This window comes from Gymnoscopelus braueri, assembly GCF_963280865.1.
Source record: "Gymnoscopelus braueri genome assembly, chromosome: 12".
NCBI classification, from domain to species: Eukaryota; Metazoa; Chordata; class Actinopteri; order Myctophiformes; family Myctophidae; genus Gymnoscopelus; species Gymnoscopelus braueri.
Window position 1 is genome coordinate 21,094,100 of NC_137614.1, and position 72,089 is coordinate 21,166,188.

The 72,089-nt window shown below is 43.7% G+C and overlaps 2 protein-coding genes across 2 annotated transcripts; one reads left to right on the forward strand and one right to left on the reverse strand.

Annotated features, from left to right (window-relative positions):
* Positions 1–10,111: 10,111 nt before the first annotated feature.
* LOC308096420 (uncharacterized protein) lies at positions 10,112–12,101 on the forward strand (the record flags this gene model as incomplete). The annotated part of the gene is made up of 3 exons (XM_080443842.1): positions 10,112–10,712; positions 11,116–11,367; positions 11,636–12,101. 3 exons carry the CDS (start codon positions 10,112–10,114, stop codon positions 12,076–12,078), a joined length of 1,296 nt encoding a protein of 431 aa, XP_080299968.1. The 3' UTR covers positions 12,079–12,101.
* A 387-nt stretch (positions 12,102–12,488) lies between these two features.
* On the reverse strand, positions 12,489–21,345 carry LOC308096422 (collagen alpha-3(VI) chain-like; the record flags this gene model as incomplete). The annotated part of the gene is made up of 7 exons (XM_080443844.1): positions 20,759–21,345; positions 18,996–19,625; positions 18,285–18,875; positions 15,375–15,499; positions 15,153–15,293; positions 14,195–14,578; positions 12,489–12,536 (listed from the first exon to the last, which is right to left on the reverse strand). The coding sequence occupies exons 1-7, from the start codon at positions 21,303–21,305 to the stop codon at positions 12,489–12,491; spliced, it is 2,466 nt and encodes an 821-aa protein (XP_080299970.1). The 5' UTR covers positions 21,306–21,345.
* Between the last annotated feature and the right edge of the window lie 50,744 nt (positions 21,346–72,089).

Here is a 72,089-nt window from a genome sequence, read left to right on the forward strand (position 1 = left end):
GAGTTAAAACACCAGCCATAGCTGCCTGTGCCAGACATTTTTGAGCATTCTGACCAGTCTATCTAGACCCACAGATTTTTTTGTGCAAGGACTATGAACACATGGAATACCTCAAAATAAAGATCAGAATCTCTACTTTAACCAGAAAAAAAAAGTGAGTTCCTAGCATGCTCTGTTCTTTAGCTATTGGTAGTTGAATATAGCTTGCTTTCAGCAAAATCAGCTGTCTGGAACAAAAAGCAGAGATAATGAGGTTTTTCTGAAACATTCTCTCTCAAGCAGAACAGTGATTAGACCCTTATATTTTCAACTTCAGTGACACATTACTGACATCAGACATCTGTACAGTAGTTGTTTTCAAACTAACAACACTGAGAAAGTGCTTTTGAATATACTTTTATATAGCTTTTTTACATCTCAACGTTTATCAACATGAATCTTGTCTCAAGCTCATTTCAACGTTTTTCTTTTCAAAGTTATATCAAAAGTGCAAAATGACACACACCATTTCGTGTGTGTGTGTGTGTGTGTGTGTGTGTGTGTGTGTGTGTGTGTGTGTGTGTGTGTGTGTGTGTGTGTGTGTGTGTGTGTGTGTGTGTGTGTGTGTGTGTGTGTGTGTGTGTGTGTGTGTGTGTGTGTGTGTGTGTGTGTGTGTGTGTGTGTGTGTCAAGACTTGGCATTATCTGTGCCAAATGTTTGAGTTTACACACCATTATCATTTTTCCACACACACACACACACACACACACTGGGAGAGGTTTTGGCTGGCTCATCTAAAACTGTTGCAACTTGAAAGATGTAAGGATTTAATTTGACCACCAGAGGGGGGCCTTCCTAACCTCCTAAATGACTTCTTCTTATATGAATAAATGAAGTCCTCTTATAATTTAGGTTAGGTGGCCCCCCTCTGGTGGTCAAATTAAATCCTTACATCTGTATTGGATTCATCTAATCCATTAGACATTGATGACCCCTGATAGAAACCATATATAGACATATAGACTGTATGAACGGTAAGTGAGGCCTCACACCGTGCTTTCTGTGAATGCCATGCATACAGCACTGAGATCCAGATAGCATCTATGATTGGTTTTATGTCAAATTAGAAAATGTTTGACTTTTTAGAGTGAAACAGTCTTACAGTATATACAGCCTTATTTTGACCAAATGGACCCGTAGGGTCCATTTGGTTTTCTTCAGATTAGGACACTGATTTCACTGGTTCCATTTGTACACACAAGAGTACATACCTGCTAGCTTGCAATTGTATATCTATGATAAAAAGTGAGTTCCTAGCATGCTCTGTTCTTTAGCTATTGGTAGTTGAATATAGCTTGCTTTCACCAAAACAAGTCTTTTATACAGCCTTATTTTGACCACAACACCCAGTCCCCCATAACTTATGGGGGACCTACTAACATAAAATTGATGACCCCTGATAGAAACCATATATAGACATATAGACTGTATGAACGGTAAGTGAGGCCTCCCTCATTACACACCGTGCTTTCTGTGACTGCCATGCATACAGCACTGAGATCCAGATAGCATCTATGATTGGTTTTATGTCAAATTAGAAAATGTTTGACTTTTTAGAGTGAAACAGTCTTACAGTATATACAGCCTTATTTTGACCAAATGGACCCGTAGGGTCCATTTGGTTTTCTTCAGATTAGGAAACTGATTTCACTGGTTCCATTTGTACACACAAGAGTACATACCTGCTAGCTTGCAATTGTATATCTATGATAAAAAGTGAGTTCCTAGCATGCTCTGTTCTTTAGCTATTGGTAGTTGAATATAGCTTGCTTTCACCAAAACAAGTCTTTTATACAGCCTTATTTTGACCACAACACCCAGTCCCCCATAACTTATGGGGGACCTACTAACATAAAATTGATGACCCCTGATAGAAACCATATATAGACATATAGACTGTATGAACGGTAAGTGAGGCCTCCCTCATTACACACCGTGCTTTCTGTGACTGCCATGCATACAGCACTGAGATCCAGATAGCATCTATGATTGGTTTTATGTCAAATTAGAAAATGTTTGACTTTTTAGAGTGAAACAGTCTTACAGTATATACAGCCTTATTTTGACCAAATGGACCCGTAGGGTCCATTTGGTTTTCTTCAGATTAGGAAACTGATTTCACTGGTTCCATTTGTACACACAAGAGTACATACCTGCTAGCTTGCAATTGTATATCTATGATAAAAAGTGAGTTCCTAGCATGCTCTGTTCTTTAGCTATTGGTAGTTGAATATAGCTTGCTTTCACCAAAACAAGTCTTTTATACAGCCTTATTTTGACCACAACACCCAGTCCCCCATAACTTATGGGGGACCTACTAACATAAAATTGATGACCCCTGATAGAAACCATATATAGACATATAGACTGTATGAACGGTAAGTGAGGCCTCCCTCATTACACACCGTGCTTTCTGTGACTGCCATGCATACAGCACTGAGATCCAGATAGCATCTATGATTGGTTTTATGTCAAATTAGAAAATGTTTGACTTTTTAGAGTGAAACAGTCTTACAGTATATACAGCCTTATTTTGACCTACATTTGGTTTCACTGGTTCCATTTGTACACACAAGAGTACATACCTGCTAGCTTGCAATTGTATATCTATGATATAAAACCAACAGTCTACCGTCTACAGAAAATGTTTGAAACGACTCAGGCAGAGACATTTGAACACACTTTATATGGCTTTCAAGACATTTGAACACACTTTATATGGCTTTCAAGTACCTTTCAAATGTATATACAAAATAAGTACAGAATTACATACATCATCATAATTGTGTGTTTTGCCTGGCCAGCACATCGATGTCTCCTCAGAGGCAGTCTTCACCTCCTCGGATGGCGGAGGTGGTCCCCGTGAGGGTTCTGAGAACGTGAAGGCATAGATGTCTTTCACCGACAGAGATGGCTCCACGTCCTCAGATCCCTCTGGGGCAGTGAGAGACATTTACTGCCAACTGTTGGCTGGCTCAGAGCATAATAAATCATAAATCAAAGTCAAAATAAATACAAAATGAAAATAAAACAAAAGTGCATTTTAGTAAGTAAAACAAACAAATTCAATCAAAATGATTCAAAAATACTTCTCCTTAGTGTGGTACACACTGAAGCATGTCTTAGCATGGAGGGGGACCAAACAGCTTTCGCAATGTAACGTTGTGTCACTCCGTGGTAGCCCTCTCCTCTTACAAACTCTGCACCAGTTCGCTGCGTTCGTTCCTTTGGCGGTGCGGCCGATATCGACAAGCCTATGGACATTCATATCGCCACTCATTCGGTCTAAAGGGTCCTTTCTTGGTGCATAAGGACGGCGGGGGGGGCGGAGGGGGCGGGAGACGCCTGGGGTGGGCAGGGGGGGGCGGAGGGGGCAGGGGGGGTGCAGGGTGAGGCTGCTGGCGAGGTTGCTGCTGGCGAGGTTGCTGCTGACAGGCGGCCGGGGGGGGGACAGGCGGGTCTGCTGGGACATCTTGTGGGGCATCAACTGCTTCGGCTGGGGCATATCTAACAGCGGTCCAGGACTTGACAACACTGAGGATGAAGTCGAACATGCATTTAGAGTTGCCACCTGGATTCCTTGCTTTGTAGAGTACGAAAGCGTTGTACATCGAGATTTGGAACAGGTAGACCACAAACTTGTTGCTCCACTTGGCTGTCTTCCTGATGAAGGGGTAGTAGCTTAGGTTTTGGTCGAGCCGGTCCACTGCATTCATGCTCTTATTGTATGCCAGGACACAAACTGGTTTCTCCTGTGGCACTTTGTCTCTGTGGTGTTTATGCCTCACAAGCTGGGTCCCCATCTCATCCTTGTGCTGGGTTGTGATCAATCTTACGACGCGTTTGTCTCGCCAGGCCAATAACATCACTTTGCCATTGTGAAGCATCTTCCGCTCTCCCACTTTCAGGCTGGACACCGTCACATCCCTCATGGCTTGTGGTTCACCCCTTTTTAGCCGCATAGTACCACAGGCATGTGTGTTGTTCTTCAGGAGGAATTCATACAGTGCCACGGAGTTGTAATAATTGTCCATGAACAAAGAATACCCGTACCCTGTAAGACCCTGCAACAGAAAAGTGACGGTGTCTGATAGGGAAGAGTACTGTCCAGAGTATGGCTTCATGCTGTAACAGTACCCCGTTCCAGAATCGCACAGAATGTAGGACTTTATTCCATACTTGGTGGGCTTCTGTGGGTTGTACACTCTGAAGGATAGGCGTCCCCTCCACAGAAGCATCCCCTCATCAATGCTGATGTTGCGACCTGGAACGAACATCTCCTTGAATTTGGCTGTCAGGTAGAGCAAGACCGGGTTGATTTTGCACAGCCTGTCCACGACGGCAACCTCGCCAGCAGCCGCAGCAGCAGCAGCGGCAGCAGCAGCAGCATCAGCTTCATTGTTGGTGAAATGTAGAAACCGCCAAATAATCTGGAACCTGTTGCGTGGCATGTTTTTGCAGAAGAAAGGCGTGAGTAAGGGCTCATCAGTCGACCAATAGTGCTGTAGTGCAGGCTTTCGCACAAGGCCAGTGAGGAATAACAGAGCGAAAAAGTTTTTCAGTTCTCCCACTGAAACGTCTTTCCAGTCCTTCACTCGGCTTTCTGGATGCTGCGCCACCTCCTCCTCATCCCTGGCCGCGATGAACGCTTGAGCATAGATGTTGGTTTGCTCAACTATCATCCCTAGCAGCTCATCCGTCAGGAAAAGGGAAAGAAAGTCTACAGGCATAGTGGACTGTAGCTCTACAGCAGCATTGCGAGGACCTGGACTAGCAGTGAAGGGGATGTCCGCCCTAGGTTCCCAATCTGTGTCCTTCCACTCAGGCTCTACAGCTGGGGGCCTCCCACCACGTCCTGTAAATTACAGAAATACACAATTACCATAAAATACATATTTTTTTATTTGTGTGGCAGTGTTGATTCATATGAAAATATGACTATAACTAAATGGAATTTTATTCAACAGACTATGACTAAAACTGAATCAAATGTGCTGTCAAAAGATGAACAGAAAACTGTCTTACTTCTTTTACGGGGGACAGGTGGTACAGCTGAAGACGATGGCCCTGCTTCGTCCAAATCCATCAGGTCTGAAATCACAGTAAAACATAATAGTTTGGTAAATAGAATGTACAATTATTTTCACTACCAGCATGTCAGGTGGTGCATTACTTTATGGAACTTAGAATGAATGACATTTATCATTGCAGTGTGGGGTTTTAGCCATTACTGTGGTAAATCTGAATGCAATAACAGTATATACACATCATATAAGATGCGCTATCAAAATCATGTTGTGTGGTACAACAGTGATGATGAACAGAAAACTGTCTTACTTCTTTTACGGCAGACAGGTGGTGCAGTTGAAGACGATGGCCCTGCTTCGTCCAAATCCATGTCTGAAATCACAGTAAAACATAAAATCGTTGGTAAATAGTATGTACAATTATTTTCACTGCTGCATTACTTTGTGGAACTTGGAATTGAATGAATGACATTTATCATTGCAGAGTGTGGTTTTAGCCATTACTGTGGTAAATCTGAATGCAATAAATAATATATACATCAAATAAGTACAAAATGGCACAACATATCATTGTGTGTGTGACATTACTGGCAGAAATAAGTAAGAACGATGCCAGCTATGATGTAAAACCAATCAATTCAGAAAAAGTTTGACTGTTTGACTGTCAGTCCCCCATAAACTCTTGAGTGTGTGTATTCTGTATGTGTTTCTCTATATTGTATGTCCAGATACAATACTATACTATACTATATTGTATGTCCAGACATACAATATAGACAAACACATACAGAGATACCCCTAAAATGACCATTACAGTACAATGTGTACAAGTCTACTGTCTAAAGAAAATGTTTGAAACAGACTCAGGCAGACAAGTGTCTTGTCTACTTGAGTAGTCTTACAAGTCTTACCTTTCCTACAACTGGAAGGTGCATGAGATGACGACTCCTTTTCACCATCAGACACATAGTCATCGTCTGAAAGTAAACAAGATCAAACGCTGTTGATGTTGTGGACATAAAGTGACCTTAGTCCCCTTTGATGAATTTTATTATGATGGTGGGGGCCTCTGTGCACCTGGCCTCCAACCCAAAAACTAAAGCCAGATCTACAAGCCTGCTGCATCTGTTGTCATAGTAAAATGACATCAAAGGGATTTGAAAATCATTGTTGACATGGCCTCATGTCGACCCACAACAGCATCAAAACATTTGTTGTCATGACATGACCTCTTCCATTTGAAGTATGCCTCCCCCCCAAAAAAAACAGATCTACAAAAATCTTTGTTGACATGGCCTCATGTCGACCCATAACTGCATCAAAACATTTGTTGTCATCCCTTTGAAGTATGCCACCCCCCCCCCCCCAAAAAAAAAACCCAGATCTACAAGTCAACAAATTCATAGGCTACATCGTCAACATAATCAAATAAATCACATGCATATAGATAGATACAGAATAAAATAAATACATATTTTATAACTGGCTGACCCAGAGTGCAATATCCTCCTACATATTGCCACTAAATATGTGGTCTATGTGTCTAGCTGTAGTATACAACCCTCGAAGACGTATTTATGATTCTGACGTCTTAGATTGAAGGCCAGAATCATAAATACGTCTACGAGGGTTGTTAGCCCTGAAACATGACTGTCATACCATGACAGTCATGGTGCCGAGTCCCCCTGGTCTAAAGTTGTGTTCGATTTTTTTCACATTGCCATCTCTCACATAAACATAAACGTTCAGATTTCAAATATAAAGTGCTTACCACCGAGCCACGGATGTTACAAGGCGATGCGGACCGCGATGAGTACCCGTATCTCCCGTATTGTTCAATAAAAAGCATTTCAATCCCATCGCCAGCCATTTTCTTTTTTTTTTGGTAATGTATCAGAGTGCAATACACCTCCCAACCATTAGTTTCGCATGGTTGAAAGTATCGGAGACAATTTGGAGAAAATGGCCGGTGATAGGATTAAAATGCTTTTTATTGAACAATACGGGAGATACGAGTACTTATCGCGGTTCGCGTCACCTTGTAACATCCGTGGCTCGGTGGTAAGCACTTTATATTTGAAATCTGAACGTTTATGTGAGAGATGGCAGTGTGAAAAAATCGAACACAACTTTAGACCAGGGGGACTCCGCACCATGACGCTTGTATACAAGCTAGAGGGTTGTATACTACAGCTATACATTGTCCATATATAAATAAGGTGTTACACACACCTACAGTTGTTACAGGCCCAGTCAAACAATTTGTCTAAAAAGAATTAAACCATTCATAGGTATTCAATTCATCAAAATATAAATGGCACCATTCAATGATCATAAATATAAAAACACTATATTGTGATGCGATTGAATTGTTTGGTGCCATTTTATATGTCAATATGAAGTTGATATAAGTAGGTATTGCCCCACACAGACTTTATACAATATATCAGGTAAAAAAATAGCCGATTTACAAGCTTTACGCGCCAATTTACGCGTCGCAGCGCGAGGCGTTGTGAGCTTGTAGATTTGCTATTTTCAGAGTGCAACCAAAAGGTAAAATATTATATAAAAAAAGATATATATATATATATATTCTTACCACTGGTAAACGGAGACAGACATCGTTTCCTTGGGCTTGGCTCCCAACTGCCAGAGTCGTCCGAATCGGAGGTCTCTTCACCGTCAGAAGTATCTGGGTTTGGGTCTGGGCAATACGACGCGGTCCTCGGTCTGCCGCTACGACGCAACGGGACCTCGGTATCGATGTCTGGTACCGGTGGGTTCGTGTCCTCAGATACCTCCGCAGGTGGGGGAGGTGGTTGTGGTGGACGTGGCGGAGGTGGTTGTGGTGGAGGTGCCCGTCGCCACCGCCGCGGGGCGGTGAAAGGCACCGATGTCTCCTCAGATCCCGCGGGGGCAGTGTTCACCTTCTTGAATGGCCGAGGTGGTCGCGGTGGTGGTGGTCCCCACGAGGGTTCTGAACACGTGAAGGCATAAGCGTCTTTCACCGACGAAGATGGCTGCACGTCTTCAGATCCCTCCGGGGCAGTCACAGTGAGGGTCTCCATCTCCACCTTGATCTCCACAGATCTCCCAGGTGGCGAAGGTGGTCACGGTGGTGGTGGTCCCCGCGAGGGTTCTGAACACGTGAAGGCATAAGCGTCTTTCACCGACGAAGATGGCTCCACGTATTCAGATCCCTCCGGGCCAGTGAGAGCCTTCATCTCCGGCTTGATCTCCGCCTTCATCTCCGCGGATCTCCCAGGTTGCGAAGGTGGTCGCGGGGGAGCGGTGAAAGACGCCACCGCCGACGGCTTCACGTGCTCCACAGGTCGTGGTGGTGGTGGTCCCGGTGGTGGTGGTCCCGGTGGTGGTGGTGGTGGTGGTCCCGAGGGAGCAGTGAAGGCCATGGTCTCCAAAAGAGTTATTTGAGTCGGGTCCCTCCGAGGGCATTTGCCCCTGCATTTTTTTCCTCTCATCTCGCCTAAAATGTATATTCCCGACTCCCACCTATAACACCTAACTCTATACTATAGAAACTATATAAACTATATAAACCTCTTACTCTAAACTATATATATATTGCACCTCTCCTAACTTTACCTAACTAACTCCAAAATAACGATCGCTTGCTCTTTCTTTGTCTCTCAGTCGCTGTCTCTCGCTCTCTCTCGCTCTATTTCTCTGTCCGTCCGTCTCTGCTCAATGTTTGTTTAGAATGCCACAGGGACTGTGTTTCTGCACCCGGATTTGTAGTGTTTTGCTCAGATCATGTGACTTTTGCGATCATGTGACTTTTCTTTTGTCCTAGAAGCTTAATATTAATACACAGGTTGTGGAAGGTTGCAATATACCTTAAACCAATTAAAAGTCAAATGAACGTGTATACACGATCCTGGCACTCAGGCGATGGATTTGAAAGAACGTGTCGACGCGTTCTTGGCACTGTATGTGTTAAGCGGCTAGCAAACGAAGGCTAGGCGAACAAAGGCAAGAGGCGACTTTGTCAAAGCCCGACTTGCGAACAAAGGCAAGAGGCGACTTTGTCAAAGCCCGACTTGCGAACAAAGGTAAGAGGCGACTTTGTCAAAGCCCGACTTGCGAACAAAGGCAAGAGGTGACTTTGTCAAAGCCCGACTTGCGAACAAAGGCAAGAGGCGACTTTGTCAAAGCCCGACTTGCGAACAAAGGCAAGAGGCGACTTTGTCAAAGCCCGACTTGCGAACAAAGGCAAGAGGCGACTTTGTCAAAGCCCGACTTCGTCAATGTAGGACCTTCGACATTGAGTGCTTCTTCTCTTCATAAGCAGCATCAGTGTTTAGTGACATATATAGTAGTGTGATAGATATAGTAGTTTGTATATGTTTAGTGATCTACGATGTGTTTTCTTCCTATTCCTGTCCTCTCCTCTTCCTGGTGGTCGCAAAAACACTGGGTTACACCCAGATGTCGCGATACCACTAATCTAATCTATCCTACTAAGTGGTAACAGGAGGGCTTTGGAATTGCCACTCGGCTGTGGTGGAAGGCAAAGCTACTTTCATCTCAGGCTACGCATCCTTGCTCTCCCTCAACTTCCTTGCTCTAACTGAGACTTGGATCAAACCAGAAAACACTGCTACCCCCGCGGCTCTGTCAGATGTGTACTCTTTCTCTCACACTCCCAGAGCCGTGCGGACAAGTGGTGGTACTGGTCTGCTAATTTCCAGAAAATGGAAATACTCTCCTGTTTCACTGTCACAATTCTCTCCTAAAGGCCCGTTCAAAGTCCCTAGATGGGTCTGAAACGTGCGTCAGGGGGTGAGGGATTCCGTCCGTTCTTTACGTACACATGCATAGTCGCTCACGTTATTTAGGGGTTATTTTATTTATTTTAAAGTGTACAGGCGTAATACACCTATTCATCCACCAGATGGCAGTCGCGAGAGTATGTACCATACCCATAATGCATCGCTACATTTTGAGACGGAAGTAGGAAGTAGTCAAGTAGCAACATTCAGCGTTGATGTTTGTTTACTTCAGTAGTCATGGATTGTGTTGCAAACATGTCGGACGCTGCTTTGGTTGCTGAAGAGGAACTGTTGTTGCTCATGCTTTTGAGAAGAAGGATAAGAAGAAGGAGACAAGAGAGGGAGAGGAGGCGCAGACAATGGTACGTCAGGCCATTAAATACAGAGCGACGCGTAGATGGGGAGTTTAATAGAATCATCCTGCGAATGAGACGAATAGACCCCGAACGGCACCATCAGTACTTTAGGATGTCCGTCGCTAAATTCGACGACCTGCTTCGTCGGGTGACGCCGTACATCCAACATGGAAACAACCACAGCAACCCTGTGAGTCCAGCCGAGCGCCTTGCTGTCACACTGAAGATTATTGCCCACGGCTACAGCCATCAGTCTGTGGCAGGAACCTTCTTGCTTGGCATTTCAACGGTGGCTGCGATTGTCAGTGAGGTATGCCAAGCAATATGGCTGGCACTGAAGGATGAGTTTGTTGCTTTCCCTACGGGAGCGGAGTGGTTGAGGCTGAAGGCAGAATTCTGGGAAGACTGGAATTTTCCCAACTGTGTCGGGGCTATCGATGGCAAACATGTCCAAATCCAAGCACCAGTCAACAGTGGAAGTGCCTACTTCAATTACAAAGGTAATGTAACTTGAGTTAAAATGTATGAGCTTGTAGATCTGCTATTTTTGAATAGCCAAAGGCAGTGGCGTTTGGTGGATGCTAACGTTGACCTGGCCAGAACCGGGCCAGAACCGGTTTGACGGTTTTTAATGTCCACATTAACAATTCGGCCGAATGCAAATGAGCCCCATTTGAAAACAAAGACAACTTTCTGTGGTCGGCTACAACAGAATAGGGTGAGGGGCTGCTAATGTTGATTTTTAGTTTTTTAACCTTTTATACTTTGGCTTTTCAAAAATAGCAGATATACAAGGTCATAGCTTATATCTGTGATGATATTAAATGTTTGGTGCTATTTTATATGTTGATGAATTGAATTTTTACATTTCTGTCTAATAAAATATTCAATCAATCAATCTAGGTTACTTCAGCTTCATCCTGATGGCCGCCTGTGATGCCAGGTACAAGTTCACCTACATCGACATCGGTGCGTATGGACGAGACAGTGACGCTGGTGTCTTCTCAAGGAGCGTCTTCGGATCACAGCTAATCGATGGACAGCTCCCTCTTCCACGTCCATCGTTGCTGCCAGGAAGTGAGGTCATCGCGCCGCATGTTTTCGTCGCTGACGAGGCCTTTCCCACAAAAGTGAACCTGATGAGACCTTATGGAGGTGAGACTGCATTGCATCTATTGCCAGTGGTTTAAAGTAACTAAATACATTTACCCTAGTACACAGTTTTGAGGTACTTTTACTTTACTGAAGTATTTCCAATTGTCTATACTTATACTTCTACTCCACTACATCTCAGAGGCAAATATTGTACTATTTAAAACATACATTAACCACTTTAGCCCTATTTTATACCTAGGCTATTTGTAATGACAATATATCAGCTCCTATATATATAGTCTTATGTTATGATTTCTTTCTTTTACAGGGAGGAATCTGACAGGTGATGAGCGCATCTACAACTACAGGCTTTCGAGAGCACGGCGGGTGATCGAGAATGCCTTCGGTATTCTTAGGGCAAGGTGGAGGATCTTCGGGGGTCCCATGGAGTGTAGCATTGAAAAAGCTGAAGACATAACCAAGGCTTGTGTGGCGCTACACAATTACCTGACAGTCACTGACAGTGACACAGCTGTAGGGCCACGCTATGTGGACAACGCACTGGTGGACAGTGCCAGTGCTGATGGAGAATGGAGAGATATTGTTAGGGTTGATAACAACCTCCTTGGTCTAGCACGCAACACTGCAGCTCGAGCAACGAAAGATGGGTTGGCCGTTCGGAACGCTTTTAAAGATTACTTCCAGACGCCAGCAGGTAGAGTTGCATGGCAGGATAATGTCCTCCAGCAAGGCAGACTTAACCGCCGCTAACTGGAAAGTGGTCTATACTGGAGTGTGACTAAATAACCACAATGCAACTCTTTTTTTAAAATGTCCTCTATTTTAGTTTTATCGTTTATAGTTGCTACTCAAGTGCCTCACTGTTGCTTCAGATTTTATAAGAGTCCTCAGTTATTGTATCTTCTCATTGATGACCGTTCTTGTCCTTCCCCACTTTTAGTGTGCAGTGTTATTTTATCAGTGTGCAGTGCACACTGATAAAATAACACTGCAGTGTGCAGTGTATTCTGAAAATGTTCTTATTGCCCCCCGGTCAATAAGTGGTCTTCTGCTGCTATCTATTTAAATAAAGTGGTCATGATTGTACACACGAAAGCCTCTGTCCGTCTTGTCCAACTTGTGTCGGGAGTAAATGCATAGTTTGTTCAGGGTCTCTCCCCTTAACCCTCGTAGGGTCTTCGGGTCAAAGTCACTTTGACCCGAAGGCCCTGGGTGAAAATTTCATGAAAATTTTCATATCACATGTTTAGTACAGTAAATAAAGGCAAATAGAAGAAGTTTCATAGAGAACTTTTTTTTTTTACATACTTTTAATTCATGTTGAAAATGTTAAACCGGGTTAAAAGGACCCGAGGACCCTACGAGGGTTAAGAGAGTGGCATAGTCACTTTGATTTATCCAAAAGTATTATCAGTGTCCATCTGGTCACATTTGCCGTGTTCCCAGTTGTTACAATACTTCTATACTTTACTTGGAGCCTATTCATCACAACTTTCACTTCAATACATTTAAAACCAGAACATGTTTCTTTTACTCCACTTTGACACCTCATTACTCAAATCAGAATATAATCGCAAGTCTCATCATCATGGATTATTATCCAGACTGTTGATATAGTCAGGGGATATTAGCAGAAAGATTTCCAATCTTGGAATAAATTCCTTACCAAAAAAAACCTTCACCCATGTGAAACTAGGGTGTTTTTATGATTCTGAATCCATTGCAAGCATTTGTTTTGCACCAAAACCACTCCTTGGGCTAAAAACAGCCATAGCCATCCTTGTCCAGGTATACTTTGTGTAAAAAGCCCATGAGATTGGGCTGTTTTTAGCCCAAGGAATGGTTTTGGTGCAAAACAAATGCTTGCAATGGATTCAGAATCATAAAAACACCCTAGTTTGACCCCTCACATGCTACTTAAAACAGAATTAAAATTAGATTTTTTTTGCCCTGCATGGAAATGCAGGGAAATGGTGGGTACCCCAACTTTCAGCAGCTGTCAAAAATTCTCCTAGGGGGACTGAATTTCAGTCTGTGCGATGTGTTATTATTACTAGACACCTTTACAAACACATTGGTGAAGATTTTTTTTGGTAAGGAATTTATTCCAAGATCCAACAGGTGCTCTCATCAAGACAAGATACCTGCTGTCCATTGTTCTATGCTGATGTATAAAATAGGTTTCAGGGGTTAAACTGATTTTGATGCTAAGCTGTTTTGCTGTGATGTCCATCTGCTGTGTATTTTCCACGTATTGTAGATCTCAACATGAGTGGAAATAAACCCTCTTTGTAGTGAAACAGACCTGAGTTGCAAGTGTACTTTTTTTTAATACAGAAGAGACTCCCAAGTGTCCCAGCAGCAAAGTGATAAAACACATAAGAGCACAAATAAAAAATATTTAAAAATAGATTAAATGCAAACAAATGTTTAGAAAACACAAGACAAAATACAAAATTAAGAGCACATGAAAACTATTAAAAACTATTAAATGCAAACAAATTAAAACAAGCATGCAAAAAAATCGAATAGAACTTCATTCTTTTTTACAGGGGTGCACAAAATGTCAGTGTCTGCCAAATGTCAGTGTACTGATGGGTACAACGGCTACTCTGACAATACAACAAGTACAACGGCTAGTACAACGGCTAGTTTCCGACTAGTACTGCGGTGGTTCTTGCTGCCAATAAGAAGCCATCAGTCGGTGGATCGACCGCGCAAATTTTTCTGCCTCTTCTGGCCCAACACTACAGAAGAACTCACCGAGACAAACCATAAGGCCTCGTTGCATGTGCTGGCATTCCTCTCTCTCCTGTCTGTCTGCGCTCTGTCTCTCTCTCTTCTCTCTCTCCTCGGCTATGTTCACAAGTCTTTCTAAAAGGGCAGAATCTTCCTCTTCCTCTAGGCATGGCCTCTTCTTCTTCCTCTTCTGCTTGGGAGTGCTTTGGGAACTGGAAGCTGAGGTTTGTATGCCCGACGGACAGGGGAGAGGCTCTTCTTGGCTTGGGGTGGCCCTGGGCTGAGCCAGGGTTTCTAGCCTGGAATATGTTAGGCTGCGGGAGGCTGCTAGTGCTGGAGTTCCAGGTCGAGAAGCCCTGTGCTGGCCAGAAGGATATAGTCGTGCAGGGGTTTGTTGGCTGGAGCGTGTTGGGCTGCTGGAGGCAGTTGGAGTTCCAGGTTGCGAAATGAGAGACTGGCTGAGGCTCTCAGATGCTCCCAAGCTGCTACTGTCCTCCTCATCAGAGTGTGCCTATAAAGAAGTCAGATAGTGGAGAATGTTAATTTCAACTGTATCTCACTGTGTTTACTTTTCAATTGTGTTTTGGATTGATAAATTGCACCAATTTTTCTAAATATTCCACATTTCATTTCAAGATTATTTTTAAATAGCAGATCTACAAGCTCATAACACGTCGCAGTGTGAGCTTGTAGATCTGCTATTTTCAATTAGGTTTAGACAAAAACAATGCTTGGCACCCTACATGTATGTCTATTAAAGTATTCTGTCAATCAATAGACTCGATTACTTTTTGTTGTTGTTGTAAAAACTTAAAGAAAGACGACGTCTGCCAAGTAGAAAAGATGACCGGAATGTTTGTTTTGCTGCTTACCGTGTCGCCGCTGACCGGGAAGTTTGTAGATGTATCTCGGTGCGAAATGTAGGTCTTTAGCCATGCCAGATCCGTGAGGATTTGCGGGACATCGGCGAGGGAAGCGCCAGCACCACTTCGCTTCGACAAGTTGTATTTCTTTAACTTTCTCGTGAAACGGTCTCGGACGTTTCTCCATTTTTTTTCTACGGTTATAGCGTCTGAATTTAATACCTCGGCAATCTGCCCCCAGCTGCCCTGGACTGTGTTTTTGTTCTTGTGCTCTGGGCTTGAACAGTCGTAGAGCCATGGGTAGTCCCGCACTAGTAAGCAAAGTTGCTCCTCGAATGATGCTTTTGCTGTCATCTTGGCGTTCTGAACATGACACAGACACTGTTGCTTTAATACACTTTGAGACGTCACTTCCTGTAGGTGGAAGTGATGTCATGCACCAACGTGGGTCTTTTTGTTGGAGAAAGAGGGGTAGAGGAAAACTTTTTCCCTTATACTGCCAACGGGCAGCAGTGGTACTACAGTGGTACTACAGTTAACGTGCACGTCAGCCTGACGGTGAATGTCGACTGCACGGACGGAAATCCTGGAGCCGTAAGTGACGGAGGGGGAGACAAAAACGGCAACGCAAGGAGCGCTGGCGCTCGTTATGTATTCTTACGTCCGACTATGAATGATACTTAACTCGTTTGAATTTCATGTGGTCACTGTTTCTCATCCAGTCAAGCTCACCATTGCAGTTGTTTATCGCCCACCGGGCCCTGCTGGTGGCTTCCTGGAGGAGCTGGACCATCTAGTCTCTCACTTCCCTGTCGATGGCTCTGGATTCATCCTTCTGGGTGACTTCAACCTCCCGACTGAGAAGCAGCTAGACCCATTACTTTCGTTTCTCGCCGCCTTTGACCTAGTTATTTCCCCATCTCCTCCTACCCATGAGGCGGGCAACCAACTGGACCTGATCTTCACCAGAGGCTGCTCTACTGCTAACCTGTCTGTCACTCCTCTTTCCAGTGAAAAGGGTAAGAAACTCTCTGATCACTACTTCATGTCCTACTCTCTCTCTCTCTTTCTCCTCTCCCCCCTCACAGCCCCTCCCTACCCACATGATTTCCTCACGTCACAATCTTCGCTCACTTTCCTCCACTGATCTTTCCTCTTCTGTTCTCTCTGCTCTCCCTGCCCCTGAATCCTTTGCTCTTCTATCCCCTGATACCGCCACAGATCTTCTTTTCTCTACTCTATCCTCTTCTATCGACCATCTCTGTCCCCTCACCACCAGGCCTACACGCCAAACTCCACCTGCCCCCTGGTTGTCGGACTCAGTGCGGACTGAGAGACGGAGCCTGAGAGCGGCTGAGCGCAAATGGAGAAATGGCAACCTCCTGGAGGACCTTCTCACCTTCCAATCTCTCATTTCTACTTTTTCCTCCTCTCTATCAGCTGCTAAAGCTGCTTTCTTCTGCACTAAAATTCAGGCTTCTGCTTCCAACCCTAAAAAACTCTTTGAAACTTTCTCCTCTCTCCTGCAACCACCACCCCCTCCTCCCTCCTCGTCCCTCCTCCCTGACGATTTTGCCAACTTCTTTGACAAGGTGAACGATATCCGATCCTCCTTCCCTCCTCCCCTGGCTGGTGCCCTGCGCACTACCCACACCCGTCTGCCTGCCACTCCCCCCTCTCTACCTTCATCTACTCCTCTTCCCCCCCCCTCCCCCTCTCTATCCCACTTTTATCCCCTCTCCCCTAACGAAGTCCTTCTCCTTGTTACCTCTAGTCGCCCCACCTCATGCTCTCTGGACCCGGTCCCATCCACTCTGCTGCAGTCTATTGCACCTGAACTTCGGTCTGCCACCTCGGGGCGACTGATTGCCTCGTCACTCAAGGGTCCTTCTGGTCGATCGACACGGTCATGACTTTTTTCTGTTCTGGCCCCACAGTGGTGGAATGAACTTCCCACTGATGTCAGGACAGCAGAGTCACTGCCCATCTTTCGCCGCAGGCTGAAAACCCACCTCTTCAGGAAACACTACCCTTCCTCTTTGCCTGGCCTACTTGTTGTTAACTAGTTGTACGAACTCTTGTTTTATTTTTGTATTGTTTTATTGGATCTTGTTTAGTCGATACACTTATTTGTTTTAGCTTGTGCTCATTTGATTTTGCTATTTTGTCTCATCTGTTTAAGAAAGTAGGTAGCTGATATATTGCACTTTTACCTTAGCGCTAGGTATACTCTTGGTTGCTTGTTTTTGCAGGAAATGCACTTAAGACTTCTGGTGATTAGTAGTTTCGTTCCCTACCTATGTTGAATGCACTTATTGTAAGTCGCTTTGGATAAAAGCGTCTGCTAAATGACTGTAATGTAATGTAATGTAATGTACATAGGCTATAGACCTTTCCTAAAACTGTCCAATTTATTATACCCATGTGCTACTGTTTTTCTGTGTACCACGTAGGAGCGTTGTCGCAACATGATGTAATTAATTATTTGGGAGCAGCCGGTGTGTACCAATAGTATAAATATTTTAAATGGCTTTCATATACTATTCCGGATCTGACTAATATGACAAGCTTATTGTGAACACAATAGGCTACAAATTAATATAAAATTAGAAGAAGGAAAGAAGGAAAACAAGCCCAATGTGGCTTATAATAATCAGACCAGGCAACAGTGCAGACAGGGAGATAGGCTAGAGCATATATTGGATCGGGGATGACGGCTAGCGCAGTCTTCTCTTAAAGGCAATGGCTTCTGGCACGGTGATTGGTTTTATCATTGTAACGCCCAAACCACACCTATGCATAATGTAACGGGTAGCTCAGGTGTTTGGCGGGTGAGGGGGGTGCCACAGAATACCGAATTTTGCGGGGAAACGCCTCTTGCCTAGTCCTAATTCCGTAATTAGTGGTTTGTTCAAATTAAACCTAGAATAGGGGCCCAAGTGCCTCACAAACTGAAGAGCTGCCTCAGTGTTGAGGCTCCTTCCACCCTTGTGCCTCATATTATTTATGGCATTGATAATGGCATCCTTTGTTTTGTGAGAGCTCAGATAAAAATTGGCCTGTGGCTTTTCAGCATATTGAACCAAAGAGACCCTGTCTCTGTTCTCACCCACAGACAGCCTCTCGACTATACTCTTAACAAAGGCTTGTAATGCTGGGAAGCCATCTCTTGTGCCATCAGAACCATCCTACAGGAACACAACATCTCTTTTTACATCTGTTTCACCATGGACTAAGACACAACAAACAAAGGGCATTGTTGTGATACACTTGATCTTGGTACAGCGCCAAGAGTGAAGCATCAGGCAAAACATTGGATTTAAGACGGAAAACACAAACACAGATTGTGCTTACCTTGATCTATGACAGTCTGTAGCTGATCCTTGGGAAGGCTCACATAGGTATTGAGCTTCTGTTGGACATTGCCGAGCTCACTGAACTCCTTCACATTGAAGGCAAAGGAGGGGTTGTGGGAAATGTCCTGAATCTGCTTAGGGTCTGCGTCCTTCACACCAACACCAAATGGCACCACTCCATCTGTCTTCAGGGCACCAGCAGGTTCCTTCACACTATCCCTTGACCTGCCTCCAGTCAGAACAATCAAAAATTGGGGAACATTTTGTCCGGCCCTACTACCATACTGCTCAGACAAGATAATGTCCTTCATGAAGTTCAGGGCAGCTCCTGTGTTTAGGCTTCTCCCCCCAGCCAGTTGTAAACCATTGACAGCTCTGAGCACCTCATCTTTGGTTTGATGGGTGTTGAGGTAGAAATTGGGAGTTGGCCTTTCACTGTGTTGGACAACTGAAATTCGCACTCTGTCCATTCCAACATCAAGTGGCTCAATGACTCTGATGATAAAATCCCGGATGTAGTGGAAATCAGCACGAACATCGTCCCTGCCATCAATCAGGAAGGCAACGTCCCTCTCAGCTCCTGTGACAACTGAAAGAAAAGGAGTTGCACATAGTGACAAGTTTGTAACTGTTCATATTCAGCACATTGTGATCTGATGTTTAAATCAGTACAAAATCCTCGTTTACTTACAATAAAAGTAAAACTCACCTTCTTCAATTTCAATTTCACTACCACCTTGTTCTGTGTCACCAACAACTGTTATGAGTGGTGTATAGATTTGGGTAGCAACATCTGGCAAGCTAGAGAAGCTGCTTTCATGGTAAGCCAAGTTTGGAACGAAAGCCACTGAACTCAGCAAGTCGGGATCTGCCTGTCCAGAACTGACTGTGAAGGTCAGAACTCCAGCCAAAGCGGCTTTGTCTGCAACACTCTGTACTTGATCATGGGCCGGGCCACCAGTGATCAGAATCAGCACCTGCTGGACACCCTGCCTCTTCCGTGACCCTGCAGCACGCTGGAACATGTTGGTCAGGGCGTAATCCATGGCAGCTCCAGTGTTCACGATTGAGCCTCCAGACAGCCTGAGATTATTGATACCATCCAGCACTTCTTGCTTAGTACGGTGGGTGTTCAGATAGAATTCAATCCTTGGACGGTCAGCAAATTGCATGAGGCCAATCTGAACTCTGTCAGGATTCACGTCTAACTGGTTAACCACTCTGTTCATGAACTCCTTCACGTATGGCAGGTTGCCGGTTCCCACATAACTGGAGCCGTCAACAAGGAACACAATGTCACGGACAACTCTTTGAGTCTGTACTGTTGTAATCTCCACCACTGAAAACACAAAGAACAAAACAAATCTTCAATTATCACTCTCCTCGGATTTTTGAGTTACTTTCTTCCGGGATATCCTGTAACTTCCATCAATGTGTTTACAACACATACCACCTGGATTTACATGGGTGCTGATAATTTTTCAGTCTGTCTTCACAATAATAAAAGCACAAAACTCTGACACAGATGAAATGACTCAATGATTCAATTAAGAAATGTTAGATGTAGGATAGTTTCATGTAGCCTACACTGAAATGTTCTGGGGAAATCGAATTCGATATAGGGCATAGCAGTGGTGGCCATTTTGTGGTACCATAGATAGGAAACCCATAAATTTTTCCCATAGAGATTTCCGAAAATATTTATATAGATTATTTTAAGCCATCCAGGCTCCTGGTGAATCATGACTACAAAATATTTGATTCTGTGTCAAAACATATTAGAATATTTAATCTAGAATCAGAATCAGAATCAGAATCAGTTTTATTGTCACATCACAGGTTTACAAGGTAAAAAAGTGGGTGAAATTCGTTTTTGTACATCGTTCCCATCGCAACGTTAGTTTCCATAGAAAGAAGAGGGGGGGAGAGAAGAAGAGGGGGTGGGGGACAAGTGGGAAGGAGATCAAAACAAGAGAGCAACAGAAGGCCAGACAAGTTATCTACATATTTACAAAGTACCTGAGATAATAAAAAACTAAAAAAAAAAAAAACTAAGGTGCCTGAGCATAGCAGCAATGTATGTATACTGTGCATGTTATACTTATACTGTGCATATGCTTACTGCTTTGTCCTGCTACCATCAAAAGGATCGCCCCAAAGTCGTTGCACTGGTTCTGCAATGCAATTATTTCTTTCATCTCTTAATTGTTTCAACCCAGTTTTAGCCCCTATATTGAATTTAGATGTCACCAGACATATCAGTAGGAGGAGATCTCCAATCATCTTGCTAATGAGACTAGACAGATATCAAATCAACCTCTTGTGTGACTACAAAGTAAAATCTTTAGTGTTAATTTAACTCCAAAGAGTGTACAACTGGAACCAAATGGACATGTGTGTACACTCATCAGAGTTGAATGACTGTCTAGAGAAGCCACACAGCATGTTTTTAGACAGTAGTTGGAGCATTACCTGGCTCTGTGGGTCCTTCTGTCACCACCACACGTGTCAGAGTGGAGAGTGGTGAAATAATCATCCTGGGGTTGCGAAGCAGCATGCGGAAGTCCTTCAGCATGAAGACTAAGTTCTCATCGAAGGCAATCCGTTTCAGTTCCTGCTCATCAGCAGACTTAGAACCTGCAGCCAGAGTCAGAACCCCCATGCGTTGGAGGGCCTCGGCAGGCTGGTCCACACTGTCACTGGATTTTTTGCTGGTCAGCAGCAGCACAAGCTGGGGCACACCCTGCTGAATACGGCTGCCCTTGTCAGCTCGAATCATGTTGGTCCTCACAAAGTCCAAGGCAGCACCGATGTTGACTGTCTGGCCGGATCTGGGCTTGATTCTGCCCAAAGCCACAGTAAGTTCTTCTTTGGAGCCATAGGTGTTCAAGTCCATCTCCAGTCGAGGGGCATTACTGAACTGAGTAACACCCACTTGCACCTCATCCGGTCCGATTGGCATGGCATCAACAAACCTCCTGATGAACTCTCGCATGGAGTTAATGATTGTGGTGCCCATCGTACTGTCAACGAGGAAAATGATGTCTCGCTTTCCAAATTCCAACGCTGAAAGACAAAATAAAGTTGCATCAATAGAAAATAAAATACAGTTACTTGACATCTGTTGGTCCTCTAATAAATAGTAATAGATAAAAGTATTGATACATAATAACAAAATGTAGTTTGAAGAGAAAGGACATAATTCATTAAATAGATTCATCCATCCATCCATCCATCTTCAACCGCTTATCCGGAGTCGGGTCGCGGGGGCAACAGTTCCAGCAGAGAGCTCCAGACCTTCCTCTCCTGAGCAACATTAGCAACTTCCTCCTGGGGGATCCCGAGGCGTTCCCAGGCCAGTGTGGAGATGTAATCCGCCCATCTGGTCCTTGGTCTGCCCCGGGGTCTCCTCCCAGTGGGACGTGCAGCGAGGACCTCCCTAGGGAGACGCTCGGGAGGCATCCGTACTAGATGCCCGAACCACCTAAGCTGGCTCCTTTCCAAGCGAAGGAGCAGCGACTCTACTCCGAGTCTCTCCCGGGTGACCGAACTTCTCACCCTATCTCTAAGGGAGATGCCAGCCACCCGTCTGAGAAAACTCATTTCGGCCGCTTGTACCCACGACCTTATTCTTTCGGTCATGACCCACACTTCATGACCATAGGTGAGAGTAGGAACGAAGATTGCTCGGAAGACAGAGAGCTTTGCCTTCTGGCTCAGCTCTCTTTTCGTCACCACAGTGCGGTACAGCGACTGCAATACCGCTCCTGCTGCAATACCGCTCCGATTCTCCGGCTGATCTCCTGCTCCGTCCTCCCCTCACTCGTGAACTAGATTCAGTATAATTCAAATATTAAAATTCATTATTTATAATGGGAATAATTGAATTTGAATTTTAACAGTTTTTGATGGCTGAAATAATGAGTATATAAAAACTAATAGAATACGCACATCACTTCATTGAGGTGCTGGGTTGGAAAGTAATATGAAGAAAAAGAATAAACCTGCACACTTGTCTAATATGAAGAAAAATAATAAACCCGCACACTCGTCTGTATATGAAGAAAAATTATAAACCTGCACACTCGTCTGATATGAAGAAAAAGAATAAACCCGCACACTCGTCTGGATATGAAGGAAAATAATAAACCTGCACACTCGTCTCATATGAAGAAAGAGAATAAACCCGCACACTCGTCTTCTAAATGCCCTAGACGAGGAGGAGATCTTGATAGATTACTGCTCCACACTTTTACGCACCCATTAACGGGGAAACGTTTTGATATCAAGGGCACTATAACGTGCACAACCAAAAATGTTATATACCTGCTAAAATGCCCATGCGGTCGAGGATATGTTGGTAAGACCAACAGGGCGCTAAAGACACGCATTTCTGAACACAGAAGCAGCATTCGTAACCAAGATCCAAAGAGCCCAGTTGCAATGCACTTCATGTCCGCTAAGCACAATGTGGCCACTCTCAGATATCAGGGGATTGAACATGTTAAATGCCCTAGACAAGGAGGAGATCTTGATAGATTAACTGCTACAGCGTGAATCCTCTTGGATTTACACCTTAAACACTATGTCTTCAAAAGGAATGAATGAGGACTTTCCAATCAGCCATTTTCTTTAATTATGACTCTTGTTGCATATGTTTAATGTACCTGATTATTTAAATTATGAAAACATATTTGAAAAAAAACAACAACAAAAAAGGTTTTTGATAAAAAAAAGTCCACCCATAAATGTTGGACTCTTTAGCATGCTGCCATATAGAGTTATAGCTGTTTAAAGGCCAGCCAATAGGAATTGTAGATCGGCTATTCTCACTTCCTGTTTGGCGTTGAAGTTTGACGCTTTGCCAAGGTCACGCCGTTTTACGAAAACTCAAGCTTTTGATAACTTTTCATTGTTAACGTCTTTTGTGTACTCTGAGCGAATTTGAGGCGGATCCGACAATCCGCCTAGGAGGAGTTCGTTAAAGTACAACGGGTGAAAATGGCGTGAAATGCACAAAAATGCCACTATCAATTAAAAATGGCCGACTTCCTGTTTGGCGAAGTTTGACGCTTCAAATTATGGATTAGGTAGCATGCTGCCATCTGGAGTTAAAGTTGTTTAAAGGCCGGCCAATAGGAAGACAGAGGGGGCGGAGCTTCAGAAATTACAGCTCGTCCCTATTGATGGTCTTAGTCCACATACCAAATGTGGACTCGGTAGCATGCTGCGAACCGAAATTATGGCTGTTTAAAGGCCGGCCAATAGGAAGACAGAGGGGGCGGAGCTTCAGAAATTACAGATCGTCCCTATTGGCGGTCAAAGTCCACATACCATATTTGGAGTTGGCAGCATGCTGCGAACCGAAGTTATGGCTGTTTAAAGGCCGGCCAATAGGAAGACAGAGGGGGCGGAGCTTCAGTAATTACAGATCGTCCCTATTGGCGGTCAAAGTCCACATACCAAATCTGTACTCGGTAGCATGCTGCGAACCGAAGTTATGGCTGTTTAAAGGCCGGCCAATAGGAAGACAGAGGGGGCGGAGCTTCATAAATTACAGCTCGTCCCTATTGGTGGTCTTAGTCCACATACCAAATTTGGACTCGGTAGCATACCGCGAACCGAAGTTATGGCTATTTAAAGGCCGGCCAATAGGAAGACAGAGGGGGCGGAGCTTCAGAAATTACAGCTCGTCCCTATTGGTGGTCTTAGTCCACATACCAAATTTGTACTCGGTAGTATGCTGCGAACCGAAGTTTTGGCTGTTTAAAGCCCAGCCAATAGGAATTGTAGATCGGCTATTCTCACTTCCTGTTTGGCATTGAAGTTTGACGCTTTGCCACGGTCACGCCGTTTTACGAAAACTCTAGCTTTTGATAACTTTTCATCGTTAACGTCTTTTGTGTACTCTGAGCGAATTTGAGGCGGATCCGACAATCCACCTAAGAGGAGTTCTTTAAAGTACAACGCGTGAAAATGGCGTGAAATGCACAAAAACGCCACTATCAATTAAAAATGACCGACTTCCTGTTTGGCGAAGTTTGACTTTTCAAATTATGGACTAGGTAGCATGCGGCCATCTGGAGTTATAGCTGTTTAAAGGCCGGCAAATAGGAAGACAGAGGGGGCGGAGCTTCAGAAATTAAAGCTCGTCCCTATTGGTGGTCTGAGTCCACATACCAAATTTGGACTCGGTAGCATGCTGCGAACCGAAGTTACGGCTGTTTAAAGGCCGGCCAATAGGAAGACAGAGGGGGCGGAGCTTCAGGAATTACAGCTCGTCCCTATTGATGGTCTTAGTCCACATATCAAATTTGGACTCGGTAGCATGCTGCAAACCGAAGTTATGGCTGTTTAAAGGCCGGCCAATAGGAAGACAGAGGGGGAGGAGCTTCAGTAATTACAGATCGTCCCTATTGGTGGTCTAAGTCCACATACCAAATCTGTACTCGGTAGCATGCTGCGAACCGAAGTTATGGCTGTTTAAAGGCCGGCCAATAGGAAGACAGAGGGGGCTGAGCTTCAGAAATTACACCTCGTCCCTATTGGTGGTCTTAGTCCACATACCAAATTTGGACTAGGTAGCATGCCGCGAACCGAAGTTATGTCTGTTTAAAGGCCGGCCAATAGGAAGACAGAGGGGGCGGAGCTTCAGAAATTACAGCTCGTCCCTATTGGTGGTCTTAGTCCACATACCAAATTTGTACTCGGTAGTATGCTGCGAACCGAAGTTTTGGCTGTTTAAAGCCCAGCCAATAGGAATTGTAGATCGGCTATTCTCACTTCCTGTTTGGCATTGAAGTTTGACGCTTTGCCACGGTCACGCCGTTTTACGAAAACTCTAGCTTTTGATAACTTTTCATCGTTAACGTCTTTTGTGTACTCTGAGCGAATTTGAGGTGGATCCGACAATCCGCCTAGGAGGAGTTCGTTAAAGTACAACGCGTGAAAATGGTGTGAAATGCAAATAAAACGCCACTATCAATAAAAAATGGCCGACTTCCTGTTTGGCAAAGTTTGACGCTTCAAATTATGGACTCGGTAGCATGCTGCGAACCGAAGTTACGGCTGTTTAATGGCCGGCCAATAGGTAGACAGAGGGGGCGGAGCTTCAGAAATTACAGCTCGTCCCTATTGGTGGTCTTAGTCCACATACCAAATTTGTACTCGGTAGCAGGCTGCGAACCGAAGTTATGGCTGTTTAAAGCCCAGCCAATAGGAATTGTAGATCGGCTGTTCTCACTTCCTGTTTGGCGTTGAAGTTTGACGCTTTGCCACGGTCACGTCGTTTTAAGATAACTCAAGCTTTTGATAACTTTTCATCGTTAAAGTCTTTTGTGTACTCTGAGCGAATTTGAGGCGGATGCGATAATCCGCCTGGGAGGAGTTTTTTAGAGTACAACCCGTGAAAATGACGTGAAATACACAAAAATGCCACTATCAATTAAAAATTGCCGACTTCTTGTTTGGTTTTGGTAATGGCTCCAAGAGACTATTTCGTAAGTTGTGACATGATACAGGTGTGTACCGATTTTTATACATGTAGGTGAAACCGTATTGTCGGGCTTGAAGCACGAAGTTTTGTAGGGGGCGCTATTGAGCCATTAGGCCACGCCCCTTTTTGATACGATTTAAATACGTAAATTTTCGCCACTGGTAATGTGTACGCAAAGTTGCGTAACTTTTGGAGTACGCATTGCCCCTCAAAAACGCGATTCATTTGAGAGAATAATAATAATAAATATAGCTACAAGCAGCAATAAGCGGTTTCGAGGGATAAGGCAGAGACAGGAAGAGGCAGGCAGACTCTCTCCTCTCCCTCTCTCTCTCTCTCCCCCTCTCCCCCTCTCTCCCTCTCTCCTTCTCTCCCCCTCTCTCCCTCTCTCCCTCTCCCCCCTCTCTCTCTCTCCCCCTCTCTCCCTCTCCCCCTCTGTCTCTCTCTCCCTCTCCCCCTCTGTCTCTCTCTCCCTCTCTCCCTCTCCCCTCTCTCCCTCTCTCCCTCTCTCCCTCTCCCCAGACAGACAGACAGGCAGACAGTGAGAGAGTGAGAGAGAGGCAGACAGGCAGACAGACAGACAGGAAGAGAGTGACAGAGTGAGAGAGAGGCACACAGACAGACAGGGAAAAGCACTTAGGGTACCACTACTAGCAGCTTGCTAAATAACAAAAGAATGCTGCTATACTCAACTACCAGAGGTCAGGAGCTCAGTTCACTTCAGATGTTGGTTACACACTGAAGAGAATACTCTCAACCTGCCTACTTATCCCTTGAGCTGTGCTGGCTAAACCACACACTTCACAAGGCAATCAAGTGGCCTATACAGGGTGAAACTACTTGTACTACTACAAAGTGCCAATAGCCTACTGCTTGAAGCACACAAACAATACAACTATAAACTACAGACTACCACACAAGCTAATAATATAATACTAATAGAAAAGCATTTAGGGTACCACTACTAGCAGCTTGCTAAATAACAAAAGAATGCTGCTATACTCAACTACCAGAGGTCAGGAGCTCAGTTCACTTCAGATGTTGGTTACACACTGAAGAGAATACTCTCAACCTGCCTACTTATCCCTTGAGCTGTGCTGGCTAAACCACACACTTCACAAGGCAATCAAGTGGCCTATACAGGGTGAAACTACTTGTACTACTACAAAGTGCCAATAGCCTACTGCTTGAAGCACACAAACAATACAACTATAAACTACAGACTACCACACAAGCTAATAATATAATACTAATAGAAAAGCACTTAGGGTACCACTACTAGCAGCTTGCTAAATAACAAAAGAATGCTGCTATACTCAACTACCAGAGGTCAGGAGCTCAGTTCACTTCAGATGTTGGTTACACACTGAAGAGAATACTCTCAACCTGCCTACTTATCCCTTGAGCTGTGCTGGCTAAACCACACACTTCACAAGGCAATCAAGTGGCCTATACAGGGTGAAACTACTTGTACTACTACAAAGTGCCAATAGCCTACTGCTTGAAGCACACAAACAATACAACTATAAACTACAGACTACCACACAAGCTAATAATATAATACTAATAGAAAAGCACTTAGGGTACCACTACTAGCAGCTTGCTAATTAACAAAAGAATGCTGCTATACTCAACTACCAGAGGTCAGGAGCTCAGTTCACTTCAGATGTTGGTTACACACTGAAGAGAATATTCTCAACCTGCCTACTTATCCCTTGAGCTGTGCTGGCTAAACCACACACTTCACAAGGCAATCAAGTGGCCTATACAGGGTGAAACTACTTGTACTACTACAAAGTGCCAATAGCATACTGCTTGAAGCACACAAACAATACAACTATAAACTACAGACTACCACACAAGCTAATAATATAATACTAATAGAAAAGCACTTAGGGTACCACTACTAGCAGCTTGCTAAATAACAAAAGAATGCTGCTATACTCAACTACCAGAGGTCAGGAGCTCAGTTCACTTCAGATGTTGGTTACACACTGAAGAGAATACTCTCAACCTGCCTACTTATCCCTTGAGCTGTGCTGGCTAAACCACACACTTCACAAGGCAATCAAGCGGCCTATACAGGGTGAAACTACTTGTACTACTACAAAGTGCCAATAGCCTACTGCTTGAAGCACACAAACAATACAACTATAAACTACAGACTACCACACAAGCTAATAATATAATACTAATAGAAAAGCACTTAGGGTACCACTACTAGCAGCTTGCTAAATAACAAAAGAATGCTGCTATACTCAACTACCAGAGGTCAGGAGCTCAGTTCACTTCAGATGTTGGTTACACACTGAAGAGAATACTCTCAACCTGCCTACTTATCCCTTGAGCTGTGCTGGCTAAACCACACACTTCACAAGGCAATCAAGCGGCCTATACAGGGGTGAAACTACTTGTACTACTACAAAGTGCCAATAGCCTACTGCTTGAAGCACACAAACAATACAACTATAAACTACAGACTACCACACAAGTTAATAATATAATACTAATAGAAAAGCACTTAGGGTACCACTACTAGCAGCTTGCTAAATAACAAAAGAATGCTGCTATAATCAACTACCAGAGGTCAGGAGCTCAGTTCACTTCAGATGTTGGTTACACACTGAAGAGAATACTCTCAACCTGCCTACTTATCCCTTGAGCTGTGCTGGCTAAACCACACACTTCACAAGGCAATCAAGCGGCCTATACAGGGGTGAAACTACTTGTACTACTACAAAGTGCCAATAGCCTACTGCTTGAAGCACACAAACAATACAACTATAAACTACAGACTACCACACACGCTAATAATATAATACTAATAGAAAAGCACTTAGGGTACCACTACTAGCAGCTTGCTAAATAACAAAAGAATGCTGCTATACTCAACTACCAGAGGTCAGGAGCTCAGTTCACTTCAGATGTTGGTTACACACTGAAGAGAATACTCTCAACCTGCCTACTTATCCCTTGAGCTGTGCTGGCTAAACCACACACTTCACAAGGCAATCAAGCGGCCTATACAGGGTGAAACTACTTGTACTACTACAAAGTGCCAATAGCCTACTGCTTGAAGCACACAAACAATACAACTATAAACTACAGACTACCACACAAGCTAATAATATAATACTAATAGAAAAGCACTTAGGGTACCACTACTAGCAGCTTGCTAAATAACAAAAGAATGCTGCTATACTCAACTACCAGAGGTCAGGAGCTCAGTTCACTTCAGATGTTGGTTACACACTGAAGAGAATACTCTCAACCTGCCTACTTATCCCTTGAGCTGTGCTGGCTAAACCACACACTTCACAAGGCAATCAAGCGGCCTATACAGGGTGAAACTACTTGTACTACTACAAAGTGCCAATAGCCTACTGCTTGAAGCACACAAACAATACAACTATAAACTACAGACTACCACACAAGCTAATAATATAATACTAATAGAAAAGCACTTAGGGTACCACTACTAGCAGCTTGCTAAATAACAAAAGAATGCTGCTATACTCAACTACCAGAGGTCAGGAGCTCAGTTCACTTCAGATGTTGGTTACACACTGAAGAGAATACTCTCAACCTGCCTACTTATCCCTTGAGCTGTGCTGGCTAAACCACACACTTCACAAGGCAATCAAGCGGCCTATACAGGGTGAAACTACTTGTACTACTACAAAGTGCCAATAGCCTACTGCTTGAAGCACACAAACAATACAACTATAAACTACAGACTACCACACAAGCTAATAATATAATACTAATAGAAAAGCACTTAGGGTACCACTACTAGCAGCTTGCTAAATAACAAAAGAATGCTGCTATACTCAACTACCAGAGGTCAGGAGCTCAGTTCACTTCAGATGTTGGTTACACACTGAAGAGAATACTCTCAACCTGCCTACTTATCCCTTGAGCTGTGCTGGCTAAACCACACACTTCACAAGGCAATCAAGCGGCCTATACAGGGGTGAAACTACTTGTACTACTACAAAGTGCCAATAGCCTACTGCTTGAAGCACACAAACAATACAACTATAAACTACAGACTACCACACAAGTTAATAATATAATACTAATAGAAAAGCACTTAGGGTACCACTACTAGCAGCTTGCTAAATAACAAAAGAATGCTGCTATAATCAACTACCAGAGGTCAGGAGCTCAGTTCACTTCAGATGTTGGTTACACACTGAAGAGAATACTCTCAACCTGCCTACTTATCCCTTGAGCTGTGCTGGCTAAACCACACACTTCACAAGGCAATCAAGCGGCCTATACAGGGGTGAAACTACTTGTACTACTACAAAGTGCCAATAGCCTACTGCTTGAAGCACACAAACAATACAACTATAAACTACAGACTACCACACACGCTAATAATATAATACTAATAGAAAAGCACTTAGGGTACCACTACTAGCAGCTTGCTAAATAACAAAAGAATGCTGCTATACTCAACTACCAGAGGTCAGGAGCTCAGTTCACTTCAGATGTTGGTTACACACTGAAGAGAATACTCTCAACCTGCCTACTTATCCCTTGAGCTGTGCTGGCTAAACCACACACTTCACAAGGCAATCAAGCGGCCTATACAGGGTGAAACTACTTGTACTACTACAAAGTGCCAATAGCCTACTGCTTGAAGCACACAAACAATACAACTATAAACTACAGACTACCACACAAGCTAATAATATAATACTAATAGAAAAGCACTTAGGGTACCACTACTAGCAGCTTGCTAAATAACAAAAGAATGCTGCTATACTCAACTACCAGAGGTCAGGAGCTCAGTTCACTTCAGATGTTGGTTACACACTGAAGAGAATACTCTCAACCTGCCTACTTATCCCTTGAGCTGTGCTGGCTAAACCACACACTTCACAAGGCAATCAAGCGGCCTATACAGGGTGAAACTACTTGTACTACTACAAAGTGCCAATAGCCTACTGCTTGAAGCACACAAACAATACAACTATAAACTACAGACTACCACACAAGCTAATAATATAATACTAATAGAAAAGCACTTAGGGTACCACTACTAGCAGCTTGCTAAATAACAAAAGAATGCTGCTATACTCAACTACCAGAGGTCAGGAGCTCAGTTCACTTCAGATGTTGGTTACACACTGAAGAGAATACTCTCAACCTGCCTACTTATCCCTTGAGCTGTGCTGGCTAAACCACACACTTCACAAGGCAATCAAGCGGCCTATACAGGGTGAAACTACTTGTACTACTACAAAGTGCCAATAGCCTACTGCTTGAAGCACACAAACAATACAACTATAAACTACAGACTACCACACAAGCTAATAATATAATACTAATAGAAAAGCACTTAGGGTACCACTACTAGCAGCTTGCTAAATAACAAAAGAATGCTGCTATACTCAACTACCAGAGGTCAGGAGCTCAGTTCACTTCAGATGTTGGTTACACACTGAAGAGAATACTCTCAACCTGCCTACTTATCCCTTGAGCTGTGCTGGCTAAACCACACACTTCACAAGGCAATCAAGCGGCCTATACAGGGTGAAACTACTTGTACTACTACAAAGTGCCAATAGCCTACTGCTTGAAGCACACAAACAATACAACTATAAACTACAGACTACCACACAAGCTAATAATATAATACTAATAGAAAAGCACTTAGGGTACCACTACTAGCAGCTTGCTAAATAACAAAAGAATGCTGCTATACTCAACTACCAGAGGTCAGGAGCTCAGTTCACTTCAGATGTTGGTTACACACTGAAGAGAATACTCTCAACCTGCCTACTTATCCCTTGAGCTGTGCTGGCTAAACCACACACTTCACAAGGCAATCAAGTGGCCTATACAGGGTGAAACTACTTGTACTACTACAAAGTGCCAATAGCCTACTGCTTGAAGCACACAAACAATACAACTATAAACTACAGACTACCACACAAGCTAATAATATAATACTAATAGAAAAGCACTTAGGGTACCACTACTAGCAGCTTGCTAAATAACAAAAGAATGCTGCTATACTCAACTACCAGAGGTCAGGAGCTCAGTTCACTTCAGATGTTGGTTACACACTGAAGAGAATACTCTCAACCTGCCTACTTATCCCTTGAGCTGTGCTGGCTAAACCACACACTTCACAAGGCAATCAAGCGGCCTATACAGGGTGAAACTACTTGTACTACTACAAAGTGCCAATAGCCTACTGCTTGAAGCACACAAACAATACAACTATAAACTACAGACTACCACACAAGCTAATAATATAATACTAATAGAAAAGCACTTAGGGTACCACTACTAGCAGCTTGCTAAATAACAAAAGAATGCTGCTATACTCAACTACCAGAGGTCAGGAGCTCAGTTCACTTCAGATGTTGGTTACACACTGAAGAGAATACTCTCAACCTGCCTACTTATCCCTTGAGCTGTGCTGGCTAAACCACACACTTCACAAGGCAATCAAGCGGCCTATACAGGGTGAAACTACTTGTACTACTACAAAGTGCCAATAGCCTACTGCTTGAAGCACACAAACAATACAACTATAAACTACAGACTACCACACAAGCTAATAATATAATACTAATAGAAAAGCACTTAGGGTACCACTACTAGCAGCTTGCTAAATAACAAAAGAATGCTGCTATACTCAACTACCAGAGGTCAGGAGCTCAGTTCACTTCAGATGTTGGTTACACACTGAAGAGAATACTCTCAACCTGCCTACTTATCCCTTGAGCTGTGCCTGCTAAACCACACACTTCACAAGGCAATCAAGCGGCCTATACAGGGTGAAACTACTTGTACTACTACAAAGTGCCAATAGCCTACTGCTTGAAGCACACAAACAATACAACTATAAACTACAGACTACCACACAAGCTAATAATATAATACTAATAGAAAAGCACTTAGGGTACCACTACTAGCAGCTTGCTAAATAACAAAAGAATGCTGCTATACTCAACTACCAGAGGTCAGGAGCTCAGTTCACTTCAGATGTTGGTTACACACTGAAGAGAATACTCTCAACCTGCCTACTTATCCCTTGAGCTGTGCTGGCTAAACCACACACTTCACAAGGCAATCAAGCGGCCTATACAGGGTGAAACTACTTGTACTACTACAAAGTGCCAATAGCCTACTGCTTGAAGCACACAAACAATACAACTATAAACTACAGACTACCACACAAGCTAATAATATAATACTAATAGAAAAGCACTTAGGGTACCACTACTAGCAGCTTGCTAAATAACAAAAGAATGCTGCTATACTCAACTACCAGAGGTCAGGAGCTCAGTTCACTTCAGATGTTGGTTACACACTGAAGAGAATACTCTCAACCTGCCTACTTATCCCTTGAGCTGTGCTGGCTAAACCACACACTTCACAAGGCAATCAAGTGGCCTATACAGGGTGAAACTACTTGTACTACTACAAAGTGCCAATAGCCTACTGCTTGAAGCACACAAACAATACAACTATAAACTACAGACTACCACACAAGCTAATAATATAATACTAATAGAAAAGCACTTAGGGTACCACTACTAGCAGCTTGCTAAATAACAAAAGAATGCTGCTATACTCAACTACCAGAGGTCAGGAGCTCAGTTCACTTCAGATGTTGGTTACACACTGAAGAGAATACTCTAAACCTGCCTACTTATCCCTTGAGCTGTGCTGGCTAAACCACACACTTCACAAGGCAATCAAGTGGCCTATACAGGGTGAAACTACTTGTACTACTACAAAGTGCCAATAGCCTACTGCTTGAAGCACACAAACAATACAACTATAAACTACAGACTACCACACAAGCTAATAATATAATACTAATAGAAAAGCACTTAGGGTACCACTACTAGCAGCTTGCTAAATAACAAAAGAATGCTGCTATACTCAACTACCAGAGGTCAGGAGCTCAGTTCACTTCAGATGTTGGTTACACACTGAAGAGAATACTCTCAACCTGCCTACTTATCCCTTGAGCTGTGCTGGCTAAACCACACACTTCACAAGGCAATCAAGCGGCCTATACAGGGTGAAACTACTTGTACTACTACAAAGTGCCAATAGCCTACTGCTTGAAGCACACAAACAATACAACTATAAACTACAGACTACCACACAAGCTAATAATATAATACTAATAGAAAAGCACTTAGGGTACCACTACTAGCAGCTTGCTAAATAACAAAAGAATGCTGCTATACTCAACTACCAGAGGTCAGGAGCTCAGTTCACTTCAGATGTTGGTTACACACTGAAGAGAATACTCTCAACCTGCCTACTTATCCCTTGAGCTGTGCTGGCTAAACCACACACTTCACAAGGCAATCAAGTGGCCTATACAGGGTGAAACTACTTGTACTACTACAAAGTGCCAATAGCCTACTGCTTGAAGCACACAAACAATACAACTATAAACTACAGACTACCACACAAGCTAATAATATAATACTAATAGAAAAGCACTTAGGGTACCACTACTAGCAGCTTGCTAAATAACAAAAGAATGCTGCTATACTCAACTACCAGAGGTCAGGAGCTCAGTTCACTTCAGATGTTGGTTACACACTGAAGAGAATACTCTCAACCTGCCTACTTATCCCTTGAGCTGTGCTGGCTAAACCACACACTTCACAAGGCAATCAAGTGGCCTATACAGGGTGAAACTACTTGTACTACTACAAAGTGCCAATAGCCTACTGCTTGAAGCACACAAACAATACAACTATAAACTACAGACTACCACACAAGCTAATAATATAATACTAATAGAAAAGCACTTAGGGTACCACTACTAGCAGCTTGCTAAATAACAAAAGAATGCTGCTATACTCAACTACCAGAGGTCAGGAGCTCAGTTCACTTCAGATGTTGGTTACACACTGAAGAGAATACTCTCAACCTGCCTACTTATCCCTTGAGCTGTGCTGGCTAAACCACACACTTCACAAGGCAATCAAGTGGCCTATACAGGGTGAAACTACTTGTACTACTACAAAGTGCCAATAGCATACTGCTTGAAGCACACAAACAATACAACTATAAACTACAGACTACCACACAAGCTAATAATATAATACTAATAGAAAAGCACTTAGGGTACCACTACTAGCAGCTTGCTAAATAACAAAAGAATGCTGCTATACTCAACTACCAGAGGTCAGGAGCTCAGTTCACTTCAGATGTTGGTTACACACTGAAGAGAATACTCTCAACCTGCCTACTTATCCCTTGAGCTGTGCTGGCTAAACCACACCACACACTTCACAAGGCAATCAAGTGGCCTATACAGGGTGAAACTACTTGTACTACTACAAAGTGCCAATAGCCTACTGCTTGAAGCACACAAACAATACAACTATAAACTACAGACTACCACACAAGCTAATAATATAATACTAATAGAAAAGCACTTAGGGTACCACTACTAGCAGCTTGCTAAATAACAAAAGAATGCTGCTATACTCAACTACCAGAGGTCAGGAGCTCAGTTCACTTCAGATGTTGGTTACACACTGAAGAGAATACTCTCAACCTGCCTACTTATCCCTTGAGCTGTGCTGGCTAAACCACACACTTCACAAGGCAATCAAGCGGCCTATACAGGGTGAAACTACTTGTACTACTACAAAGTGCCAATAGCCTACTGCTTGAAGCACACAAACAATACAACTATAAACTACAGACTACCACACAAGCTAATAATATAATACTAATAGAAAAGCACTTAGGGTACCACTACTAGCAGCTTGCTAAATAACAAAAGAATGCTGCTATACTCAACTACCAGAGGTCAGGAGCTCAGTTCACTTCAGATGTTGGTTACACACTGAAGAGAATACTCTCAACCTGCCTACTTATCCCTTGAGCTGTGCTGGCTAAACCACACACTTCACAAGGCAATCAAGTGGCCTATACAGGGTGAAACTACTTGTACTACTACAAAGTGCCAATAGCCTACTGCTTGAAGCACACAAACAATACAACTATAAACTACAGACTACCACACAAGCTAATAATATAATACTAATAGAAAAGCACTTAGGGTACCACTACTAGCAGCTTGCTAAATAACAAAAGAATGCTGCTATACTCAACTACCAGAGGTCAGGAGCTCAGTTCACTTCAGATGTTGGTTGCACACTGAAGAGAATACTCTCAACCTGCCTACTTATCCCTTGAGCTGTGCTGGCTAAACCACACACTTCACAAGGCAATCAAGTGGCCTATACAGGGTGAAACTACTTGTACTACTACAAAGTGCCAATAGCCTACTGCTTGAAGCACACAAACAATACAACTATAAACTACAGACTACCACACAAGCTAATAATATAATACTAATAGAAAAGCACTTAGGGTACCACTACTAGCAGCTTGCTAAATAACAAAAGAATGCTGCTATACTCAACTACCAGAGGTCAGGAGCTCAGTTCACTTCAGATGTTGTGACAGACAGTGACAGAGTGAGAGAGAGGCAGACAGGCAGACAGACAGTGACAGAGTGAGAGAGAGGCAGACAGACAGTCACAGAGTGAGAGACAGGCAGACAGTGACAGAGTGAGAGAGAGGCAGACAGGCAGACAGGCAGACAGTGACAGAGTGAGAGAGAGGCAGACAGGCAGACAGTGACAGAGTGAGAGAGAGGCAGACAGGCAGACAGTGACAGAGTGAGAGAGAGGCAGACAGGCAGACAGTGACAGAGTGAGAGAGAGGCAGACAGGCAGACAGGCAGACAGACAGTGACAGAGTGAGAGAGAGGCAGACAGACAGGCAGACAGTGACAGAGTGAGAGAGAGGCAGACAGGAAGACAGGCAGACAGACAGTGACAGAGTGAGAGAGAGGCAGACAGGCAGACAGTGACAGATTGAGAGAGAGGCAGACAGGCAGACAGTGACAGAGTGAGAGAGAGGCAGACAGGCAGACAGTGACAGAGTGAGAGAGAGGCAGACAGGCAGACAGGCAGGCAGACAGCAATCTGGGAACCCATCGCCAACTGAAAATGAAAAACAGCGCCCTCTGCTGTTTGTTCTATGTCTGTTGGCTCTGGGGGGAAGAAAACGTAGAGCCAGAGCACAAGGAGACCGGTGTTTGTGTATGCCTATGCCGCGTCACTTCCGGTTGGTGCGCTTGTGTTTTCATTCCCACTAACAATATTTCTACACGGAACACTAACACCACTTCTCCCAGAGAACATGGATCGTTTTGGTTATAAGCCCACTTGTTTCTATGATGAAAGAGTAAGTTAAAATGTGAATATATTTCCGTGGTTTTGTCTGCTCCGCGGACGCTATTGTTAAATTAGTTTCGGTTTGTTTCGAGGGGGAAAGATCGACGGACATGTGAATCCCGCCCACTACATTTGATTGGGTAAAGCGCGGCCTGCTTCCTGATCTGAAGGCACGCCCACTTGTAGCCCAGTGTGTACATGTTACGACGAGCCTTCACGACAGATTCTCACGCAGTGCAGAATCTGTTCTTGAGAGATTAGGCAGACAGTGACAGAGTGAGAGAGAGGCAGACAGACAGGCAGACAGTGACAGAGTGAGAGAGAGGCAGACAGGCAGACAGACAGACAGTCAGACAGTGACAGAGTGAGAGAGAGGCAGACAGGCAGACAGTGACAGATTGAGAGAGAGGCAGACAGGCAGACAGGCAGACAGTGACAGAGTGAGAGAGAGGCAGACAGTGACAGAGTGAGAGAGAGGCAGACAGGCAGACAGGCAGACAGACAGACAGACAGACAGACAGACAGTGACAGAGTGAGAGAGAGGCAGACAGACAGACAGACAGACAGACAGACAGACAGACAGTGACAGAGTGAGAGAGAGGCAGACAGACAGACAGACAGACAGACAGACAGACAGACAGACAGACAGACAGACAGTGACAGAGTGAGAGAGAGGCAGTGACAGAGTGAGAAGAAGTGAACTTGCATTAATTAACAAAGTCATGATTTTTGTTCAGTAAATTATATTTGGACTGGTTAAATTGGGGTTTGAACCAGGGACCTACAGACTTGCGGTTAGACAGTGTAAAGGATAAGGATAATTCCTTTAACAGGTCCGTTCATGAAAGTCCTTGCGGCCTTGTTTCCCATGAGGGCCTGTGAGCAATTAGGGGTTAAGAGTCTTGCTCAGGGACACATTTCATCGACACATTTGCTGGCCTGGCCTGGAATCGTACCTGGGGCAACCAGGGCCTTTGGCTCCGTAGGCGGGCTCACTAACCACTCAGCTATGGCCGCAGTACTGACTGAGCTATTGGATAGACAGGACGCTAACTACTCTAGATCACTGGTTCACATAACATTTACCAATACATTTCATGTTATTGTTTAAAAATTGCACATGTCTGAATTATCAGGGTCATGTTTTGTACAATGCAATTCAAATGTAAACTCTGATGAGTGGGGTTTGAACCGTGGACCTTCGGCACATGAGGCTAACACTGTACTGATCAAGCTATTCAATCCACAGTCTTAATTAGTGAAAAAGGAGAATCCAACAAAACAAAACAAAAGAGAGAATGAAGTACATCATACATTGAAAATAACTACTCTCAATAAGCGTTTCATTTAACAATTGCACGTTTATTCATTGATACAGTCATGTTGTGTGCAATGCAATTGAGGTGAAGTCTGCATGAGGTGGGTTTTGAACCGGCAACCCTGTGGTTTCAAGGCAGATGATTAAGCCATTGGACCAACAGACCTGAATTGGTGAAAAGGAGCTCACAGATTTGGCAGACTTTCACGCAAATTGCTCAGAAATCCTGGGTTAAAATGTTTTTCAAACTGGTTAAATTGGGGTTTGAACCAGGGACCTACAGACTTGCGGTTAGACAGTGTAAAGGATAAGGATAATTCCTTTAACAGGTCCGTTCATGAAAGTCCTTGCGGCCTTGTTTCCAATGAGGGCCTGTGAGCAATTAGGGGTTAAGAGTCTTGCTCAGGGACACATTTCATTTCATCGACACATTTGCTGGCCTGGCCTGGAATCGTACCTGGGGCAACCAGGGCCTTTGGCTCCGTAGGCGGGCTCACTAACCACTCAGCTATGGCCGCAGTACTGACTGAGCTATTGGATAGACAGGACGCTAACTACTCTAGATCACTGGTTCACATAACATTTACCAATAAATTTCATGTTATTGTTTAAAAATTGCACATGTCTGAATTATCAGGGTCATGTTTTGTACAATGCAATTCAAATGTAAACTCTGATGAGTGGGGTTTGAACCGTGGACCTTCGGCACATGAGGCTAACACTGTACTGATCAAGCTATTCAATCCACAGTCTTAATCAGTGAAAAAGGAGAATCCAACAAAACAAAACAAAAGAGAGAATGAAGTACATCATACATTGAAAATAACTACTCTCAATAAGCGTTTCATTTAACAATTGCACGTTTATTCATTGATACAGTCATGTTGTGTGCAATGCAATTGAGGTGAAGTCTGCATGAGGTGGGATTTGAACCGGCAACCCTGTGGTTTCAAGGCAGATGATTAAGCCATTGGACCAACAGACCTGAATTGGTGAAAAGGAGCTCACAGATTTGGCAGACTTTCACGCAAATTGCTCAGAAATCCTGGGTTAAAATGTTTTTCAAACTGGTTAAATTGGGGTTTGAACCAGGGACCTACAGACTTGCGGTTAGACAGTGTAAAGGATAAGGATAATTCCTTTAACAGGTCCGTTCATGAAAGTCCTTGCGGCCTTGTTTCCAATGAGGGCCGGTGAGCAATTAGGGGTTAAGAGTCTTGCTCAGGGACACATTTCATTTCATCGACACATTTGCTGGCCTGGCCTGGAATCGTACCTGGGGCAACCAGGGCCTTTGGCTCCGTAGGCGGGCTCACTAACCACTCAGCTATGGCCGCAGTACTGACTGAGCTATTGGATAGACAGGACGCTAACTACTCTAGATCACTGGTTCACATAACATTTACCAATAAATTTCATGTTATTGTTTAAAAGTTGCACATGTCTGAATTATCAGGGTCATGTTTTGTACAATGCAATTCAAATGTAAACTCTGATGAGTGGGGTTTGAACCGTGGACCTTCGGCACATGAGGCTAACACTGTACTGATCAAGCTATTCAATCCACAGTCTTAATCAGTGAAAAAGGAGAATCCAACAAAACAAAACAAAAGAGAGAATGAAGTACATCATACATTGAAAATAACTACTCTCAATAAGCGTTTCATTTAACAATTGCACGTTTATTCATTGATACAGTCATGTTGTGTGCAATGCAATTGAGGTGAAGTCTGCATGAGGTGGGATTTGAACCGGCAACCCTGTGGTTTCAAGACAAATGATTAAGCGATCAAGCTATTGGACCAACAGACCTGAACTGGTGAAAAGGGACTTCACACACGACACACTTTCACGCAAATTGCTCAGAAATCCTGGGTTTAAATGTTTTTCAAACTGCTCAAAATTGCAGACAATCTAAGGGCGGAGCTTACTGGTCAAAGTGATAGATATGTTCCTCATGAGTCAAGGCACATGTGTAAGCAAGTTTCACGGCTGTCGGCCAAATGAGGCATGACTTTTGCCTGTTTAAAGTTTGCATTTAAAAAAATTGCTATAGCGCCCCCCTTTGACCAATTGGAGTAAGATTGGTTTCAGTGATACTTGGAATGACCCTCTACAATATTGCAAAGTTTCAAACAAATGTGAGTCTTCATGTATGTGTTAGGGGCAGACGAATAATTTTCATAAAACTGCAATATTCATTGGCTCATAAAAGCTTAACGTTTTCACGTATGGAAAATCCGCTTGCTCACGTCTGTCGGTATAGGTCCAAAGTTCATGTGTAAAATGTTTTGTGCAGATTGCTCAAAAATCCCAGGAGGAGTTTGATTTTAACTGTTTTTCATATAATTCGAAATGGTGGGAGATCTAAAGGTCAGAGGTCAAAAGTCAGAGTGTGAAAGTTGTTAGGCATGAGGAGACGCATGTGTGTATCGAAGTGTCATGGATGTGGGTCAAACAGGGCATGAGTTGTACCTGTTCAAAGTCAATTGAGTAAAATAGCGCCACCCTTTGGCCGATAGTTGTGAGTTTCGTTTCTTCGCCGTTTGGCATAGCCCTCTACCATATTGCCGAGTTTCGTAAAAAGTGACCACGCGGTTAGGCCAGAACTGCCAAAAACGGCGGAAGAAGAAAGGCAAGAGATGCAATAAGGCTTCGAGAGCCTGATAGGCCTCGAAACCTTAATTAAAGCTGCAAGCAGCGATGAACGGGCCCTCGACGTTCTGTCCAAGATACAAGCCTTTAAGGCTACATATTCTAAGCAAATGAACCGATACCTAAAAAGGAAAATAAAAAAAAACAGACGAAAAGTTTGTATAAAAAAAGTTGAAAAAAAAAGAATCAGAAAAAAAAAAGTTGGGGAAAAAACAAATTTGAAAAAAAAATTGAAAAAAAAAATTCTGATTTTTTTTTTGAAAGAAAAGGTTCGGGAAAAAAAAAGTCCACCCACGAATTGTGGACTCTGTAGCTTGCTGCCATCAGGAGTTATAGCTGTTTAAAGGCCGGCCAATAGGAAGACAGGGGGGCGGAGCTTCAGAAATTAAAGCTCGTCCTTATTGGTGGTCTTAGTCCAAATACCAAATTTGGACTCGGTAGCATGCTGCGAACCGAAGTTATGGCTGTTTAAAGGCCGGCCAATAGGAAGACAGAGGGGGCGGAGCTTCAGAAATTACAGCTCGTCCCTATTGGTGGTTTTAGTCCACATACCAAATTTGGACTCGGTAGCAGGCTGCGAACCAAAGTTATGGCTGTTTAAAGCCCAGCCAATAGGAATTGTAGATCGGCTATTCTCACTTCCTGTTTGGCTTTGAAGTTTGACGCTTTGCTACGGTCACGCCGTTTTACAAAAACTCAAGCTTTTGATAAATTTTCATCGTTAATGTCTTTTATGTACTCTGAGCGAATTTGAGGCGGATCCGATAATCCGCCTGGGAGGAGTTCGTTAAAGTACAACCTGTGAAAATGGCGTGAAATACACAAAAACGACACAATCAATTAAAAATGGACAACTTCCTGTTTGGTTTTGGTCATGGCTCCAAGAGACTTTTTCGTAAGTTGGGACATGATACAGGTGTGTACCGATTTTTATACATGTAGGTGAAACCGTATTGTCGGGCTTGAAGCACAAAGTTTTGTAGGGGGCGCTATTGAGCTATTAGGCCACGCCCACTTTAAAAAAAATATATATGTAATTTTTCACCAATGATGATGTGTGTGCACAGTAGCGTAACTTTTGGAGAACGTGTAAGCCTTCATTTTCCCGTTTCATTATCGGGAAGAATCGGAATAATAATAATAATAATAACCATTGCAGTTTCAATAGGGCTTCGCACTACTGTGCAGTGCTCGGGCCCTAATTAAAGCTGCAAGCAGCGATGAACGGGCCCTCGACGTTCTGTCCAATATACAACCCTGTAAGGTTACAGGGCTTATGCAATTTCAGCCTGTCCCTTATTGGCCGTCTAAGTGTACCTAGCAAATTTCGTAGGTATTCGATGCTCGGAACCAGTGTTATGGCTGTTTAAAGCCCAGCCAATAGGAAGACAGAGGGGGTGGGGCTTCAGCAATTAAAGCACGTCCCTATTGGTGGTCTAAGTCCACATCCCAAATTTGTACTCTGTAGCATGCTGCGAACTCGAGTTATGGCTGTTTAAAGGCCAGCCAATAGGAAGACAGAGGGGGCGGGGCTTCAGCACTTACAGCACGTCCCTATTGGTGGTCTAAGTCCACATACCAAATTTGGACTCGGTAGTATGCTGCGAACCGAAGTTATGGCTGTTTAAAGGCCGGCCAATAGGAAGACAGAGGAGGCGGAGCTTCAGAAATTACAGCTCGTCCCTATTGGTGGTCTTAGTCCACATACCAAATTTGTACTCGGTAGCAGGCTGCGAATTGAAGTTATGGCTGTTTAAAGCCCAGCCAATAGGAATTATAGATCGGCTATTCTCACTTCCTGTTTGGCGTTGAAGTTTGACGCCTTGCCACGGTCACGCCGTTTTACGAAAACTGGGTGGAGTTTGTTAGAGTACAACCCGTGAAAATGGCGTGAAATACACAAAAACGCCACTATCAATTCAAAATGGCTGACTTCCTGTTTGGTTTTGGTCATGGCTCCAAGAGACTTTTTCGTAAGTTGGGACATGATACAGGTGTGTAACGATCTTTATACATATAGGTGAAACCGTATTGTCGGGCTTGAAGCACGAAGTTTTGTAGGGGGCGCTATTGAGTCATTAGGCCACGCCCACTTATTATTTTTTTAAATACGTAATTTTCACCACTGATGATGTGTGTGCACTGTAGCGTAACTTTTGGAGTACGTCTAAGCCTTCATTTTCCCGTTTCATTTGGGGGAATAATAATAATAAATATAGCTGCAAGCAGCGATAACACAGGGCCAGGTTTTGCAGAGAGAAAAAAGAAAGAAGAAACTATAAGTAATTTGCAGAATAAGCCATAGAAGCATAGAACACTTGAGAGAAAAACAGGCAGGCACGCAGGCAGGCAGGCAGGCAGGCAGGCAGGCAGGCAGGCAGGCAGGCAGCAGGCAGGCAGGCAGACAGACAGACAGACAGACACAGAGTGAGAGACAGACAGAGACACACAGAGACACAGAGACAGAGAGACACAGAGACAGAGAGACAGAGAGACACAGAGACAGAGAGTCAGAGAGACACAGAGACAGAGAGACAGAGAGACACAGGGACAGAGAGACACAGAGACAGAGAGACACAGAGACAGAGAGACAGACAGACACAGAGACACAGAGACACAGAGACAGAGAGACACAGAGAGACACAGAGACACAGAGACACAGAGACACAGAGACAGAGAGACAGAGAGACACAGAGACACAGAGACAGAGAGACACAGAGACAGAGACAGAGAGACAGAGAGACAGAGAGACAGAGAGACAGAGAGACACAGGGACAGAGAGACACAGAGACAGAGAGACAGACAGAGAGACAGACAGACACAGAGAGACAGAGACAGAGAGACAGAGTGAGAGACAGAGACAGACAGAGACACAGACAGAGAGACAGACAGACAGACAGACAGACAGAGAGACAGACAGACAGACAGAGACACAGAGTGAGAGACAGACAGACAGACAGACAGACTATTGGCCAGGCCCATTCCAGATAGACTGCTTTGGAAACGTTTCGTCTGATAGTGTGCTTCAGGCTGTGAATCCCTAAAATAATCATATTTGAACTGGGGACCCCCCAAAATAATCATACTTGAACTGGGGACCACCCACCCTGACAAGCACTTGAAATTGTAGACATTAGATTTAGTTTGACTCGGTTCCACAGATAAATATTGTGAAAATAGCCGAACTACAAGCGCACAATGCCTTAAAAAGGTCTTAAAAGTCATTAAATTGTCACTTTAGAAATGTGTTACCCTGTATACACTTATACTGTATAGGTTGGTTTTTTTATTGTTGAGAGAGAAAACAATGTTGCCCATTAAGCTAATCTGGGGACCCCCTCTGAGGGTCCCGATCCCAAGTTTGGGAACCACTGGCCTACTATAACAGTAACAACAATACAACAATTTTAAATACAGATCACAAACTGTAAGTAGAACAGAAACCTAACATTAGGGAATCATCTGAATTGCTAATAGCCTAAAATGCTCAATATTGTAACGAATAGTGTAGCGTCCAGAGCTGGAATGGAGCTCTGACCTCAGTCCCAGAGGACCACAATGGAAACGAGCCTTTTTGTGTTATCCTTATAACAATCATTGTACAATTGTACCTCTGTATCCTACTGTTAATAAAGTATTCCATCAATCTGTTTACTCAAACTGTTTACTGTACATATTTTTTTTGTTTTTGTTTTTTATGATGTTTTGCATAGTAGTGTATATCTGTCTGTCATTAAATGTCTCTATGAATTGAGTACAAAGGACCCCAATGGAAACAAGTCATCTTTCTTGGGTTTTAAATACTCTTAGCTGACCTTGCACTATACTTTCATGTTTTTTAGTTTTTTTTTGCAAACTGCTAATAATTCAATCAATCAAAAAACCATGCTGGCCGTAACACACCTCCATCCCTGCATTCAACAAGCTACATAAGGAAGGGGGAGTTGTCACTCAGATTCCAAGTGACCAATGGAGAGGTGTCTTACATCTATCAGCGTAGGACCCGCCTTCTGAACTTTAACCCCTCACACAAACAAATCCAAGAGAGAGAAAAAAAAATTGAGACCAAAGACATAGGTTTTGAGAGAGAAGGCATTTTGCAATCAGAAAAAACAACTTTCATTCGCAAATGAGGAAAAAAACATTAAAAACATTTTATTTCCCAAACATTTTACTAAGTATTTTGTTTTATGTAGTTTAAACAGTTTTTCCTTATTTCTTTACTCTTGAATTTTAAAAGTTTTGTTCTCAAGAATTTTTTCTTTTCTTTCAAATCTTATATTTTTTTGCTTGCAAATATATTTTTTTGATTGCGTTTTTAATTTGTTTTAATTAAAAATATTTTTTTGTTCTGTTTATATAATTTCCTTTGCTTACAAATTATTATTTTTCGCTTGCTGTTTTAATTTGTTTTCATTCAAAACTATTCTTTGCTCTGTTTATATTTTTTATCTCTCAAATGTTTTTCTTTTGTTTGGTTAATAAAGACACAAATGTAACTCCATAAGTGAGAGACAGACAGACAGACAGAGTGAGACACAGACAGACAGACAGACAGACAGACAGACAGACAGACAGACAGACAGACAGACAGACAGACAGACAGACAGACAGACAGACAGAGTGAGACACAAAGTGAGAGACAGACAGACAGACAGAGACACAGAGACAGAGAGACACAGAGACACAGAGACAGAGAGACACAGAGACAGAGAGACAGAGAGACACAGAGACAGAGAGACAGAGAGACACAGAGACAGAGAGACACAGAGACAGAGAGACACATAGACACAGAGTGAGAGACACAGAGACAGAGAGACAGACAGACAAAAAGCAAAGTGCAATAATAGCACAATAAGACATGGAAACGGAATAGATTGAAATTGAGACAAAGCAAATGATTCCAACAGGTGAAATTACTTTTAAGCTCGACCCAGCTGAGGTGGTCAACGTGATAGATGTGTTCCTCATGAGTCAAGGCACATGTGTAAGCAGGTTTAATGGCTGTCGGCCAAACGAGGCATGACTTTTGCCTGTTTAAAGTTTGCATTTAAAAAAAATTGCTATAGCGCCCCCGTTTGACCAATTGGTGTAAGATTGGTTTCAGAGATATTTGGAATGACCCTGTACATTACTGCAATTTTTCAAAGAAATGTGAATCTGCATGTATGTGTTAGGGGCAGATGAATAAATGTCATAAAACTGCAATATTCATTGGCTCATTAAAGCTTCAGAAAAAATCAGCTCCCACCGTTTTGTCGGCATAGGTCCAAAGTTCATGTGCAAAAAGTTTTGTGCAGATTGCTCAAAAATCCCAGGAGGAGATAGATTTTAGCTGCTTTTCATATAATTCAAAATGGTGGGAGATCTAAAGGTCAGAGGGTAAAAGTTGTTCATCATGAGTAGAAGCATATGTGTGCATTGAAGTTTTATGGCTGTAGGTCAAACAGGGCATGAGTTGTACCTGTTCAAAGTTGGCATTTTCAATTGAGTGCTATAGCGCCACCTTTTGACGAAAGATTGTGAGAATTATTTCTTGATCGTTTTTCATGACCATCTACCATATGGCCGAGTTTCAAAAAAAGCGACAGCACGGTTCACCCAGAACTGCGAAAAGTGGCAGAAACAGAAGAATACAGGCAACATTAAAACAGGTCCAGAGCTGAGCTCTGGCCCCGTAAATATAGCTGCAAGCAGCAATAAGCGGTTTCGAGGGATAAGGCAGACGCAGGAAGAGGCTGGCAGAGAGAGAGAGAGGAAGAGAGGCAGTGAGAGAGAGAGAGAGAGAGAGGCCTGGCCTGGCCTGGAATAGTACCTGGGGCAACCAGGGCCTCTGGCTCCCTAGTCGGGCTCACTAACCACTCAGCTATGTAGTACTGACTGAGCCATTGGATAGACAGAATTGGATTTCATGTATGGTAAGTTATCATACAGCATTGGTTGCTTATTATATACATACAAGCTCATAACGCGTCACATTGTAGATCGGCTGTATGTGGTTACTGTAGGTGTTGTATTAATAATTACATCTGCAAAGTAACAAGTAACTAAAGCTGTCATATGCTGTATATGTTGTAGAGTAGAAGTAACAAAAATGGAAAGTAAGGTAAAAGTACCTCAACATTGTACTCTGCATTGTAAGCACTTGTATTGGTACTTGAGTAAATGTACATGTACACTTTTCAGCACCATTGAGGAGCCAATGACTGACAGGCTAGGTATCACCAGGTGCACTAATTGCTAGAGTGCAGAGGGACATGGGTTGATATTAATGGTATTAACTCAAAATGTATATATCACACAACTTAGATTTTTTGATTAAATCGGAGAGTGATGTAAAAAAAATCTGTAATGTAAAAGTTGCACGTTCATGAAATGTCAATGTATATTGTGTCTTGTGTCTGGGTAGCTCAGTTGGGAATAGAGGGAAGGTTGCTGACTAGATGACTCTTTTCCCACCCTCACGCACCTTAACCTCAGTAAAACAACGACCTAACCTCAAGAAACACTATTTGTAAAACTAAGAATTCCAAATGATGATCACCTCAGCACATTGTTGGGGACAGGGATCGAACCAGCAACCTATGGACTCACAGGCTGCCTCTCTTCTCATTGAGCTAGAGATATGGCATCCCTGATGGTGTCTGTTGATATTTATAGTTTTTTCCGTCCGTTATGAACCAAGCCTCTGTTTCGCTAACTACTCTAGATCACAAGTTCACAAAACATTTACCAATAAAGTTTTTTTTTTGTCTCGTCGGAATGGAAACTAGTGAAAATAGTCGATCTACAAGCTCACAACGCGTTGCTATCGGAAAAGTTGTGAGATTGTAGATCGGCTATTTTATTAAGCGATCAAGCTATTGGACCAACAGACCTGAACCTGTGAAAAAGGTGCTCACACTTTTAACACAGTTTCACGCAAATTGCTCAGAAATCCTTGGTTTAAATGTTTTTCAAACTGCTCAATATGGCGTAAAATCTGAGGGCGGAGCTCACTGGTCAAAGTGATAGATGTGTTCCTCATGAGTCAAGGCATGAATATAACCTTAGGCCCAGAATATAACCTTATTTTAACTAACATAAATCCCACAAACAGAATATTTTGCCACTGAAAACTACTCGAAGACTAGACAGGTCTCCGCCAGGTCAGGTAGGCTTTTGTGGCCTCCTGGTGGCGCTATAATAGGCCAACGTGAAAAGGGTGCCATTTCTTCTTAGGCCTTGCACGACAATCGGACACTGACTTCATTCATGATTTGAGGCATTTTGTTAAAAACATTTGTTTCGCTAAATTAGACCTGTTGGTGGCGCTATAACAGGCCAATGTTAAAAGGGTGGCATTTGTTCCTCAACATAGTTTGAATGTGCGTGCAAAGTTTGAGCGCAATTGGACGCTGCGTTCATGATTTGCAGAATGTTGTTCAAAACAAGCCAATAATGCAAACTTTAGATGTCAATCTTAGCCAATCAGTATGGAATATGAAAAATCAAACACATCCGTCGTGATCACATGACTATAGAAAGTGTTTTACATAAGTCGGCCTCCTGGTGGCGCTATAAAAGGCAGATGTGAAAAATGCAGGGCAAAGGTTTTTCCTTGACCTCTAGGGAGTGTGCATACAAAGTTTTACACAGATCGGTGCAGTTATAGGTAAAAACACGAATCGGCCTGTTATAGCGTCACCATGAGGCTGATTTGACAAAATTCAAATGGTAGTTCTTCCTCGGCCTAATGGGACTGTGCGTGCAACATTTCACGGAAATTGCATGCTGTGTTCATGATTTGAGACATTTTGTTCAAAACAGAGCACTCCTGCAAACTTTGGAAGACATTTTTAGCCAATCAGGATGGAATATGAGAAATCTGAAAGATCCGTTTCGTTTAATGACTATAGAGATACTGTGTACCGATTTGCGTGACTTTTGGACAAAATCTGTAGGAGTGCTGTCAAAAAAAATGTTTTGCACAAATCGGCCTCCTGGTGGCGCTATAAAAGGCCCATGAGAAGAATTTGGGGCAAAGGTTCTGAATTGGCATCCAGGAAGTGTGTGTGCACAGTTTCGCTGCGATCAAGACAACGGTGCCAGAGATTAGCTGGTCACAGACGGACGGACACACGGACACAAGGACACACGGACGGACGGGGTGGAAAACATACTCTCTCGCCATGCCTTTCGGCCTGGTGGAGACAATAATGAAATAGTTGCAATATTCGTCAAATCACATATTTTTCAATCCTGGTCTGTTATTATTGAAAATTTGATTATTTGACAGTCTTACTAGCCTAGTAGCCTTACTATCAATTAATTACGTTGATTTACAAGCTGTTATCATAGGCATAAAACAACATTCTGAAATCCCGAGGACAACATTGCATCTGGTGTCTGCATAGGTGCAGTGGCATAGCCTATACCTTCACTTTTCCCGTGGGTTACTTTCGTATCAAAAGGGGCCTGTTTATTCTTAAAATATTTAATGTATCTGAATATGTAACTACCCTAACGTAATGCTGGCTTACTAACAACATACATGCATGCATACTGATCAACGTGTTTGTGCACTGAACACGTGTGTGCGGCTATAATAATAAATAAAATAGCGAAACCAAATAATATTAGTTTTAATTAAGAACGTGTACCATTAAAGCCAGGATTATGGCTTTAATTGTACATGTTCTTAATCGGGGTTCATAGCAGGAGTAAAATTACAACTTGCGGGCCGTGAGTCCGGGAGGAAAATGCGATCCTCTCTTCTATTCCCACAGCTTGGCCAGTGGCCACCAAGGCTACGTTAAATCCCTGCAGTTCAGTCAGTCGGGGGAAAAAATCTACTGTTAGCACAGAGTAACCTAACAAGTGTGCTCCTTGAAGCGCCGATCCCCGCCAGGCCGGGTTGCCTAGCCTAGGGTCCTCAAAATTTGGATGACAGTCATAGCCAATTGGAATGAAATCTGCTAACTGAGTGATACACTTTCATCACATGACTCCGATCCAGAGACTTGTAACTTTTGAACAATATTTGAAAGGAGGACTGTCAAAAAGAGTATTTGGAAGAAAACGTGAAATGGGGAAAATCTAGCCTGGCACAAATGACAAGATGGAGTTGCATCATGATCCAAGGCATCCAGAGATTTTGATGACCTACTGTTCAAGAGTTATTGATGCCTTTGTGTGTTTTTAAACTTAAAACTTTTTATTAGGGACCAGTCGAAATTTACAGAAGGGGTTCCCTGGAGGAAAATAGGGGAGGGTAATGCTTTTCTAATTTTAGTCCAAGGGAGGGTCAGCTAATTTTACTTTGAATCCAAGGGAGGGTCATGCAATTTTGAATTGATAAATAATTGATAAAATAGTTTTTTATATACCTTTTTAGTACTGCAGAACAGTGGTCCCCCTCTCTATTTCAAAGGATACAAAGGATTCAAATCAAGTAACACCTTGGTCTATTTAGAATCAATGACGGTCGTTAACAAGCCATCAACGCACAGCGAGTGTGAACAACCCAGTCAAATCTATTCAGCGTCTTAATAGCCTAATTTGTTTTATATAAGCAACAGTGTAGTCACTGTAGTTAACAATTAAAAGGGTAGAGTGACAAAAGTTGTAAACTACTGGCAGAGCCGGCCCAGGCCCAGCCAATAGGCAGAGTAGGAAATTTCCTAGGGCGTCATTAGGCTGGGGGCCGCCCACCAAGCCAAGATTTAAGTTTTTTTTTATAATAGAAAAATATACATATTTGGGCCTAATTCATTAAGTTGTTAACTGCACCGATTTGTGTGAAACTTTGCACGCACACTCCCCAGAGGCCAAGGAAAAACATCTGCCCTGCATTTTTCACATCTGCTTTTTATAGCGCCACCATGAGGCCGACTTTTGCAAAACACATTAATGGATATTATTTACACGCAAATCGGTACACAGTATCTCTATAGTCATGTGATCAACACGGATCTGTCTGATTTAGCAGATTCCATCCTGATTGGCTAAGATTGGCTCCCAAAATGTGCAGGATTGCTTCATTTTTAACACAATGCCTAAAATCATGAACGAAGCATGCGATTTCCGTGAAATTTTCCACGTAGATTCCCACTTGCCCCAGGAAGAAATTCCACTTCAAAACTTTCCAATCAGCCTCATGGTGGCGCTATAACAGGCCAATTGACGTTTTTACCTATAACTGCACCGATCTGTGTGAAACTTTGCACGGACACTCCCAAGAGGCCAAGGAAAAACAACTGCCCTGCATTTTTCACATCTGCTTTTTATAGCGCCACCAGGAGGCCGACTTTTGGAAAACACATGTTTGCATATTACTCCTTCAGATTCTATCCAAAAAAACAAAAAAGCTAATCAGTACACAGTGTCTTTATAGGCAGTCGCTGCGAAACTGTGCACACACACACTCCCTGGATGCCAATTCAGAACCTCTGCCTCAAATTTTTCACATGGGCATGTTATAGCGCCACCTGGAGGCCGATTTGTGCAAAACCATTTTTTTTTACATTACTCCTACAGATTTTATCCAAACTTCATCGCAAATCGGTACACAGTATCTCTATAGTCATGTGATCAACACGGATCTGTCCGATTTCCCATGTTCCATCCTCAATGCCTAAGATTCGCTTCCAAAATTTGCAGGATTGGTCCGTTTTGAACAAAATGCCTCAAATCATGAACGCAGCTTGCGTTTTTTGTGAAATTTTTCCCACTAGGTCAAGGAAGAAATAACACCCTTTTTCACATTGGCCTGTTATAGCGCCACCAGCAGGTCTAAAATAGCAAAACACATTTTTGGAACAAAATGCCTCAAATCATGAATGCAGTGTCCGATTGCCGTGAACGACCTAAGAATAAATGCCACCCTTTTCACATTGGCATATTATAGCGCCACCAGGAGGCCACAATAACGTACCTGACCTGGCGGAGATCTGTGCTCCGAGGAGCACTTTTTCTAGTTTTACTTTTTTTGTTTGATTTTTTTGCCGTGGTCTGCCGGCCGGCCGGCCGGTCCTCCCTTGACAATCCGCAGTCCCTCCTGCAGGATCTCGGCCGTTTTTGCATTTTTTAGACAAACAAACACGTGTACGCAAGTGCGTGTGTGTCACCTACCTAGGCTCTTTACCATTTTAAAGGTACAGGTCTTGTGATTAATATGATGCAAACTATTCCAAGATCCAATCAACGGCGAAGTCCGACATACACAAACAAACAAAAGTTAAAAGTTGAATTCTAGTAAACATGATCCAATCCAGTGATATAAAGCTTTAAGTTTTAAGCCTAGAATCTAGCCATCCAGGCTCCTGGTGAATAATGACCAAAACACATTTGATTCTGTGAAAAATACATTTTGAAAACCGCAAAACAAAATGTATTTATTAAATATAGTATACAATATAATTAAATATTCATTTTTGTATTTGTTTGATTTCACAGAATCAAATGTTTTATGGTCATGGTTTAGGTAAGGTTTCATTCTATGGCCACATTGTGTTTTCCAGCTCACATATGATAATAGCGGTGTTATGCAGGCATCTATTTATAGAACATATTTAGGCAATAATAAAAAATCTTCTATTCCAGTAAGTTCAAACTTTTATTACTCAATGTCAGTTGCACATAGAGTTGATTATTTTTGCTGGGGAAAACAATTCTAATACTAACGTGTATAGGCATTGTTTTGCTAATTATATAGGATAGCCAATAGGATGGAACCAAATGGACCTGTAGTCTGTGTTAATTTAACCATATGGAACCAAATGAACCCGTAGCCTAGTGTTAATTTAACTATAAAAATGGAACCAAATGAACCCGTAGCCTAGTGTTAATTTAACCATATGGAACCAAATGGACCCCTAGCCTAGTGTTTATTTAACTATAAATATGGAACCAAATGAACCCGTGGCTCAGTTTCAATTTAACTATATGGAACCAAATGGATCCATAGCCTAGTGTTTATTTAATCATATGGAACAAAATGAACTCGTCGAGCGAGTTGCCGTGCTGAACGTTACGAAGTTCGCTTCTGCCGACTCGTTATAGGCACAGAATCGTAAATCATATTTTGGGGAAATGTTGTCCCAACTGTCAATCAAAGTGACTACTGGCCAATCACAGCACGTCTTTTCTGGCAAATCACAGCACGTCTTTTCCGGGACTTGCGTTAAGGCTGATAACAGCTGATGTCTATGAATTGAATACCAAGAACCCCAATGGAAACAAGACCGCAAGGACTTTTTTGGACGGACCTTTTATACAAAGTATTATAAATGTAATTGTGCTGTTTACATTGTTTGCCTAATAAAATATTCAATCAATCAATCACAGTCTACCAGAGCCTCCTGGTAGACTGCACATTCGTTAACATTGAATCACCCATAGAATGGCTGATAACAGCCTACCAGCCTCCTGGTAGACAAGTAGGGACCTACTGGACCATAGCTATGGAATGATAACGGTGATAATGGCCCCATTGAATAGGAAGATAATGTGAACCAAATGGACCCGTAGCCTATTGTTAGTTTAACTACTAGTCTATAACTAAATGGAACCAAATGGACCCGTAGCCTAGTGTTAAATTAACCATATGGAACCAAGTGGACCCGTAGCCTAGTGTTAATTCAACCATAAGAAACCAAGTGGACCCGTAGCCTAGTGTTAATTTAACTAGTCTAAACAGAAACAGCCTACTGTTAATTTAACTACATGGAATCAAATGGACCCATAGTCTAGTGTTAAATTAACTACAGTATATGGAACCAAATGGACCCGTAGCCTAGTGTTAATTTAACTATGATACCAAATGGAGTGATAGCCTATAGTGTTAATTTAACCAAATGGACTCCATTTGTTTCTTGACATTTTGGGACTGTCCACAAATTATCTGATCATGAGTTTGATGTGTTGATTGACTTCCTTTGTCAAACACACCACTTACACTGAAGCTGATTATTTACTGACTTGCCTGTTCTTAATTATGTCATGACACAAGGACGATGATGTTAAAAAAGACAAACATATTTTTTTCTTTACCTGTTGTAGCCTGGAGAGCTGTAGAGAAACATAAAACAAGCTAAATGAGCTTCACTGTAAAAGATGGCTGGTTGTAAGTATTGAAAAAGATAACATGAACAGTAAATCCTGGCCTGTAGAGGGCAGCATCGCATTTTTCATTGTACAGCCTGCTGTAAATATAAAGGTCACCCCTCACCCAATGTTCAGCTTAACACACACATAGAGTAATAAAATCATCCAGCAGTTACTAAATGCAATAAACATGTAACATATTTTATACACAGATAATTCAAAGTGTTTAAATTAAAGCATAAAGGGAATTTAATATAAAAGAAATATTAAAAGGAATAAAAAGAATATATATATTATTTTTTTTAAATAAGGTGAAGGTGTAATTATTGTTTTTTCAAACTATCAGATTCATAAGTATTGTGTGAGCAACAGCTGGGAATTTAACCAAAGATTATCTTTTTTCCCTTTCTTTCATTTTCTCCCCAATTTTAAGCCAATTAATTCCTCCCCACACACATTTGTGTGTTGTCACTGCTGTTGTGTGAGGAGACCCCACCGGGAGGAACGTAGAGCCCTGGTCCTACTCCTCCCGCCAAACACTCCCTGCTGACAGGCTCCGCCCCCAGCACTTAGGAGAACGTGCAGTGAGAAATATCACCCTCCCCACCCGGCTTCTCTCCCTCCAACACAGCCCACCAAAGACACTCTAAACCTCTGGTCAAACCCACCAACCACCTAAAACACAATGCTGCATTGAAATCAACAATGCACACCTTCAAATTCAGTCTGTATACTAACTAAATAAGCTTTTCTATAAATAAAGTGTGTGTGTGTGTGTGTGTGTGTGTGTGTGTGTGTGTGTGTGTGTGTGTGTGTGTGTGTGAGCGGGCATCGTGGCCGACTGCTGCGCACAGCGAGACACTCAACTTGGCAGCTGTGTATTTGTGTACAGTCGTAATAAAAAAGTGGTCAATGTCATAAATTGTTTCTGAAAATATTAAACTATTATTAGTGTGGTTGCCCTAACAGGGCAACCAGACTATAGTAATCCTTACACTTTATTATTAGTGTGGTTGCCCTAACAGGGCAACCAGACTATATGTTGCCCTAACAGGGAAACCAGACTATAGTACTTGATGAACTTTATTTCATGGTCTTCCAGATAAACAATACTTTGCCGCGCATCTCCTCCCACAGTTTTTTGTCAAAATGACCGGCTTTACCGGGAATCGTGTGCTTGTATTTTGCTAAGAGATTGGTTAAATAGTTTAATTGATATTGATTTATTAGTGCATTACATTTCCCCATCCGCTTTAATGTAAAAGTGAAAAAACTCAAATTCAAGTATTTTTTTCTCAGAAACCGTAAGAGCTAGAGTTACCACATTTGGAGGGAAGGTTCATAATTTAGTCCGAAATTATTGAAAAAATAATTACACTAATCGGCCACATGGTGGCGCTATAACAGTGCCCTTTACGTTTTGGCCTATAACTCTTGAACCGTAGGTCGTAAAATCAAAAAATGACCTTGGGTCACTACGCATCTCCCCATATAGGCCACGCCCATTTGCGTCTGGATAGATTTTCCGCCATTTTGAATTTTCTTCAAAACACACTTTTTGCTCCTTTTCCTACAAATTTTGTCCAAATCTCACACAAATCGGTACAGGTCATCTATGGACCCATGCGATAAACCTATCCAAACGGCATTTTGATAGTCCTTACTGTTCGTCCGTAATTGGCTTCCAAAGTTAGCGGGAGGAGCCCGTTTTACCAAAAATGCCAAAAATCACGAACGAAACGTCCAATCAATCCCAAATTTGAATCACATGTCGAGGGTGGTTTACTCAACGAATCCCCAAAAGCATTTCCACTTTGGGGGCACCACAACTCTGCAAAACGTAACCGTTTGATGCAAAAACATGATTTTTGGGGGGATCACTCCTCTCAAATTGAAAAGCAGGTGATCTCAGGAGTGACATGACGATGTCATTGGCCCGCTACATTTGTGGGAGGGGCTTATTTATTTTAGTGGGAGGGGCCTATTTCTTCAAATCAAAACGCCATGTATCACGAACACAGGATCCAATCAGCACCAAATTCGAATGGTACGTCACGCGACCTCCGACGGTATTCCTCCAAGCATATTCCTCAAGTCCGGGCGGCGGCAACCTGCGACCGGCGACGGCGCAACCACACTTTGCAATTTCCCATAATTGCAACGCGTCTAGTTAGTGTGGTTGCCCTAACAGGGCAACCAGACTATAGTAATCCTTACACTTTATTATTATTATAGATAAACAATATTTCAAACCGCATCACAGCCCACAGTTTATTTTTCCCAATTTAGTGCCATATGTCAAAATGACCGGCTTCACCGGGAATCGTGTGCTTGTATTTTGCTAAGACATTGGTTATATAGTTTTATTGATATTGATTTATAAGTGCATTCAATTTCCCCATCCACTTTAATGAAAAAGTGAAAAAACTCAAATTCAAGTATTTTTTTCTCAGAAACCGTAAGAGCTAGAGTTACCAGATTTGGAGGGGAGGTTCATAATTTAGTCCGAAATTATTAAAAAACATGGTGGCGCTATAACAGCCCCCTTTACGTTTTGGCCTATAACTTTTGAACCGTAGGTCGTAAAATCAAAATGTCTTCTCCCCTGGATTCCTTGGGTCACGACGCATCTCCCCATATAGGCCACGCCCATTTGCGTCAGGATATATTTTCCGCCATTTAGAATTTTCTTCAAAACACACTTTTAGCTCCTCCTCCCATATATTTTGTCCAAATTTCACAAAAATCGGTACACATGATCTCTGGACCCATGCAATAATCTGGACCGAAACAGAATTTTGATAGTCCATACCGTTCGTCCGTAAATGGCTTCCAAAGTTAGCGGGAGGGGCCCGTTTTACAAAAAAGACCACAAATCACGAACAAAACGTCCAGTCAATCCCAAATTTGAATCACATGTCAAGTGTGGTTTACTCAACAAATCCCCAAAAGAATTTCCACTTTGATCCATAGGGGGCGCCACAAATGCTCAAAATGTAACCGTTTGATGCAAAAACCTTATTTTGGGGGGATCAATCCTCTCAAAATGAAACGCAAGTGATCTCAGGAGTTACGTGACAATGTAATTGGCACAGCCTCCGACGGTATTCCTCCCAGCGTATTCCTCGAGTCCCGGCGGCAGCGACCCGCGATTCGCGTCGGCGCAACCACACTCTGCAATTGCCCTGAATTGCGACGCGTCTAGTTATATATATATGTTTTCTTTTTTGCCGTGGTCCATTGGCCGGTCCTCCCTTAAGCCAATAGGAAGGAACCAAATGGACCCGTAGCCTAGTGTTAATTTAACCATATGGAACCAAATGGTCCCGTAGCCTAGTGTTGATTTAAAGGGACAATTCGCCGATTTTGCAACCATATCTTATTTTAATGAGGTTTAGGACTCAAGAAACAAGATCCTGTTTTTTTTTGTGTATAATCTGTGTTTTTAGATATCTTCGAAGATCTTGTGACGTTACGTCACGACCGTATGGTCTCATTCCTTTCCGCACTACATGTTGTCTCGACGTGTCTCAGTCAGACCAGCTCCAAAGATAGCCCCAAGGGGTGTCCCCAAGATTTGGTCCAACCTTGAACCGTCTTGGACTCCACCCCATAGAGTTGAGACAGCGGCGGTTGCTGCTCATGCAGCCAGCGGGCAGCCGACCCCCCACGGGGACTTTAGACAGAACAGAACACAGAAAACAGCCCAAACTGCGCATTTGTTCGCGGACCATAATGCTTTGGTTTGGTTCGGATCGGGGGGGTTGGGTCTGTAGCCTTGATGTCTGTATAAGAAATGACTTTGTACAGTTGGAAAACTTTAGTTAAATTTGCAGAGTGACGCATTACTTTACCTGAGTTACATCTTCTGATAGTTGTACTTGAATGTTGACATGAAATAATAATCCTGTTTAGTGCGTGAAAATAATCTGAATACAACGTGGAGCGACGGTAAACAAACACTGAAAGGCTAGGTTCACAATACGAAGGATTCGACAGTTATGTCGCTACTATGCTACACGGAAGTAGAACGGCAGAAAGATACCAAGGATTTGTCAGTGATGTGACATCACTAACGAATCCTTGGACATGAAGGATGAGATGGACGATTCTGACTTCCAGTGTTGCCAGATATTGTGAAAGAAATAAGAAACTAGGTCTATGAAAACAAGCCCAAAAGAAGATAACTAGGCCAAGAGCACTTTAAACCTAGACATGGGATATTATTATTTGAAAATTGCCGATCTACAAGCTCACAACGCGTCGCGATGTTACCCATTGTGAGCTTGTAGATCTGCTATTTTCCAAAAAATCTTGAGGGGAAAAAGTGCAAAATGTGGAACATTTTTTAATCGTTTTAACAACACATATTTGGTAGGGGCTCCCTGGCACAAATTATAATTTCAGATGGGGGTCTGTGGAAAAATACATGAACATGTTTGATAACCACTGGTTTAAACAACAATCAAAACATTTGGATACAAGCCCAAATATCAACTACATTTTAGAAAGAAGCCGCTTATAATAAGTAGACATGGCAACACTGTGGAACACTGGTACACATGTTGTGTGTTGTTGTTGAAGATCACACCCACATGCAGCCTCCACTCCCATAGAGGTTTGTCCACTCCCCACAAGGAGGGGCAGTGCACCAAAGCATTATGGTCATTGTAGTATTGCAGCAGTCCAGTCAAACCCTAGTCAAACACACAGATTTCATTATTTTTCTGGCCATAGGGTGCACATTTTAAATTGTTCTACTGTAATCTACTACAAATACTATTAACATTGAGTGATTGCAGTTTCTTCCAGGGGTGAAATGCTCCTTTAATTATATGGAACCAAATGGACCCGTAGCCTAGTGTTAAATTAACTTTAAATATGGAAATGAACCCGTAGCCTAGTGTTAATTTAACTGGAACCAAATGGACCCGTAGCATAGTGTTAATTTAACTATGGAACCAAATGAACCCGTAGCCTAGTGTTATTTTAACTAAATGGAACCAAATGGACCCATAGCCTAGTGTTAATTTAACTAAATGGAACCAAATGGACCCGTAGCCTAGTCCGTGGTTAATCTATCTGGTAACCGCTGGTAGCCTACAAGGCCAAGAAAGACAAGCCTCCCTCCTTTCTAATAATGGGCCAACCCATTAGGGTGTATTCCCGTAATGAGACCTACTCATAACCTGGGCCATAAGTTCAACATCGCTGGCAAGTGGGCGGAACAAGTTGAGGAGCTCACTAAAGAGTTTCACCATCGCCTCAACCTGATCGATCTGTCCCCCCTCCCTATAGTCATGAAACTCGAGGCTGTGAGAGAAGTGGCCCTGGCGAAGATACTGCATCTATTTGCCAATGTACACATCCCACAAAAGGCTCTGAGAGACATGACAAATAGAACTGTCCAGCTGTCCAGAAAATGGGTTGGCCTAAACACACACTCCACACGAGACATACTCTTCCTTTCATATGGCGAAGGGGGGCTAGGGGTCCCAAATGTAGAGTGGATCTATGCAGCAACAAGGCTAACCCACCTACTCCACATGCTTAATAATGATGATGGCACTGTCAGAGAAATGGCCAGGGCATCACTCCTACTGGACTTACGCAGGAGGAAGGTCCCCCTGGCTGTTGCAGACCTAAATAATGTCCTAGGTTTCAGGAGGAAAGACTCTGGAAAACTGGACTGGTCTGATTGGCCAGAACTCAATGACCTCTGCCACTGGACAGGAGTCCAGTTAAAATGGGCAAAAAACAACACCAAAGTGCTCATCTCTGATGGACTAATTACATACCCCAGTGTGGTAGTGGAGGCTACTCTCACCCACCAGGGAGGGGACACTAGACTACAGGAAGACACAGTTGGAAGGGTTCTACTTAATATGAAACAGACTGAGGCCAAACAACACTGGCGTGGACTTCGACTGCAGGGAAAGCTGGCCTGTGTTGATTCCGCTGATCATGCTGTTTCACATACGATGTATGCTGTAATTGGGGAGGATGTGTTCAAATTCACCATCAAAGCAAGAATGCAAGTATTACCAACCAAGTACAATCTGTCAATGTGGTATCCCGACATCCATAGTCCACTCTGTATAAACCATCATGATTCTGAACAACACCTAGAATCCATTGCACACATCACCAATGGATGTACTGCATATAAAAATGTGTACATTGCTCGCCACGACCGCATTATCGACATAGTGTCCAATGCAGTCAATAAATGTATCCAGTGCAACAATGTACAAACACTCAAGAGTGCTACCAGATTGGTTTGGTTTAGCTTGTGATGTCTTTGCTAACATCCCAAATACCCCTGATGTCGTTTTTGTTGGCACCTGTCACAAGGATGCTCTGATTCTGGAGGTGGGCTGTGTCTTTGACCTATACATGAACCAGGCTTTCCAAGATAAGCATTCTAAGTACCAACCGCTACTGGGAATGATAACAAACCTCGGGTACAGATGCAGATTCTCTGTACTCAAATTCAGAAGCCTGGGCCATGTATATAAGCTGACCACGAGTGGCCTAGCAATTGCTGGCATGACAAAAAGCAAAGCCAAACAACTTGCGAAATATTGCTCTGTTTCAGCTGTTATAGGTTTGTCTGTGTGGAGGAGAAGGTTTCATGTGTATCCTTAGGGACCATGAAATATCAACCCCGTTATATTTGTCTCCCTGTAAATTAATTGTAACACGCAGGGGTGGAGTTATGAAAATGTTCTACTGTACCATTCATCCTAAGATATCATAACGTCATAGAAAAGGTAAGAAAACTTTAGTCCAAAATTCTCCTTTAAGCCAATAAGAAGGAACCAAATGACCCGTAGCCTAGTATTAATTTAGCCATTTGGAACCAAATGGACCCGTAGCCTAGTGTTGATTTCATTATATGGAACCAAATGGAACCGTAGCCTAGTGTTAAATTAACTTTAAATATAGAACCAAATGAACCCGTAGCCTAGTGTTAATTTAACTAAATGGAACCAAATGGACCCATATCATAGTGTTAATTGAACTATGGAACCAAATGAACCCGTAGCCTAGTGTTATTTTAACTAAATGGAACCAAATGGACTCATAGCCTAGTGTTAATGTAACTAAATGGAACCAAATGGACCCGTAGCATAGTGTTAATTTAACTATGGAACCATTAGTAAATGTATAATGTTTTTGTACGTTTAAGTTATTAGTCATATCTGCCCTGTGCAATTTTTGATTAAGAAGCCTAAAAGGCAAACAGAAATTAAACTTGTATTCATGTCGAATGCCAAAAACTAAATTAAGTCGTTAATCACAATTATTTTTATGACAATTAATCTTCAACCTACATTTTGTTATTGTGACAGCCTACTCCACAGTAAATATAGTGAATATGTAATAACATTAGGAAATAATAGTTATGATATAATGTTTTGTTATGCAGAAGAGGAGGAGGGACGCCGGTGCTAGTCCATCTGTCTTACTGTCTGTGTGTGTGTGTGTGTGTGTGTGTGTGTGTGTGTGTGTGTGTGTGTGTGTGTGTGTGTGTGTGTGTGTGTGTGTGTGTGTGCGTGCGTGCCTCTGTGGCGTGCCTCTGTGGCGCACAGCGAGACAATCAGCTCGGGCAAGGACCAGCTTTGTATTTGTGTACAGTAGTAATAAAAGATTGGTCGACGTCATAAGCGCGTGTCTGAAATTATTAAACTATTATTTTACTTTTTTTGTTAGATTTTTTTGCCGTGGTCTGCCGGCCGGCGTTTTTGCATTTTTTAGACAAACAAACACGTGTACGCAAGTGCGTGTGTGTCACCTACCTAGACTCTTTACCATTTTAAAGGTACAGGTCTTGTGATTAATATGATGCAAACTATTCCAAGATCCAATCAACGGCGAAGTCCGACATACACAAACAAACAAAAGTTTTAAGTTGAATTCTAGTAAACATGATCCAATCCAGTGATATAAAGTTTTAAGTTTTAAGCCTAGAATCTTGCCATCCAGGCTCCTGGTGAATAATAATTGATTCTGTGAAAAATACATTTTTAAAACCGCAAAACAAAATGTATTTATTAAATATAGTATATAATATAATTATATATTCATTTTTGTATTTGTTTGATTTCACAGAATCAAATGTTTTATGGTCATGGTTGAGGTAAGGTTTCATATTATGGCCAAATTGTGTTTTCCAGCTCACATATAGCAGTGTTATGCAGGCATCTATTTAAAGAACATATTTAGGCAATAATAAAAAATCTTCTATTCCAGTAAGTTCAAACTTTTATTACTCAATGTCAGTTGCACATGGAGTTGATTATTTTTGCTGGGGAAAACAATTCTAATACTAATGTGTGTAGGCATTTTTTTGCTAATTATACAGGATAGCCAATAGGATGGAACCAAATGGACCTGTAGTCTAGTGTTAATTTAACCATATGGAACCAAATTAAATCGTAGCCTAGTGTTAATTTAACTATAAATATGGAACCAAATGAACCCGTAGCCTAGTGTTAATTTAACCATATGGAACCAAATGGACCCGTAGCCTAGTGTTAATTTAACTATAAATATGGAACCAAATGAACCCGTAGCCATAAGGAACCAAATGGACCCGTAGCCTAGTGTTTATTCAACTATAAATATGGAACCAAATGAACCCGTGACTCAGTTTCAATTTAACTATATGGAACCAAATGGATCCATAGCCTAGTGTTTATTTAACTATAGAGAACAAAATGAACAGTTGCCTCGTGTTCATTGCTGCACCCAATACCTATGTTCTTATCCCATTGAATGGGGCGCCGTCAGAAGCGAACTTGAGCCACGAGAGGCACCACCGGGCGAGCTAAAGCGAGCGAGTTGCCGTGCCGAACGTTACGAAGTTCGCTTCTGCCGACTCGTTATAGGCACAGAATCGTAAATCATATTTTGGGTCAATTTTGTCCCAACTGTCAATCAAAGTGACTACTGGCCAATCACAATCCGACAAATCACAGCGCGTCTTTTCCGGGACTTTAAGGCTGATAACAGCTGATGTCTATGAATTGAATACCAAGAATCCCAATGGAAGACCGCAAGGACTTTTTTGGACAGAACTTTTATACAAAGTATTATAAATGTAATTGTGCTGTTTACATTTGTTGCCTAATAGAATATTCAATCAATCAATCAGAGTCTACCAGAGCCTCCTGGTAGACTGCACATTCGTTAACATTGAATCACCCATAGAATGTCTGATAACAGCCTACCAGCCTCCTGGTAGACCAGTAGGGACCTACTGAACCATAGCTATGGAATGATAACGGTGATAATGGCCCCATTGAATAGGAAGATAATGTGAACCAAATGGACCCGTAGCCTATTGTTAGTTTAACTACTAGTCTATAACTAAATGGAACCAAATTGACCGTAGCCTAGTATTAAACTAGACACGTCGCAATTCAGGGCAATTGCAGAGTGTGGTTGCACCGACGCGAGTCGTGGGCCCCTGCCGCCGGGACTCGAGGAACACGCCGGGAGGAATACCGTCGGAGGCTGCGCCAATTACATTGTCACATAACTCCTGAGATCACTTGCGTTTCATTTTGAGAGGATTGATCCCCCCAACATAAGGTTTTTGCATCAAACGGTTACATTTTGAGCATTTGTGGCGCCCCCTATGGATCAAAGTGGAAATGCTTTTGGGGATTTGTTGAGTAAACCACCCTTGACATGTGATTCAAATTTGGGATTGACTGGACGTTTCGTTCGTGATTTGTGGCCTTTTTTGTAAAACGGGCCCCTTCCGCTAACTTTGGAAGCCATTTACGGACGAACGGTATGGACTATCAAAATTATTTCTGTCCAGATTATTGCATGGGTCCAGAGATCATCTGTACCAATTTTTGTGAAATTTGGAGAAAATATGTGGGAAGAGGAGCTAAAAGTGTGTTTTGAAGAAAATTCAAAATGGCGGAAAATCTATCCTGACGCAAATGGGCGTGGCCTATATGGGGAGTTGCGTCATGACCCAGGGAATCTAGGGGAAAAAAGATTTGTATTCTACGACCTACGGTTCAAGAGTTATAGGACAAAACGTAAAGGGGGCTGTTATAGCGCCACCATGAGGCCGACTGGTATATCATTTTGTTTAATAATTTCGCACTAAATCATGAACCTCCCCTGCAAGTCTTGTAACTCTAGCCCCTACGGTTTCTGAGAAAAAAATACTTGAATTTGAGTTTTTTCACTTTCCCATTAAAGTGGATGGGGAAATGTAATGCACTAATAAATCAATATCAATTTAACCAATCTCTTAGCAAAGTACAAGCGCACGAAATATGGCACGAAATTGGGCAAAAAAAAATGTGGGAGGAGTAGCAGCCCGAAATATTGTTTATCTAGAAACATTGAAAGAATAAAGTTTATCTATAACAATAGTCTGGTTGCCCATTGTGTGTGAAGATTACTATAGTCTGGTTGCCCTGTTAGGGCAACCACACTAATTAACCATATGGAACCAAGTGGACCCGTAGCCTAGTGTTAATTTAACCATAAGAAACCAAGTGGACCCGTAGCCTAGTGTTAATTTCACCATGAGAAACCAAGTGGACCCGTAGCTTAGTGTTGATTTAACTAGTCTAAACAGAAACAGCCTACTGTTAATTTAACTACATGGAATCAAATGGTCTCATAGTCTAGTGTTAAATTAACTACAGCATATGGAACCAAATGGACCAGTGTGGCTTATCCAACGGGCTTGAGGTGCTGAAGCACAGGGCACCAACCTGGGGGGGGGGCACCAAACGGCGTGAACGGGAAAAAAAACGGCGAAAATCGGTGGAATTTATAAGAGCAGGGCTCCGCGCAGTCCCCCCCCCCCCCCCCCGTTTAGAAAACTCTCCAGGGGGGCACCGAACCGGGTCCAAGCACCGGTCACCACGAAGGGTTAATCCACCCCTGCGTATCCTAGTGTTAATTTAACTCTGATACCAAATGGAGCCATAGCCTAGTGTTAATTTGACCAAAAGGACTCCATTTGTTTCTTGAAGTTTTGGGACTGTCCACAAAATCTGATCATGAGTTTGATGTGTTGATTGACTTCCTCTGTCAAACACACCACTTACACTGAAGCTGATATATTTACTGACTTGCCTGTTTTACACTTAATTGTGTCATGACACAAAGACGATGATGTTAAAAAAAGGACAGAAAGACAGACAGATTTTGTCTTTACCTGTTATAGCCTGGAGAGCTGTAGAGAAACATAAAACAAGCTAAATGAGCTTCACTGTAAAAGATGGCTTGTTGTAAGTATTGAAAAAGATAACATGAATAGTAAATCCTGGCCTGTAGAGGGCAGCATTGTACAGCCTGCTGTAAATATAAAGGTCACCCCTCACCCAATGTTCAGCTTAACACACACACAGAGTAATACAATCATCCAGCAGTTACTAAATGCAATAAACATGTAACACATTTCATACACAGAAAATTAAAAGTGTTTAAATTAAAGCATAAAGGGCATTTATTATAAAAAAAATATTAAAATGAATATATATATATATATATATATATATATATATATATATATATATATATATATATATGTATATATATATATATATATACATATATATTTTAATAAGGTGAAGGTGTAATTATTGTTTTTTCAAACTATCAGATTCATAAGTATTGTGTGAGCAACACCTGGGAACTTAACCAAATATTATCTTTTTTTCCCTTTCTTTCATTTTCTCCCCAATTTAGTCATTAAGCCAATTAATTCCTCCCCACACAAATTTGTGTGTTGTCACTGCTGTTGTGTGAGGAGACCCCACCGGGAGGATGTAGAGCCCTGGTCCTACTCCTCCCACCAAACACTCCCTGCTGACAGGCTCCGCCCCCAGCACTTAGGAGAACGGCTGGTTACATCCGATGTAACCCAGGTTCTCTGAGTGGAGAGACTGGCTCTCCACTAAATATTATTCAATATTTACGGGAACTGACCCCCCGGGGGCAGTGCTCGTGGATACTCTTTAAGACACATCACATATGGTGGCCCTGCCCTGATTTGCAATCAGTGGGGTATTTAAGCCCCACCCAGGCAGAGCCACTTTGATTAACTTTGATTGACACGAATTTCGGGGTTTTAGTGGAGAGCCAGTCTCTCCACTCAGAGAACCTGGGTTACATCGGATGTAACCAGCCGTTCTCTTTCGTGGTCGAGACTGGCTCTCCACTAAATATTATTCAATATTTACGGGAACTCTCTAAGACACACCGCGAGGAAATAAGCAGACCCAGCCGCCCCCGCGGCAGCCAGAAGCAGTTTAAGCCCGCAGTATCAGCCCAAGGCGTGCTCCAAAATCCTATCATCCAAAAGTATGTAATGCTCGTTGCCTAGGCGCAAGACGCAACCTAGGCCCAGCTGGCGACAGCCAGTCAACTGATTAGCCACCTAGCCCGCAAGACGCAGGGCTAGCTTACTATGCCCGACATCACTCCGAGCCCGGCCTGTCCTACGGGAGCCAGGGTCTCGGAGGCACGGTGAGTATGACCTGCTCCACCGCCTGGAGCCCAGCACTCGCTCCGTGAATGGGGTGCTGGCTGCCACGCTCAGTCGGTAGAACCGGGTGAATGTAGACGGAGTCGACCATGTTGCTGCTGTGCGGATCTCTGTCAGAGACGCACCATTCCACAGCACCCAGGAGGCCGCCGTCCCACGGGTGGAGTGTGCCCGCACCTAGGCGGCACTGGTACTCCTGCCCGCCTGTATGCCTGCTGGATCATTTCTGTGATCCAGCGGGACAGCCTAGCCTTTGCCAGTGGTCCAAGCACTCCTGCTTCAGCACCCGAAGAGCTGGTCTGTTACTCTGTGGGCCTGTGTGGCCCTGACGTACGACACTAAGCTCTAACTGGGCAGAGTGGGAACCGACTCTGTCTTTGTACTCCATCTGTCTGCATGTCAAAGAGGGACAGAGCTCAAACACCAGATTGGGATATACCTCCGAGAGAACTTTGGGGAGAAAGGCAAGGATGGGGCGTAACACTGCTCCTCCATCATCTGGGCCTAGACCTGCAAAGCTCCTCATGGACTGACAGAGCTTGCAACTCCACAATTCTCCTTGCAGATACGACTGGTGAAGGCCATGTCCTGCTGCGGAGCCCAGCACGCACTCAGTGATAGGGGTGCTGGCTACCACACCCATGCAGTAAAACCTGGTAAATGCGGACGGCGTCAAACAGGAGCCGTCACACAGATCTCAGATAGAGGGGCACCTCGCCAGAAGCCCATGAGGCAGCGAGGCCCTGTGTGGAATGTGCACACATTCCTGTTGGGGCTGGCCTGCCTGCCCACCTATACGCCTGCTGGATTGTCTCTCAACCTATTGAGGGAGCCCAGCCTTGGAGACCATCTGCCCAAGGCAGATAGGTCCATACACACTTTCAAGGCCCTGACAGGGCCCAACAGTGACTGCAACCCTGCTCCACTGCCCTGAGGGGGTGGGAAGGGTGCAGTTCAATAGACTGACTCGTACTCTGATCAGGCCATAAGGTGGAATGCAGGGATTGACACCAGCACCACCCAAGCATTGCCATGTAGGAAGCGTCAGCATCTCTCATGCACGACAGGGACATTCTTGTAGCTGAGAAAGTTAACAGCAAGAATGCTGCCTCGAGAGAAGCCATTGCAGCCCAAGTGTTCACAGGCTCAGATGCCCCATGCCGCAAGGCACTGAAGGCACACGGTACCACCTCCTGTGGGGGGACTGCTGGCCTACCGTGAGAGGGCCACGAACCCCCTTCGGCAACTGGGTAATTTACATGTTGCCCTTGTTTGGGACCGTCGTGTCACTGGCTGCTTCTCTTATCCCCAGCGCAGCGACACAATTATCTTGGGATGAGGAGGGAGCTCACTCCGTGGCTCACACGACCACGCCGGCTTCCGCCCTGCAGAACTAATTCAGGTGCGTAACTGGCCATGCCGTAGCACACCCGTATGGTGCGCTCTGCTCACCCCTGACAGTCTCTGCATGCTCCACTGTGTCACCGTCCTGACGGGACTACCTACCCGAACGCGTTAGCTGACCCCGCCAGCAATACGCCCGTATGGTGCATGACTGTAAATGACAAGGAGTGTACGGCGCCAAACAGGAGCCGCCACACAGACCTCAGATAGAGGGGCTGGCCTGTCTGCCCACCTATACGCCTGCTGGATTGTTTCTCAACCCATTGAGGGAGCCCAGCCTTGGAGACCATCTGCCCAAGGCAGTTAGGTCCACACACACTTTCAAGGCCCTGACAGGGCCCAACAGTGACTGCAACCCTGCTCCACTGCCCTGAGGGGGTGGAAGGGTGCAGTTCAAGACTGACTCGTACTCCGATCAGGCCATAGGGTGGAATGCAGGGATTGACCCAATCCGTACTGGCCGCATGTCCAGGAGAGCCGGGGGCACAATGTGTGCCGTGGCTGCCATCAGCCCCAAAGGGCATAGGCACAGCCTCCAGGTCAACCTGGCCCTCAACTGAAAATCTGGGCGAGCACAGAGGGTGTCCCGTCCCACTGGAGCAAGGGACAAAGTCCCTGCTCTGGCCTCTAACCCATGCCGAGCCTGCCACCTCTCTTGTCGAGGCGCCGGCCTAAGTGCCCAAGTGCCGCCAGAGCCTGGCCACATCGTTGTGGCACTGCTCCTCTGAGCAAGCACGCACCAGCCAATCTTGGATGCGGAGGCTCTCCCGACGCCAAGGTCCCAGGACTGTGTCCAAGCACCTTGTAACATGCGGGGGGCTACTCTTGCTCTCCTTTAGGATCTTGTTCTCAAAACAAAATCCATCTCTACAGACCTGTCCAAACCAGGCAGGGCAGGTAAAGAGGGGGAGCCATAGCCTGAGCTTGGCTCTCACAGCTCCGTCACCCACGGACGTTTAGTCTGTTGGGCTGGAGTGGAAACGGCAACACCATATATGTTGCGCTCCGCTCGTCCCTGACAGTACAGATGTGCTCCGCTGGAATCACCAAACCCGGTTCTCCAGCGAACTACGCCACAGCTGTACACCGACCCAGTCGGCGATACGCTGTATAGCGTGCAATGACTGATTCAGGGGACCCCTGGCAGACCCAGCGCGTTCTGTCTTGCGTTACTGAGACCAGATCCACCGACAGAACTTCGCCACGGACGCGTAAACCGACCCAATCGGTGATACGCCGCATAGTGGGCTACAATGGCCTCCCCGGTTGTGTTCGACAGACCACCAGCCGCCTGCCAAGTGATTCCGCTGACGGAACTCCGCCACGAACCCGCGAACCGGCCTAGCCGGTAATACGTTGTATAGCGGGCTCTAATGGCTGCTTTATGTGTGTTCTAACAGACCACCAGTACGCCCCGCCCAGTGTTCCCACTGACGGGACCCCGCCACGGACGCGTAAACCGACACAATCGGTGATACGCCGTAAAGCAGGCTATAATGACTGTCCACACCAGTGGTGGAGAAAGTACTCTATTACTTCGGCAAGCTGCTCACAGCCCCGCCGGAGCATTCCTGCCATCACCTCCCGTGCACATTCACGAGCCTCCTAGCTCGTTGTAGCCGGGCACTGGCCTCTTGGCCTAACATGGCCGATGGCTCAATAGGCCGCTTCATCGGACAAGCTCGGTCCTCCTGCCGCAGCTTGGACTAGGACCGCCACCGATGGCGCCTCACCGGCCGGAGAGCAGCCATACTCCATAAAGGTCAGGGCTATTATGGTCACGCACGCGCCACGTAAGCGCGCGCTGATACAGTGACGGAATAGCCTCTGTGTTTGGCTAGCTGCGTCCGGATAGCCATGGCTCTGTGCATTCTCGGGATGAGCAAGGAGCTTACTCTGTGGCTTCACACCGATGACCGGATTCTACCACGCAGAATTACACCTAGGTGTGTAGACGGCCCTGCCGTGCCACACACCATATATGGTGCGCTCCACTCGCCCCTGACAGTACGGATGTGCTCCGCTGGAAACACCAAGCCCGGTTCTCCAGCGAACTACGCTACAGCGCGTAAACCGACCCAGTTGGCGATACACTGTATAGCGTGCAACGACTGATTCAGGGGACCCCTGGCAGACCCGCCACGGACGCGTAAACCGACCCAATCGGTAATACGCCGTAAAGCGGGCTATAATGGCCGTGGGTATACTGTTGCAATTGCTCGACAGACTCCCAGCGCGCCCCGCCCAGTGTCTCCACTGGCGGAACTCCGCCACGGACGCTTAAACCGACCCAACCAGTGATACGCCGTATAGCGGGCTATCATGGCCGGGGATTGGCCGCACAGTTTGTGTACCGCACAGTTTGTGTTCAACAGACCAGCACGTCCTGTCTGTGTCACTGGCAGATCGACAGACAGAACTACACCACGGTCGCGTGAACTGACCCCGTCAGCGACACGCCGTATAGTGCGTTATTACACCTGAACGCAGAAGCTGCCGAACCTGGCACCAATACGCTCGTATGGTGCGGCTCTGCCACCCTAGGACGTTCAGTCTGTTGGGTTGCAGTGGAAACGGCTTGCCTCTAAACGACAGGCACCTGGCCTTTTTTTTTTTTTTTATATGTATATATATACACATCTATATCTGTATACATACATTTTATTCGTTAGGATGGATGCCCATATCAGACTCAATGTCCAGCAGTTTGTCTTGTGTCTCCAGCAGAGTTTCTAGTGTCTCCATCTTCCCCTGGAAGAGGTTGCACCTGAACTCTGCAGCCGCACTGAGGCGCTCCAACACGGAGACCCTGACATTTCTACTCCAAACTCTTTCCTTGTTGTGGAACGCGCGCCACAATGTAGAATTGCACCTAGGTGTGGACGGCTCTGCCGGCTTCTCACTTGGATCTCTCCAGCAAACCAGCGGCCGTCCTGGTCCGCCCTCTGACTGGGTCAGAATCGGAACCAGGCTGCAGCCGCGGCGATGGCGATGCCGGCGATCCAAGCGTTCGGCCGACAGACGGCTTCCCACTTGGTCACTCGAGCAGAACAGCAGCCGCCCTGATCCGCCCTCTGACTGGGTCAGAATCGGAACCAAGGTGCACGCTGTACGCCAGGAAAGTACTTTTGTTGGTGTGAAATATGACAGCGAAGCGTCCTGAGAGGAGCCTTGCCAGACCTGCTCTCTACCAAAGGTAAGTGGACACGCTGCCAAACACCCGTTCTGTACTGTTTTCGTCTTAACTGAGCCCACAAAGCGTCTGCACTCGTGGAAATCAAAGAATCAAAGTGGCTCTGCCTGGGTGGGGCTTAAATACCCCACTGATTGCAAATCAGGGCAGGGCCACCATATGTGATGTGTCTTAAAGAGTATCCACGAGCACTGCCCCCGGGGGGTCAGTTCCCGTAAATATTGAATAATATTTAGTGGAGAGCCAGTCTCGACCACGAAAGAGAACATGCAGTGACAAATATCACCCTCCCCACCCGGCTTCTCTCCCTCCAACACAGCCCACCAAAGACACTCTAACCCTCTGGTCAAACCCACCAACCACCTACAACACAATGCATTGAAATCAACAATGCACACCTTCAAATTCAGTCTGTATAGACCCCTTAACAGACGACGTCACACTGATAAGAACCAGTATGTGTGCAACCAGTATGCGCGCAATGAAACCCATTCTGTCAAGTCTCGCTAGGACGCGCCTCACTAGCCAACACACAAGTGGGGGTTGGGGTGTGCTGAAACCAGCGCACCCCGAAACAACAGGTTGAGAATTGATTGCATGAAACAATCACCTGTGCATCCAGTCTCAATGTTGGTAAACAAATAATTGGTCTATACTAATTAAATAAGCTTTTCTATAAATAAAGTGTGTGTGTGTGTGTGTGTGTGTGTGTGTGTGTGTGTGTGTGTGTGTGTGTGTGTGTGTGTGTGTGTGTGAGCGGGCATCGTGGCCGACTGCTGTGCACAGCGAGACACTCAACTTGCCAGCTGTGTATTTGTGTACAGTCGTAATAAAAAAGTGGTCAATGTCATAAAGTGTTTCT